This window comes from Rhinatrema bivittatum, chromosome 5 (assembly GCF_901001135.1).
Source record: "Rhinatrema bivittatum chromosome 5, aRhiBiv1.1, whole genome shotgun sequence".
NCBI classification, from domain to species: Eukaryota; Metazoa; Chordata; class Amphibia; order Gymnophiona; family Rhinatrematidae; genus Rhinatrema; species Rhinatrema bivittatum.
The window spans coordinates 129,728,257-129,800,345 of NC_042619.1; the positions used below are offsets into that span (position 1 = coordinate 129,728,257).

The 72,089-nt window shown below is 42.6% G+C and overlaps 2 protein-coding genes across 5 annotated transcripts in view; both read right to left on the reverse strand.

Moving 5' to 3' along the window:
* Positions 1-4,483: 4,483 nt before the first annotated feature.
* LACC1 (laccase domain containing 1) lies at positions 4,484-38,568 on the reverse strand. Of its 4 annotated transcripts, none has more exons than XM_029602927.1 (6): positions 38,271-38,568; positions 30,915-31,523; positions 25,992-26,173; positions 24,763-24,928; positions 14,858-15,083; positions 4,484-6,622 (listed from the first exon to the last, which is right to left on the reverse strand). In XM_029602927.1, exons 2-6 carry the CDS (start codon positions 31,477-31,479, stop codon positions 6,448-6,450), a joined length of 1,314 nt encoding a protein of 437 aa, XP_029458787.1. In that variant the 5' UTR covers positions 31,480-31,523; positions 38,271-38,568; the 3' UTR covers positions 4,484-6,447. The 4 variants fall into 4 exon arrangements, with proteins under 4 accessions (XP_029458787.1, XP_029458788.1, XP_029458790.1 ...); XM_029602928.1 differs by lacking the exon at positions 38,271-38,568 and adding an exon at positions 37,764-37,891; XM_029602930.1 differs by lacking the exon at positions 30,915-31,523 and having other exon boundaries at positions 38,271-38,564.
* Positions 38,569-51,553: 12,985 nt separating this feature from the next.
* CCDC122 (coiled-coil domain containing 122) overlaps positions 51,554-72,089 on the reverse strand; it is a 34,021-nt gene continuing 13,485 nt past the window's right edge. Inside the window, exons 2-4 of the mRNA XM_029602931.1 lie at positions 63,626-64,024; positions 60,978-61,094; positions 51,554-54,160 (exon numbers count right to left, since the gene is read on the reverse strand). Coding sequence (XP_029458791.1) covers positions 54,011-54,160; positions 60,978-61,094; positions 63,626-63,997 — 639 coding nt within the window. The 5' untranslated portion in view covers positions 63,998-64,024 and the 3' untranslated portion in view covers positions 51,554-54,010. The remainder of the gene's footprint in view (positions 54,161-60,977; positions 61,095-63,625; positions 64,025-72,089) is intronic.

The following is a 72,089-nucleotide window of genomic DNA, read 5'->3' on the forward strand; positions in this document are numbered from 1 at the left end:
GGGCAGCACTCTAGCTGCAAGGCATGTTTAGGGTCTCTTGGTTCCTATTTCTCTTTTATCTTTACTGGATGTACAACTACCACTTAGGAGGGTGCCGGTCTATATAACAAAAGTTGATCAATATCCGCTAACTCCACTTAATATTCTACATTCATACACAGGGTTGAAAAAAAGTTAAAGAATTGCTTAATCATTAAATCAATTTTTATTTGCAGTTGTAATAAAATTTATTTGCTGAACAGATATTTCCATTTTATGTAAACCATATTTGTTTGTTACATTTTATTACACGCTCTACTGCCAGAGCCCCAGAGCGGGTTAAACACTTGAACCAATAAAGATTGGAACAAGCAATCAAATTTATGCAGGCAGATCTTTCTGGCTCATTACAGACTTGTAATTCTATTCCAGTGCGTAACTGACTGCCAACACATCAGAGAACAAATGTAAACCTATGCAGTCCAAAGCTAACAAAATGTCTTAATTGCCTAGGGACATGGGTTACCTGTTAATGACAGTATTGGACAAAAGGTATATTGGCACAATTTATCATACCAAAGAGTACAGAAATATTACCTGCAGCAGGTTATTATTTTTTTTTTTTTATTGTTGAGGATTTTTGCACTGGTATAGGTTCCCACTGATACTGTAGTTTAAGCTACTGCTATGCATGGCTAATACATCTATATCCTTACTGTATTGTATATTCAATTTATGTACATACAATCCTGGAACATTATACAATAAAGGTTCTATTATATAACATCCAGGAGTTACTGGTTAATCTTACATTCCTCTGCTTCCTGCTCCAAACCCTCCCCTTTCTAGGCAGCAGCATGCAGGGAACAGGAGGCGATGGGGCGAGGTTGGAATGGATGGAGCGGAACAGAGCAGAGAAAGACTATGCTGCTCCCTAATGCAATTTCTTCCCTCCTGTCATTTTCCTCTTCACTGAAGGTACTATCTAGGCAAGGGTTGACAAAGCATTCCAGATAGCAAAGGACCAGATAACAGAGCTTTTACTGTAATACAGTTTTGGTATTAATTACGGTTTTGTTTTGTTTTTAATAGTTTCATTCAAGGACTTTTTTTTTTTTTTTTTATTTGTTGCCCAGAAAAACTGGATTATGACAAAAACCTTATTGTGAAGTAGGTCCTGGAGAATTAATAAAACAAACAAACAAAAAAAAAGTGACATGTCCAAGGTTGGAGTATTAGAGAGTATGCACCTTAAGAGCTCTATTGCTCATTTGCAGTTACCACAAACACATATCTTCATCTGGTTTCTCCAATGTAATGATGAATATTGCCCAATTTGAAAATGTGAACAGCTCTAAAACACCTGGTAAACTGTTGAATTCAATCCATGCATCAAGCTTTTGCCTTAAGAGTGAATAGAATGTTACAAGCTTTCATTCTGGTTCTTGTCAGCGACGGCGCCAACTATAGCAAGATCTGTGTATCCATTGAACACGGCCTTCATTGGACCCTGCAGAAGCTGCTGAATTCCTCCTAACAGTAAAAGCCTCTGTGGAGAAAACTAGTGTGAGACACTTGTTCTCCAAGGAGGCTTTTACTGAGTCCACTTGAGACTGATCGTGGCAGTGGACCTTAAATTGTGCCATACTGGACACTCACGCAGCAAGATCCTGCGATAATGCTGGTAGTTACCTAGCAAAATGTCTGACACTTATAACCTTTGAATGATACGGAGACCAAAGTGCTTGATATATCTCATGTAAAATGGTGTTGAAAACTGTTTCCAAACCGATTTCCTTCCAACATTTTACCTCATCAGCATTACAGCTGACTCGCCCAGCAGGGTGGCTGCCCCATTGGAGTGGCTGTCCATAGTCAGACATTGACCTACCCTACCGATTGGATATGGAAAGTGGATCCTCTTGCATTTTTGGGTCTTTTACAGGAGATTGTCAGTGTGTCCTTTGACAAGGCTAAAAAGATTTCACTCACTTGCTGCGATTGCCCGAGCGACTTTGCGTGTTAGGTCAGTTTTGGCAGAGATGGTGGTGTTGCAGGACTTCATCATAGACTGTACAGAGAAGACAGTAAAAAGGTATTTCCAGCTAATTAGAGGGTTTTGTGGGTGCCAAAAATTGGTGTTTTCTGGGCACAGGCACCTTTTCTGGCTGAATCAAATACATACATGTTACAATTTATAAATACCTAAAATCAGAAGCCCTACTTATAAATGCACATCATGATTGCATATTTTAGCCAGTAAACAAACCTCTGAAGGATAAACCACAATTGTTCATGAGGGTATTCAAATGCAAAGCATTGATAAGGAAGGCAAAGAGAGAATTTGAAAAGAAGCTTTCCATGTAAGCAAAAACTCATAATAAAAACCTTTTCGGGTACATTTGAGGTAAAAAGCTTGTGAGGGAGTCAGTTGGACCATTAGATGATCACGACATAAAAAGGGCACTTAGGGATGACAAAGCCATAGCAGACAAACTAAATTATTTCTTTGCTTCGGTATTCACTGAGGAAGATGTAAGAGATATTTCCATAAGACAAAGATATTCCTCCTACCCTCAATTTCTACTAAATTATAGAATAGATGCTGTAATAATGACCATTATAATAGGCATCATCAGTCTATGCAATTCATTTTTAATACTAGCCTTATTTATGATCATAGGTCATTTAGTTGACATAGTTCAAAATACTTTATTGAAATATCTTATTAATTTTGTTTAATTTTTATTTTTAGAGCTAAAATCCTTAATTGATATTGTCCATCTCCATATGATCCTTTCTTAATTTACTATTTATTTTTCTTTTCAAACTCAAATTTCAAAAACAGACTTATCTTGAGTTGCCAAACAATTTTCCAGTCCTCTTACAGACGCCACACCAGAAATGCTATTCAAAGGTGATGATTCAGAAGAACTGAAACAAATCCCAATGAACCTGGAAGATGTACTAGAGCAAATTGACAAAATAAAGAGTAGCAAATCACCTGGACCAGATAGTATACAGCCCAGAGTGCTGAAAGAACTCAGAAAAGAAGTTGTGGACCTGCTATTGGAAATTTGTAAACTATCAGTAACATAATCTATGGTACTTAAAGACTGGATGGAAGTCAATGTAATGCCAGTTTTTAAAAATGGATCAATAGGGATGATCCAGGAAACTACAGACCAGTGAGTCTGATGTCTGTGCCAGGAAAAATGGTAGAAGCTATTATAAATAACAAAACTGATGACCATATAGATAAGCATAGTTTAATGGAACAAAGCCAACAGAGATTTAGCCAAGGGAAGTCTTGCCTCACAAATTTGATACATTTTTTTGAGGGCATAAACAAACATGTCGATAAAAGTGAGCCAGTTGATATAATGTATCTGGATTTCCAGAAAGCTTTTGACAAAGTTCCTCATGAGAGACTTCTTAGGAAATTAAAAAATTACAAGATAGGAGGCAGTGTCCTATTGTGGATTGCCAAATGGTTAAATGATACAAATCGAGAGTAGGGTTAAATGGTAAATTTTCCCAATGGAAAAAGGTGTATAGTGGAATGCCCCAGGGATCTGTTGTAGGGCCACTGCTTTTTAATATATTTATAAAAGACCTGGAAACGGGAACAACTGAGGTGATCAAATTTGCCGATGACACAAAATTATTCAAAGTTGTTAAATCGCAAGAGGACTGTGAGAAATTGGAAGAAGGCATTACAAAACTGGGAGACAGGGCATACAATGGCAAATGAAATTTAATGTGGACAAATGCAAAGTGATGCACTTAAGGAAGAATAACCCAAATTAGTTACATAATGCAAGGTTCCACATTAGGAGTCACCACTCAGGAAAAAGATTTAGGTGTCACTGTTGAAAATATGTTGAAATCTTCTGCTCAGTGTGCAGCAGCAGCCAAGTAAGCAAATAGAATGCCGGGGTTTATTAGGAAAGAAATGGGGAATAAAACAGAGAATATCACAGTGCCTCTGTATTGCTCCATGGTGTGATCTCATCTTGAGTATTGTGTGCAGTTCTAATCATCACATCTCAAAAAAGACAGCAGAATTAGAGAAGGTACAGAGAAGGGTGACCAAAATGATAAAGGGGATGGAAAAATTCCCTATGAAGAAAGGCTAAAGAGGTTAGGAATCTTCAGCTTGGAGAAGAGACAGCTAAGGGAAGATATGATAGAGGTCTTTAAGATCATGAGTGGAATGGAACAAGTAAACATTAATCAATTATTTACTCTTTCAAAAAATACAAAGACCAGGGGACACACAATGAAGTTACTAGGTAATCCATTTAAAACTAATAAGAGAAAATATTTTTTTACTCAATGCATAATTAAGCTCTGGAATTTGTTGCCAGAGGATGTGGTGAAAGCTGTTAGTGTAGCTGCATTTAAAAAAAGGTTTGGACAAGTTCCTGGAGGAAAAGTCCATTAACCATTATTAAGGTGAAGTTACTGAAATCCACTGCTTGGGCTGAGCAGCTTGGAATCTATTTACCCCTTGGGATCCTGCCAGATACTTGTGACCTGGCTTGGCCACTGTTGGGAACCGAATACTGGGCTTGATGGACCATTGGTCTGACCCAGTATGGCAAGTCTTATGTTCTTGTTGAATTGAAATCTGTGGGCTATTTCAGATGTCCTGGATGAGAAATGTTCTTTCAGCATAGCCACAATCTCATCGTAATATTTATCTGGGGGGGTGACATTGCATATACCCAGTATCTGATTCCACCTCAGGAAAGTGTTGCCATCTTGAGAATCTGCAAATATTAAACTGAAAATAAAAGATGACACTCTTTAGGTGCGTTGTGACAATTAGATCAATCTCACAGTGATTTTGCGAGGACCTTCCCAGAAAGTGTGCACTTGCTTTCTCAGACAGCCCAAGTCTCCCAGATATTCCAGAAAACCACTAGGCTGGATTTCCCTACCTGGTTTGCCAATCCCACAGCAGCAGGGGAGCAGTGGCATAGCTGACACTGTGACAGGTGAAAAGTAGAAGAAGCACACCATAAACCTAGAGCACCTGCTGTACAGTACTACTAGGGGACAGTAAAAACATCACAGTTCCTGCTACTACAATTCTGTCCTCCTCCTGTCTCTGCAACTCCTTTCTAAACAGGAAGCGCAGGACAGGGGAGGTGCAGTTGTGAAGGCAACAAAGCTTTTACTGTCCCTGTACTTCCATGAGAAGAGGGAGGAATGAAGGGCACAGCCACAGAGAAAGACAGAGGTCTGGGTGATGGAGAGAGAGCAAGAAAGATGTTTTGCAGCTGTCAGACATATAAATGGATGTCTCCACTGACACTATAGGAAATACAATAAAGAAAATGCAGATGCTCTGTTAATAGCAAATTTAGCATTCCAAGAATCTTTGCATACAGCTGAACGATGTGGCTCAATAATTTAATTAAAATTCCCACAGAGAAGCCCAAGGTAACCCAAATGAAATGCCAAAAAACAAATGAGGGAAACCACAAACAATGATACATCAATCTGGTCAACCGTTCCTAATAAATTTAGATGGAAGGTGTCAGCAGGCTTGTTGGCATGTCCAAGAACTTCAACCACGTAATAATCAATTCACCTTATCTAATGATGGTATTTGTAAATATTTTTCAAGATATTTTATAAGAGTTTAAAAAAAACTAACTCCAACAGTCCTGATGTGTAACTTTAAAGTAAGCCTGACACGGCTGATGTTTCGCTTAACCAAGCTTCATCAGGGATAGAAACATATTCATTGAAAAATTCATCAGGCTGTCATCATATATCAAGGGCCAACAGGTCTCAGCGACTCCAAGTAACTTGGTTAAGCAAAACATCGGTCATGTTGGGCTTACTTTAAAGTTACAAATCAGGACTGCTGGAGTTATTTTATATGCGCTTAAAAAGAGAAAAAAAAAGTCTTGAAAAATATGTATAAATACCATTATTAGATAAGGTGGATGACTGAACTGACCGGGCGGTTCAGGTTCTTGGACACACCAACAAGCTTGCTGACACCTTCAATCTAAATTTAATAAGAACTGCAGACCAGATTGATTTATCATTGTTATGGTTTCCCTCATTTCTCAATAATTTAATAATTTTCCCAGGGAGTATTTTGAAGTTACACTACTGTCCTTCATAGAGAGTGGTTATTGAAGTATGAGGAGTCGGATCATGAACTATCCAAGTGACAACGGATATGAGAGCAATACTCCTTTAACAGTCTAATCGTCTACATAAAACATAGTGGACTTTACAAAAAAAAACAAAACAAAACACAAAAGATACTTATGCAGCATTTCCAGAATAAAGTGTCTTGATGATTTCATGGTCAAGGAAGCTGGTTTATGTCCATTAGTGGAGATTTCCTGAGCAAATTAGAAAATACTAACATTTGTCTGTAAACCACTTCTTCAACGTACTGATGGCTGTCCAGTTACTACTTCAGAACAGGAAGCTGCATCATTCCTTGATTGAGATGAAGCCAATCTGGGTACCAAAGTTAGTGCCATCACGAACATTGGAGAAGAATTTATCTGGATGACACGATGTGCAGAGAGTAAGGTTTTGGCTCCTGTCAGTCACAGAATCATCTTGAATATTCTGAGGTAGAATTCCTCCATGTTCCAAAAGCACTCTTAACCAAAGAAACAAATGTACAAGAGTCAGAATTATGCCAGCAAATAAAGTGGCAAAATACTTAAAGTAAGCACAGGCTCATTTTAAAATGAGTGCACGGGCGCTCATTCACTCCTGTACTGGCGCGCAAGCTGACATATGCTTTCATTTTAAATCATGCACACACTTGTACATACACGATTTAAAACAGATCTACTGCACGTAAGAGGGTACTCGAGCAAACCTATTTCGCATACCTTCCATAAGACTTTGCCGGCTTTAATGCATGTATGTAAGCGGACATTTTTTTTAACTTTTTATTTATACTTTTCAAAGTATTACAAAGAACAAACTTTGCACAGTAATTTCAGAGATATATACAAATAATCAAGAAATAAAGATCAAATTCATAAAAGTAAATCTTACAAACAATATTCACTCCTAATTTAGACCTTCCTAACCAAAAGGGGGAGGGGAGGAGAGGAAAAGCTGGGAGAAAAACAAACACACACTACTCTTAGGAAAAGGCTTTAACATAAAACCCAAACCCTTTTACACATAGGGTTAGTCGGATCTTAATCTATAGAAGACACAGAGAAAGCAGCAAGCTTCCTCCTATCTAGAAACATTTTAAGCTGTTCTGGAACAGAAGAGATATAACACTCATTTCTAAATTTGATGACACATTTGTAAGGGTATCTGAGTAAGATTGAAGCCCCCAAATCCTGATCTTCTTGACGCAGAGTCTGAAATTCTGTCTCTCTCTTGCTTTGCTCTAGCCAAATTTGGGATAAATCCTGACCGGTTGACCCAGAAAAGTCCGTCATATTTTTAAAGTAACTTTTCATTATATAACTCACATCATGCTCATTAAAGAAGGAAACTAGCAAGGTTGACCTTTCAATTATTTCAATAGAAACGGATTCCAAAAACTGAGTCAAATTAGCCATATCCCATGAAGCCTAAGAGGCAACTTGTTGGCCAGGGTTTATCTTAAAAGGAAGAAAAAATTGTATTAACAGGAACTGACTCCAAAGATAGATGTAAAAAAAAAACACCCACAAAGAATTTCCTAAGAGAGTCAACTGGGGAAGCTCACTCATAACCTTAGGAAAATTAGTATAACACAGATTCAGACATTGCAAACGATTTTCAACCAAGTTCAATCTCCGAGTAAGAAATCCACGTTCCGGAATTGATGTGGCATTGACTGATTCCACTTTCTGAACAGCATTCTCTAATAAGCAAATTTTTTTCTGAATGCTCATTCACTGTTCTCTGGTGATATTGAGCAAGAGACTCCAACCTTGAAGTCAGGGAGTCAACTTTACTGTAGCATTTAGAAAAGGACATAAGCGGATTTAAAAAACAAAAAACAAAACAAAAAACAACATACTCGGGCAAGGATCATTCCCAGTTTTTCAAAATTAGTTCACCAGTTTGCCCAGTTAATCTTGAAGTCATCCAAACCCCTCTGGTTCTTCATTCTGCACACACCCCCAAGTTGACTCAGACCCTTCACTCTGTCATCTAAGGCCAAAAACGTGAGAACTGCAGACTTGCTCTTCCTCAGGAACAGAAATAAAGTTACATGGCTAACAAGCTGCTGCATGCTGTGGCCTCCGGTTTTAAAATACGGAGTTACATGCTTAACAGTTGGCCCCGTACTGGAATGCCCATATCCTACCCACAACTCTGCCCTTTTTTTTTTTTTTTTTTTTTAAATTATTCACGTACGCATACATACACACGTAACTTATGGATTTTAAAATACGTGTCACTCACATGCGGCCCACATACTTGCGCGCATGGGCTTTTTAGCACGTGCAACGCTTTTGAAATTCGATCCTCTGTGAACTCCCTCAGAGTGGATCACAGATTATCTCATTAAGAGCACCAGTGGAGTTCTAGGTTGGTATATGCTGAGTTATCTGCTTTGGGTAAATTCTTGTGCCACAAGTTGAAAGGAAAAAAAAAAAATCATAACCTTATAATGATTTTAGCAGTATTAAGAATGCAGATCTTGAAAACCGTTACTACTCCTCTCTGACCTCATAGCTATGCGTCCGTTAGTAAGGGACATAAGCTTTTAGGGCTCCCATAGATCTTGTTGGTCACTTAAAATTTCTTGCAACCTACTCAGGTCAGTACCGAGAGAACTGAAATTGCATTTTTACTAATTAACATTTGTTGTGACAGTTATTTTGATTTTTCTTTTGCTCATCTATTGTAATTTTGCCTGTTCTTGACAGTCATTTTCACCTCAAGGTTTAGTTTAAAAAGGAAAGATTAGTTAATAGGAAAGAATTCTGAAGGATAGAAACATCAGAAAGTGGAAGCTTGTGGAGCTCATTCTTCTCTCACGAAAAATGTAAGTGGGACCAAGGTCCTAAATTCTGGTCCTATGCCACTAGCAATGTTTCCTTTTACCTTGGTTCAACATTTCCACTTAAGCTCTAATTTTGGTTGTAAGGGCATTATGGTGTTACAGAAGAGGATGGCTCTGTTTTTGCCTCTCTCTCTAAGTAAGGGTTTGGACAGATGACTTCTAGGGAGGAGCGTGGCCTGAGATAATTAAAACTGAGATGGTTTCTGGTGACTCTGCAGTAGGAGTTTGAGGGAAAGACTGAAATGATTCAGGGAATCCCTGTGGGCCTGCTGGTTCTTCCAATTCAGCAGGCCCTCTGTTACCAAGGATCCTCACGTGCCAAGAAGCAGATGGGAGGACATATGGACAAACTATATTATGGTACATCCTATGGCCTTCTCTAGAAGTTTCCCCTCCGTGAAGAATTCAGTGAGATGATGTGGGAATTGATGAGCTTATGCAGGAAGAATGAATAACCATACCATGGGTTGTTTGGAATAAGAGATAGAGATCTAAATGCACTGCTAAAGGGAGAGCAAAAGTCAATTGTGTTTTATTTTATTGCAACTGTTGAGTCTGCTATGGAATTCTGAGACTCGTTCTTTTGTGATTTTTATTATTAACTGCTGATAGCCCAGAAGAATAAAAAGTTTTTGATAATATTAAAATACAAATCATTTTATTATACTCTAATTGAGAAATCCCAAGGTAGTGGGTTTGAGTTTCCCCAGAGGGGAAAAGTGAAGTTTCTATTTTTCCTGTACAGCAGTAGAAAATATTGCCCTTAAGCCTCTGAGCCAAGTCCAGTTCACCATCTACCCAACCATTGTATTTTTTGAACCCATAGAGTTGGTACCATGGGCACAAAAACTTAGCATCAGACCTCTTATTTTATATAAACCTAAGCAGGTTTATATAATTAAAAAGAAAAATAATCACAACAAAGTTAGGGCCTGATCTACTAAGTTTTTTTTCCCCATAGATACAAAATTGGAAAAAAGCCTTAGTAAATAAGGCCCGTAATTATATTTAAAAAAAGGCTTCCATAAATATTTGGATATCAATGAAAGCCATAATTATAGGATTGCATTCAGAGATTTTATTTTAGTTACCAATAATTTCAGAATAATTTTAAAAATCAAACCTCTCTAGTGGATTCCCTTACATATATTTTTTCCTGGTAGTCAGACACAATTAAGTTCTCTGGCCTTCAATGCTGTAATTCTCTACTGTCTCTTGCTCCTGTATTTCAACTGAACTAGGATGGAATGCAAGTTAAGGAATGTGCCATGGAAATACGAATTTTATTCTACCAAGTTCTTCCAATATAGGCTCTAAAAATGTTGTAACCTCCCAATCGTGGCCCTAATGTAGTACGAAGTGCTAGGCTTTACACACATGCTAGTGATTGGTTGTGTGCACATTTTTGTGCGTAGATCTTTACTCCCAATTTAACAGGGAGTTTTGCAAACAAAAAACGTGTACATAAATTAGCGCTCCTCCATGCAAATCACGCTATTTATGGCATTAGTTATTACCTCCCCTAATAAGCCAAAAGTTGTGTAGGCTTAACCCATGGTTTTATTAATGTTCAAAATGTAACTCTTGCTCAAAGGTGGATTAAAATTCCTGTGGTTAATGTTAGTCTACGGCACTGAACCTGGAGTTCATGGTGCTGAGATCCTGTACTCTGGTTTTATGCACAGAAAACCTAATTAGTGCACAAATATGTTTATTGGATTAACACACTTCATTAACTCCCAATGCATTAGCATATCATTAGCGTCTGCCTTATACCCTTTAGCTACAAGCATCCCACAGGGCTCCTCACTATCTCCAACCTTGTTCAATATTTATCTGGCCCCTTTATGCTGTTTTTCCCGTTTTGATGTCTCATATAAGCTGTTCACAGATGACATCCGATTCTTTTTTCCAGTTTCCCCCACATTGGAATCTGTTTTAGAGACATTATCGACCTGCTTATTCAGGATTAGAGTGGCTGTGCTGTAACATTCTTGCCCTGAATATCAAGAAAACTGGAATAGTCTGGTTATCAAAGACTGAAATGGTTACTGGCCCTGTAGAGTTTCTGTTTGATGGGCATGTTATACCTATTCGATCAAAGGCTCGTGACCTGGGGGTATTAACAGACTCCTCTCTTTCCATGCAATCATATATTGATTCTTTAATCCAGTCACATCTTACTACAAGCTGCAGCTACTGCGTTCTCTAAAGCCCTCCTTAACTCACTCAGATTTTCAAACTGTAACTCAGTCATTTATTCTGTCTTCACTGCACTGCTGCAATGTTCTATTCTTGTGGCTCCCCGATACCTATTTACAGATACTCCAACTTATACAGAATTCTGCAGTGCGTTTCATTTCAAGTACCAGAATGTGTGACCATATTTCCCCGACTAGTTAGCCTTCACCAGCTTCCAATAGCCTGGTGGGTGGAGTTTAAAGACTTTCTTTTCAAATTTAAAGCTCTCCACGGCCTGGTCCCGCCAGCCATTGTGTCTTCTATAAGTCCCACCCACTGCCTCCGCTTCTCATCACAGCATTTGGTTGAGATTCCAACGCTCTCCCTTGCCCGTTTAACAACTTCTCGCAAGCGGATCTTTCGTATTGCAGGCCCTGCTCTCTGGAACAGCCTTCCTGTAGCTATCAGAGCAGAGTGGGATCTTTCTGAATTTAGGCAGAACTTAAAAGACATCTCACTTTTCTCTAGCCTTCCCAGACTGAGCACTCATCGATCTGTTAAGCCATGTTTTGTTTCTCTTTTCCAAGGGATGTATAGCAATGTTGCTTATTTGTTGTTTTAGCATATTTATGTTTCATGTTGTGTGAGATTTTGATATACTTTACTGTGTATGTTGACTGTAAACTGCTGATTTAGGCAGATCAGCAGAATAGAAATCGTGAAAATAATAAATAAATAGCTAGCTTACTGCAGTAAGAATTAAGTCTTTTTTAGTGCACGAGTAAAGTTCAGCTCACATTTTATATTCAGGTCTTATTACATTGACTCCTTAGTCTGGTACATTAAAAAAGTACACTGGAAAAATGATCAGCTTCTTATTGCATGGGATAAGTTTTCTTAACGGGTGAAATCTTTTCTACTCTGGTTACAACTGTGTGCTCTGAATGAAAAAATATTTGCCATTTAAGATTTGATGCTAGGCTCTAAAATACAATCCAGCTAAAATGGACACAGGCATTTTATTGACTAAAGGTCATAAAAACTGTACCCCATTTAGTAAGAATATGCATTAAACCAGCAGCATTTTGCTTAATTTTTCCTATAGGCATGCATGATGTACATTTACAGATCAAAGGAATTAACATAAGGAAGAGCGAAACCTATCTATAGTGTCAGCAACAAGAAAAAGGCCCTACTCCAGTGCGAGTGGTTCAAGCTTTTCATTTAAGTCCTGAACTAGCATCATGCCACGTCTGTGTTCTATTGAGGAATTTACTTGTATACTGTACTTTACTTTACAGCTACATAGTAATTCTTTGATTGATTCAGTCTAACTGGATGATTTGTTCTTTTCAAGCATGCAAAAGCCTTTCTGGAAGGGAAGATGAGCCAACCCAAAATAACTGATTATCTGCATATTCCTTCAAACTCTGAAGGCAGCCCAAGTAAAAGCTATTGTGTTTATTGCTCACTTTTTTTTATCAGCCGAGTTCTTTTGCAGACAGAGATACCCTTTGCTTGACCAAAATAAGAATTATCCAAAGAAGATGATATATATATGAGCTTCTAAGAACATAAGGATCCCTCCCACAGATATAATCTGAAAAATAAACAACTGAAAGAGGGATTTATGTAGTCTCAAAAGTTAATGCATAACAATATCCTCAGATAATATTTGTGTTAATTGAATAAAGCAAAGTTGCTTACCTGTAACAGGTGTTCTTCACAGACAGTAGGACAAACCAGCCATACAAATGGGTGACATCTGACGGTGATGTGGAACATGCTCTCTCAGAAAGACAGACCTCAGCTGATGTGACCAGAAAGGTACAATAAATAGAATTGTTCCTTTGTCCTTTTTTAACTTGAAGATTGCTTAGGATATGAGAGGAAACTCATAGAGAATGAGTGAGCTCCATAGAAATGCAAAAGCATCCGATACTACAGCATCTGCTTCTGGTCTCTTGGAGCAAGAGAAATTTGTGATTTGATGGGGCTACAAAGAAATCTGTTTGTGGTGCTCCCCAACAGCTGAAAAGTTAATGTCCTATACTGGGATGAAGAGACCACTCATGAGGCTGAAGTCGACAGCTAAGTGAGCCTGTTAGAGCATTGAGTTTTCATGGAAGAAGTATCTTTAAAATTATCCAATTGATTCTCTACATAAAAGGGGGGGGGGGATTTGTGGTTGTTATAAGTTGAAAAACTTGGGTGGCATGTTACCATGTTCTGTTTGATGTTCTTGATGTATTTTCCGTGTCCCCAAATAAAAATGCTTTGGAAAAAAAAATCATCCAATTCCATATTTTGCGCACTTCTCTGCAAAGAGCTGCAGACCCCATGCCTCCTTGCTTGTTTGTATAGTACATGGCTACTTGATTATCTGTCTGGACTTTAACCATTTTTCAAAAGTAAGGGTTGCCATGAAAATGGCACTCAGTTCTAAGAGATTTTTGTGGCAGGGCATGTCATAGGATGTCCAAGTCCCTTGGAAGCACATTGTTGTGGGCTGTAAATAAACACTTAACATGGCATTGAGATGTGCACCTCAGCCTTGTGTGGAGGCATCCATTGCTGGTATATGTTGAACTTACAGAGGATGCAAAGTTTGATCACATAGTAGATTGACAGGCTAAGTCCAACATTGCAGAAAGCAAATGAGTAGTCTGATAATCTTGACTTTGAAGAGCAGTGGTTGGGAATACTGATTCCAATATAGTATTAAGAGCCGTTAAGCTCGTCTCATGTGTAGATAACAAATGGAACATGAACAGTAGTTGCCTTTTTAGGTGATCAGCTGAGCTCCTATGATCTTTACTAGCAGGTTGGAGTTGTGTGAAATTTTGTATTTCACGAGGAAGCCTAGTCATAGAAAAGGGGGAACCTACAAGATGACAGCCAGTCATCCAGATATGAAAAAAACACAGATATTGTTTTCCCTTACATAAGCAGCTACTACTAGACATTTAAGGCCGGATTTTAAACGCCCGGCACGCGTAAAAATTGCCACTTATATACGTGGCCGGGTCTTGCCTGTGCTGCGCGCATTTTCAAAAGGGCCCAGCCACGCGCGTAAGTGGCGATACGTGCACAAGTGCCGAGCCATTAGCCGCTGTCCCAGGGAAGTGCGCGCTGGCCTGCTCCTGAGGAGCAGTAAGTAACAAAATTTTAAAAATGGTGAAAGGTAGACTAGGTTTAGGGGGTGGGGAGGAGAGGGGAAGGAAGGTTAGGCTGGGAGTTAGAAAAGTTCCTTCCCAGTCCGCTCCTTAATTGGAGCCGACTGGGAGTGAACTGCGGAAGGCCCTATTGTGTCGCCGCGCAAAGTTTGCAAAAGTTCACCCTCCCCGCCCCTGCGGCCAATGGATTTTATAATATGTGCGCGCCGGGTATCGCAGGCACATGGACGCATGCGTGTATTTTTTTAAATCTATCCCTTTGTAAATACCGTGAGAGCTGCAGATAGGCTAGATTGTATAGCTGTAAGCTTATGTTTATTTGTGTGGGTTTTAAGTACATGATATTTTTAAATCAGCAGAAGAAAACTGTTTGCACAGTTGCATTTGCAAAATGGCATTTGTAGGGAATTATTATCCTGTATTCCAGCCATTTAGTGATTAGAAAGACGGTAAGCACTCAGTTTACTCATAATGAATATTGATGCATCAGTATTAGAAGTATACTCACCGTGTTGCCTTCCTTATGTCAATGTAAGGCTCTGGAGAGTCATAGAACCTGACACAGTCTGGGTGTATAGCATGAAATTTCTTTGCTTCTTCCCGGGGAAGTGTAAAGCAGCAAGGTCCGACAGAAGGGCCAAGGACGACCAGTATATCCTTCAGACTGCAGCCAAATTCTACCACCATAGCATTTACTGTGGCCATCGCCACTCCCAGCAAGGTGCCCTTCCATCCTGAGAATAGAAAGCATGGTTTTCCTTTTCAAACATTAGCATGACGCACAAAGTCCACAGAATTATGTATTCAGTATAACTTAAAAATATCGTCTTGCTTCTACACAGTGGGGCGGATTTTCAGAGCCCTGCTCGCCTAAATCCGCCCAAAACCGGGCGGATTTAGGCGAGCAGGGCCCTGCGCGCCGGCGAGCCTATTTTACATAGGCCTACCGGCGCGCGCAGAGCCCCGGGACTCGCGTAAGTCCCGGGGTTCTCCAAGGGGGGCGTGTCGGGGGGCGGGCCCGGTCGTCGCGGCCTTTCGGGGGCGGGTACGGGGGCGTGGCCGCGCCCTCCGTACCCGCCCCCAGGTCGCGGCCCGGCGCGCAGGAGGCCCGATCGCGCGCGGGGATTTACTTCTCCCTCCGGGAGGCGTAAATCCCCGGAGAAAGGTAAGGGGGGGGGGGGTGTAGACAGGGCCGGGCGGGTGGGTTAGGTAGAGGAAGGGAGGGGAAGGTGAGGGGAGGACATTAGAGGATTCCCTCCAAGGCCGCTCCGATTTCGAAGCGGCCTTGGAGGGAACGGGGGTAGGCTGTGCGGCTCGGCGCGCGCCGGCTATACAAAATCGATAGCCTTGCGCGCGCCGATCCAGGTTTTTAGCAGATACGCGCGGCTCCGCGCGTATCTACTAAAATCCAGCGTACTTTTGTTTGCGCCTAGAGCGCAAACAAAAGTAGGCCTATTCGCGGAGTCTGAAAATCCGCCCCAAAGAAAACCTCAGTTTCTTTCCGATTTAATGCTATTGCAGTCATAAATTAACTACAAACAAGGGTAGGGTAAAATCAAGACACTGCATACCCACATTAGGCCTCATTTGAAAGTTTTAACCATAGACACAAAATGTATTTTTGCTTTTCTTTTGCCCCTTCAGTTTTCTCTTGCTCTCCTGGGCTTCCAGCTCAATCGGAATGGGCCTCTGCTGGGATATAGCGCTGTGAGCTGCTTTTAAAACGTAACCCTTGATTATCCTGCTCTCAACCTTATTGATATTAACCATTTTCTTAATAAATGAAATTCCAAAGTTTCTTTTGCCCTGTGTGTTTATCTTGATTAGATATTAAAAAGGAACTGTTTCTCATGTGTTTTTGTATAGCGCTATGCATGCTGCGTATGTCAAGTAGTGCTACAGAAGCGATGATTAATAGTAAGTGCTATTGCTGGGCTAAGTTCTCTCTCAAAGTGTCATCAAGAGCAGGCAAGTTTCTTTTGTTAACCCTGGGTTTAGTATGTTTCCTTCCCTCTATGTGGGAGTGAGACTGGGTGAGGTAGAGAAAGAATTAAAAATTTTGTTGTCTTTTTTTGGGGGGTGGGGGTACCAAGGTATGGAGGGGAAAATGAGCACACTAGATGGCCCAGTAGCTTATTCCTCCTTAGTCAGTAAAGGAGGCGTACATTTTAAATTGTTATATATGAATTTATATACTAGGTACCTTTTTTTTAGATTTTGTTATATTTTACCTGATGCCTTGCATAAAAGTATTTATTGCGTTGTTGTGAACCACTTTAGATGAAACACTTATTTGAGGGAAGCAGTATACAAGCAGAGCATAACATCGCAGCAATAGACCTCAGGCAGGTTCTATGCACCACGACTCCTTCTAGATCCCAGTTAATGTGGACCCCAAGACAAGCCATTAGGTGTCCCCACTGAGTGTTGGCCAGGACGTTCTACCTCCCCCCCCCCCCCCAGTAGTTGCGAGTGCTGTCTCTGTAGATCATGAGAGGTCTTGAACAAGTAGATGTGAATCGGTTATTTACACTTTCGAATAATAGAAGGACTAGGGGGCATTCCATGAAGTTAGCAAGTAGCACATTTAAGACTAATCGGAGAAAATTCTTTTTCACTCAACGCACAATAAAGCTCTGGAATTTGTTGCCAGAGGATGTGGTTAGTGCAGTTAGTGTAGCTGGGTTCAAAAAAGATTTGGATAACTTCTTGGAGGAGAAGTCCATTAACTGCTATTAATCAAGTTTACTTAGGGAATAGCCACTGTTATTAATTGCATCAGTAGCATGGAATCTTCTTGGTGGTTGGGTAATTGCTGGGTTCTTGTGGCCTGGTTCGGCCTCTGTTGGAAACAGGATGCTGGGCTTGATGGACCCTTGGTCTGACTCAGCATGGCAATTTCTTATGTCCTTATGTAGCATCCCCAAAATCCTATCCAGACTGGGGCGCAGAGGTCTGGCCCAGGCATAACCCAGATATGCTTGCCTCTGAACAACTGGACCAGGCCAAAAAAAGTCTCTCTTTAAGGAAAAAGGAATGGCTTAGTGGTTGAGCACTACATCAATGCTCAGGAGAAGTCCTAGGGCATAAGTTCTCTTCTCCACTCTGCCAAAGTATGCACATAAATGCAAACCCCTTCCTAACCCCACCCCCAAAAATGAATCTGCTCTGTCCAAGTAAACCCTTGTGCAAGCACGAAACATGTATGTAAGTTTACCTGCATATCAGGTAGGCAATTTTGTAAAAGGCCATTTTGGCTTTTAACACTGCAGAAGTTCCTTTGAAAATTACCCTCTTTATTTTCCTGTGCCTCCGAGACCTGGCTGAAGGCAAAGTATTTTTCTTAATCTGATTTTCCCCAGTTTAAAGTATTGAAAACAGTACTGTGTACATCAAGTAACGCTAAAGAAGTGTTTAGTAGTAGTAAAAACAGAGTTATAGGAGTTTGACTTCAAAATAATACATTGTAAACTGCATCCAAAGGACTGGTCTGTTATTATTTAAAGCTATGTACTTCCAAACAAGAGACTTTGGGTTTCATTCTTGGCTTCTCCTTTTTAGGCTGATCTCCATGGGATTTGCTGAAACAACACTCACGTCCCTCTTAGGGGAAGTACTGCAACATCTTTGAGAGAGGTACCTTGCTTTTTTGGCCATAGTGGCTCATTCTTTATATATATCATATAAACATTAATAGAAAAATAAGGAAATCTGTTATAATCCTAGAGATTGTACGTATCTACCTGATAACAGCTGCACGGAGAGGTAGAAAGAAAGGCAACTTGTATAATGGGATTGAAAAAAAAACAAAAAAAAACCAACCTAGAGCCTAAATCTAGCTAGAATCAGAAAACAGGAAATCACATTTTGACCTTTTGGACTTGTGCGGAACTGAAAACAGCTCCTGGCTACTCAGGTTTGCTTATAATGGCACCAGTGGATAGGCTGAGAACATAGGTTAAAAATCCTGCTTCTCCCAATGCTGCTCCTTCTGCCCCTGATAAAATCTAAAGTACAAACTTAGATTGTAAACCCTCTCTGGCTGAGAAATACCTACTGTACCTGCAATGCAATTTGCCTTGAACTTGGGCTTCAAAAGGCAAGTAATTAAATCCCAAATCCAACCAAGCAAAAAATAAATAATAAAAGGTAAAACTCCTGGGGGAGTTCAGTGCCTTAAAATTAAAACTTGTGGGGTAGATTTTCAGACCGCGCGAATAGGCGTACTTTTGCTGGCGTATCAGGCGCAAGCAAAAGTACGCGGGATTTTAGTAGATACGCGCGTAGCCGCGCATATCCGCTAAAATCCTGGATCGGCGCGCACAAGGCTATCGATTCTGTATAGCCGGCGCGCGCCGAGCCGCACAGCCTACCCCCATTCCCTCCGAGGCCGCTCCGAAATCAGAGCGGCCTCGGAGGGAACTTTCTTTTGCCCTCCCCTCACCTTCCCCTACCTAACCCACCCGCCCAGCCCTGTCTAAACCCCCCCCTTACCTTTGCCGGGGGATTTACGCCTCCTGGAGGGAGACGTAAATCCCTGCGCGCCAGCAGGCCGCTAGCGCGCCGGGACGCGACCTGGGGGCGGGTCTGGAGGGCGCGGCCACACCCCTGGACGTGACCACGCCCCCGGGCCCGCCCCCGGAACGCTCCCGACACGCCCCGAAAACGCTGCGCGGTTCGGGCCCGCCCCCGACACGCCCCCCTCAGAAAACCCCGGGACTTACGCGAGTCCCGGGGCTCTGCGCGCGCCGGTAGGCCTATGTAAAATAGGCCTACCGGCGCGCAGGGCCCTGCTCGCCTAAATCCGCCCGGATTTGGGCGGATTTAGGCGACCAGGGCTCTTAAAATCCGCCCCTATGTGCACAGTATTGCAAAATTCTGTATAATTTGTCCAAACACCACACTATAATCACTGTCTTTGAGTAATTTAAATGCAATTCAGAAAAAAAGATATCACTCAAAGGTGCATATGTTTTATATTTTGTGCAGAATTCCCCTATCATAAGACCTAACCCCTCCCTCCCCCAACTTGATCCTCTCCTCAGGCTCAATCCCCCAACTTAAATTTCTCCCTTTGCCATCCCTAGGCTCAACTGTCCGAAACCCCCGCTCCCAAGGGAGAGCGGGTAAAGAGCAAGCTACCATTTAAAAAAACTACAGCAGAGAAAAAGAAGAAAAAGGACAATGCAGCTATGTAACATAATCCGCCAGCCCAGGAAACCTAGAACAAGATTGAAAAGGTTGCCAGACTCCTTACTGTGAAGGTGCTTAAATGACCACTGAATAGATGAGTCAGAAACTCAGGTAGGGGATTTGCATGTCACAGCCCCCTGGATTGCTGTTAATAACCTGCAGTGAAATATCACTTTAAATCAAAGGATAACAAAATCCTAAATTGCAGAACTAGGACTGGAAAAGTCCTACATTGGAGAATTCTGCATGAGAGAGGGATTAGTGAGAAAAATGTACTAAAAAAAAAACAGTCCATGGAAGCAAACAGATTCTTACCATAACAAGAAGCGTCAGACCCTTGACTACCCAGTTGGCAGACCAGAGAAAAAAAAAAGTCCAGGCAGCATAGAGGAGTGTGCGTACATTCTCTTTCCATGGTGCTGCCTGGGTCTTGGCCTTTTGGCTGAGAGAAGGTGACCCATCCAAACTGGATAACAATGAACGACTGGTCATGAGCTTAGCAGAGCTAAAACCAATGAAAGCTGAGACTGCGGAGGGCTTGAATCGCTGAATACTAAACAAGCCATGGGCCTAGTAGAGCTGTAAACCCAAGCCAAGAAAAAAAAACTCCCACCAAAGAAGGGGACCCTGGTTCCCTCTTGAGCAAGGGGACCCCAGCGGCAGATCGAGCAGTCCCCCAGGAGGATGTAGACCCCAGAGGCAGATCAAGCAGTTCCCCAGGAGGAAGGGGACCCCAGCGGCAGATTGAGCGGTCCTCCGGAGGGTGAAGTCCCCAGCAGCAGATCGAGCGGTCCCCCAAGAGGGTGTGGACCCAAGCAGCAATTGAGCTGTCCCCAGGAGAGTGAGGGACTCCAGTGGCAGATCAAGTGGTCCCCCAGGAAGAAGGAGCACCCAGTGGAGGGTCCAGAGCCATAGTCAGGCCCCCCCCACAAGGGTGTGCACCCTAGTGACAGACCAGGAGGCGGAATCAGGTCCCCAGGAGGGCATGGATCCTAGCAACAGACCAGGAGGCGAAGTCAGTTGCCCAGGGGGGCATGGACCCAGCACTGGCACAGACCTTTCAGCGGAGCAAAAGTGGCACAAGATGGCAGTGGGTTAGATACAACAGATGCCCCAAGTTAATACTTCCCACCAGCCCAGTTGCAGTTTTTCACATGGGTGAGACTAGGGAAAAAAAGGGGTAGGATAACAATAACACTTGATTAAGCGGGAACTCAAGAAGTCCCTTCTATTCTATATGGTGATAAACTGTGGGGGCCAACAATCCTAAACTGGCAAATATTAAATGTTCTTGCTACCTTGTAGAAATGTATATAGTTGCGTGGCCTGAGACTATTAACCACGAGTAGATAAGTGTGCTGTTTGACATCCTATTAGAGTTGTACATAGTCATGAAGACATGTATATACTTATATAGTCTATTAAACATGTATATATTTGTACATACCGCCAGCCTTATTCACAGACCCATTTGTTTTTCAGGGGGTGAAGGGAGAGAAATCCCACCCACTAACACCTTCTTCCCTAGGTGGAGGCACCAAGAACATGAGGACCAACAGAGTCTGCCCTGATGCCCCGCGAGGAAAGTGGTCAAGGGGGCATTACATTTCCATCTCTCCCTCCACAGTCTTGACTTCCCTCCCAAAACACTCTCTCCTCCAGCAATCTGCATGGCTTAGTTCCCAGAAGTCTATCTCACTCTGCCCTCCACCACCTTCTCCTCTCTGCTTCCCCTATGCTCAAATAACTCTCCACCCTGCTTTCTTTTTCTCTCTGTCTCTCAGGCTCAATGACCCTCTCCACCCCCAGGGTTCTCTCTCTCTCTGCTCCTGTCCAGGCTTCGACCCCCCCTCCCTCAAAATCCTCAGCTCTCTCGAACTCTCTTCTCCACTAATTCAACCCCCTGCTCTCTTCCTCTCCATCCAAGACCCCAGGTACCCCTGATGATAGCCATCCATAAATTTGCTCATAGCATAACCATCAGTTTCAAAAGTTTTTTTGCATTCAGAACTCACATAGAAAATTTCCACACAAAAAACGAAAACCTATTACAAGTCTGAAACTTATCAGCAGAAGTACCAATCATCAATGCTTCTATTCTAGCTACTGATCATTTCCGTGTTAATAACTTAAAAAAGTAAAACCCTAGTGCAGCTTTAATGCAAACTGTAGGTTTTATCTAACTCAGTGTTTCCCAACCTGGTCGTGGAGGTACACCTAGCCAGTCAGGTTTTTGGGATGTCCACAATAAATATGCATGAGAAAGATTTGCATATGCTGGATATCTACAGAATGCACACTTTCTTTATGCATACTTATTCACAGATAGCCTGACGGGCCTCCAGGACAGAGCTGAGAACACTGATCTAACCTCTTTAAAGTCCAAGACCCTGTATTACACATGAGGTAAGAGAATTCTGAATCTTCTAAAATGTATATGTGAAATGTTTATCAAAGATGCATGAATGGCTGAATGAATGATGGTTGCTGCTCTTGCTAACAAGTTTCAAGCTTGTGCTAATTCAATCATTTTTCAGTATGTGTTACTATGCATCCAAAAATGCGCATGTATTTTTTTGGGGGGGTGAAATAAACCTGTAATAGCATATTACATGAAGTAACTCAAGTGTAGGAAGGAAAGCATTCTGGTAACTTCAGACAGGCTTACAGTGCCATCTGCTGTTCATTCAAACATATACCATGTCCATCCCACTTCTTTTGGCTGTTGCTTCACCTGTTTTTTTGTTTTTTTTTGGGGGGGGGGGGTTTAATCTATAAATGCGTAAAGGGAATAATTTTGGGAATAGCCCATATAAATTGTAAATGAACATGTGCAGATGTTATGTGCAGATGTTATGTGCATAATTTCCCCTTGAAAATGATCACACTAAAACTACCCACATACAACAGCACTTACTAATTTGTGTACAGACTTTTTCAGGAAAAATTTACACACATACTTTTGAAAACCCAAGCAAGTGCAAATCCTTCCCCAGCTTCTTTCCCAAGAAGGCCTCTGCTCACTGCACATAAACTTACACACACACATACAGGCTATGTGTGCATAAAAGTTTACCTGCAAATTGGGCAGGGAATTTTATAGCAAGCAATTTCCACCAATAGAAATGCCTCTGAAAGTTCAAGTTCCCAGAACCACCCTTCTAAATAAGCCCAAACCGGTTAAATCTTGGAAGCTAAGCAAAACTGGACCTGAATACAACTTGGATGGGAGACCCCCTAGGGGGGAGGGGGGAGAGAGTACAGCAGGCTGCAAAAATGGCAAACCACTAGGGTACATTTCTAAGTACACTCAAGCTCATGTGCATGAATCATAAAAATTCTGCTTTTGATTTTTTTAGTAGTTTTTAACAGTTTTTTTTAAACATTTTGGATGTATTTGTATTTGTTTTAATTTCTGTATTTTTATTATGTATGTTTTATTTTTGTAAACCGCTTAGTCAGACAGATCCTGTTTAATTTGTGGTATATAAATTCTTTTAAATAAATAAATAAGTAAATAAAATAAAAAAGTGCTCGGCTGCGATTGCCAAGGTCCATGAAAACAGATAAGGTACCGCCACCGCATGCATGTAGACGTTATGCAGAACCAGAGCATTTCACAGGGCAAAGAGATCATATTTCTTATTTACACAGCTCTGTGAGGCACCAATGGCAATGGAGGAAAGCAGAGGTGATCTTTACAATAACCTTGGGGTGAGGAAGACAAAAATCTTTCTGAAGCTGCTGAGTTTAGTAGGTGAGCCAAGAGCAGTTGCTTTTCCACAGTTCAGAGGCTCAGGGGGGAAAGGGTCAGATTTTATACAGGTTTGGCTCTCTGCATGACTGTCCTTCCCCCCCTGGCCACTAGGAACAAAGGAAACTTCCAATAAGGCCATTTTTTTTTTAGTTTCAATCCAGCTTTCAGCCAAGGACTGGGGGAGAAGCATCTTCACGTGCATATTTAGAAAGTACAGAACCCTGCTTCTACAGGCAGATACAACAAACCCAAAGAGGGATAAACTACTGAAGACAAAGAATAGTGCCTAACCCTTTATTATGAGCAGTCCTAAACTCTTGTAGGGAAGAACATCACATAAGGATAATAATCCCTGCTTGATGCAAGCAGCTCCAAGACCAGATAAAGTTAGTAGGACCCTATTATGAAGTTTGCCTATTATTTGGGATTCTTGCCTATTATCTGCTCCCATAAGGTGTACATTTAATTACATTAAATGCATACTCAGATACCTGAAATGAACTAATCAATGGGGATGTGCTTTCATTTGAAACAGATAATGTCAATGACATGGTTTATGTCATTTCCTGAAGTTTCAGAAACTAAATGATAATAGAAAATAAAACACAAAGTTTTGTGTTTTATTTTCTATCGTTTTAGCATGCATTATTTGCAAGTAGAGCCCACTGGTTCCCTAAGCAAACATCCCATCCCAGGGGTCTCTGAAAGCTTTCCTGTCTCACCCACCCTGGAGGCAGCTGAAGTTCCCCTAGAAAAGATTATAGCTGTGAGAAACCCTGGTCACAGGTCCCGCCCTAACCCCTGCCCTTTGTTAACGAACAGCCCTCCCCCCGTCCCCTCTCCCCTATTGACCTCTAGCCCACCCAGCTGACCCACCCCGACTTACCAAATCTACTCTGGTGGTCTAGTGCAGTGGTCCCCAGTCCTGTCCTGGGGGCCCACCAGCCAGTCTGGTGGGCCCCCAGGACAGGGTTGGGGATCAATGGTCTAGTGGATACCCAGAGCAACCTCTATGCTCTGGACCCAGTGACTGCCATTTTCCAAAATGGTACCAGCAATCCCTGTCACATGTTAAATAATGTGGCTTGCATCAAAGTTAGCAAATGGTATTACTTTTTTTTTGCCCCCCGATTAACTACATCTGAAAAGATGTGGTTAGCGTTCTGAGCCTTCCAGGGGAAATTAAAGCACATTCTGATTTGCCTGGGGACAGCCCCAGAAACCCCCTCCCCCAGGCCCAAGAAAAAACACCTCTGGGGGTCTACTGGGACCCTCCTCATTCCACCCCATCTCCAAAGAGGATCACCTGAAAAAGTACCACGGGATTTACTAATCTGTGTTACTTGATACTGCAATTCAGTGAATCCAGCAACAGTTTTCCCTGCGGTAACCGTGCTGCAGTTTAGTAAATCGGCCCCAAAATTTTGTATTCAATAAAATAATTGAATTGTGATTAATATTACCTGAATGCGCAGCACCGCAAACTCTTTTAATGGGATCAGAGAAAAGCAATGGTATGCAGTCTGCCCCAGGAGCTGCAATGGTGACACCTTTCTGATCGGTTACTATTCCATCGTAGCTGTCCGGTTCAGGCTTTCCCATGACCCAGACCTCACTGGCATGATCAACCTACCATCCCAAGACAAGAAGAAAACGGGTCTGAAATTAAGAAGAAATCTATTCACGTTGCAATTGTACGAGGACAGTTTAACAAGTGTCAGCAAAACAGCAATTTTTTTTGTCGTACAGTATTTCTGCTATTCTCCTGAAGAGGGTGCAGTGATGTTTACAAGCATTGTTATAATACTGCCTAGCATCACTGTGTCATATCCCGTTACACGAGAAAGAAAAAAAAAATGATGCCCCTTGTTCCTGTCTGGGGCGACCGCTGTGTGCAGTAAACTGGTCAAGATTAAGTAACCGTATCACGTGCCTCTTTTATAACTAGTTCACAACTCAAAATTCAATTGCATCAATATTGCTTTATTAACATAGTATAAATGTACCTTCAAGATGAAGCAAAGCAATAGCTCTAATTTCTACTGCAGTGTTGTAGCTATTGACTAGCTCTGCTACTTTTTTTTTTTTTTTAAGTTTTGAAAAAATATTTATTGAAGTTCAATTAATAAAAGAATAAAACATTTCAGCAAAACAATTCACCGGTACCTCAAAGGATGACACTGACTGCAGCCTAGCTCTACTACTTTAAAACAAAATCCTGATCGGCGACATGTTTCAGAATTAATTTGCGGAAAAAGAATTCAACAAAGCAGATGGACAAAGGTGATTGGGTTGCAGGACTAGTGAATGTTTGAAGTGTATGCCTGCTTTCAGGACTACTCAATGCCTGAGGAAGGGTCCTTAGTTGTCCTGAAAGTTTACACCTTGAAACATTTATTAAACATGAAAAGATTTTTTTTTTTTCACCCAGTTACTGTAATGGATTTTTGACAGGCTAACCTGATACTCAATCTCTACCATAAAAGTGAAATGTTCTGTTTTCAACAGTTTTGCCTAACAAAGATATCTATGCTCTTTTTTATCAAAGTTTATTCATGCTTGTACCCTTGCTATTTACATCTTTTAAAAGGCCAGAAAGAAAGCTCCAAGGCTTGGTCAAAAAGCAAAGGCTTATTGCAGATGTAGATTCTAAAAAAAGGGGGGAGTATTCCTGAGAGGCAATCCTTTTTACCTTCACAAGGTGGAAGGCCTCGGGGTTGAAGCCTGCAGCCCGGGCCAGCCTCCGCAGGTTCTCGCTCACCACAGCCGTCGGATCCCTGCGCCTGGAGCTGCTGAAGAGGTTCAGGGAGCTAAGGGTGGGAATGTAAGATATCCCTCCCGCCCTCGTCGAGAACCCGTGCAAGAACAGCCTATCTGTTATAGACAAAAGCAGAACCAGGTTTTAAAATCAAGCTTTAGCAAAATGGAACGGAATTTAAAAGGAAATCAACTGAGCAGAAAGTTGTTTTAAAATGACATGTTTTGATTTTAAGTCACTGTAGACAAAACAAAAAAAAAAAAATCAGCCTAATGATATTTCTAGCAAGACAAAAAAAAAAAAAAAAGGCCTCAAATCTAATCTTTCGCCAAATAAGTGAACAAAGTCTTCTAAAAGAGGAGATTGTATCAGTACCAACTGAAGCTGGAACTTACTAAAATGAGACTGGAATCTGCTCTTTATGATTCTGATCTTCAGGGAAGAATGGGTAACACATGAAAAGCTACTGGTTTTCTAATACACAAAAGGACCTTGGCATCGTCAGTGCAACTAGTAAGAACTGCTGCTAGAAGAACCAATCGTTGCTTTTTTGGGGGCCCAGCAGCGTCTTCCTGTTCCTTTGTTGGGTTTTAATCCCGAGGGCACACATTTATTTTTTTCTTTGGTGCTGCTCCAGCTAGCAACTTTCTCCCATGCTTAACTCTTAACCCAGGGGGGGGATTCTTTTTATGGGGAGAAGCTCTCGCTTATGGCCCGGACCATGGGGCTCTTGCTTTTTGGTGTGTGTGGAGTGTAGTTAGAACATAATCGCATCCCATGGGGTGGGAAGCTAGGAAAATCAGACAGGACCAGGCTTGGGGTGTTAAATTAAAGTTTACTGATTGGATAATAATTAAATAAAAGTCAATTGTTCCCTAAATTGTGCAGTTAATGCTGACCGTTGATACATTAATAATTTTCTCTGTAGGTAGGTGACCTTTGTTTCAGGCGCCTGGTGATTTTGTGTTTTCAAAGCTCACCCAACGGCTAACCGGCGATCCTGTACAAGGGGTCCCCACTTCACAGCAAAACTCCTACCTTATTACTCCATCTCCTTTCTAGACACCCAGCCCATACTGATCCTTTGGGTGGTCTCCAGATCTTGTTCTTTCATTGATATTTCTGGGGACTTCTTTTAGGGAAACGTCAAACGGGATCAGGCTATGCCAGCACTGCCATCCCTGTGGGGAGAGGGGATCCAAAAACCTTCCCACACTGTTCATGTCCAAAGAATACTTCTAAATATAAAACTGGATACACGTTCAACCATCACTGGCTCTTTGGGTTTAGAGGTTTTCAGTCCTCTGGTGAGAGCCCTTTCGCCCCAAAAGGGAGTAAGGCATAAAAATCTGTAAATCTGTGTGAGTAGGACCCTCTGGCAGGGAGTACACAATGAGGTGTCAGTTCCAAATGAAACTCCAAGGGTGAAACTGGGAAGCCTCACCAAAGTGTAAAACTTAAACATCCTTACCGTTTCAAGGTTCCTTAAAACTGATCTCAAAGAGATCTAAAATGGCTGGGCTAAATAGAGTTGAGGCATCCAATCCAGACCCTCCGGGTTGGGAGGGGCTGTGAGGAATGGAAGGCTCATTGATAGTGTGTTCTATACAGGGACAGTGACATCTAGTGGCCAAGCCGGGGAGAGGGTGCCCACTTGAATTTCCAGATCAAATCAGCTCTATATGCCTCTATGTGCAACTACCAAAGGCTATTCTTCTATTTTATATCGCATGCCCTGCTCACTTAGCCCAGTCACTGCAGCATCAATCCTTCGTCAGGGGCCACATATCAAGGCTTCCTCCGGTACCCTGCACTCATGGGCCTCAAGACTAGTCACTAGGTATCGCCAGTTTGTAATGACAGGGTCTCCCCTTTCTGCAGCATCCCTACTCCCACCCCACCCCCGTCAGCCCAGGGAGAGGAAGCCTGGCCCAGGAATAGAACCCATGTCCTTTGCATAGCAGCATACAATGCTTATCATTAAGTCACCGGGCCCACCCCCAACTTCATTTTAAAGACCATTCAGAATCTTAATATGTCCCTCATTATGAAATTAATGTGATTTTTGATAATCATATTTAGTATGTAAGAATACTTTTTATCCGATTCCCAAAGGTTTTCTAATAAAATAGTGTAAACAGGTGAAAGAAGAAGCTCCTCTCTATCTTCCCCAATCATTAACTTAGTTTGTCAACACCTTAAAACTATCTTACTCCAGCAGACAGTAGCAGCAAGCCACAGCTGGCAGGAGGTCTTGTTGGAGTCAACCAGTAGGTAGTGATAACCTTTAATTGGATTAACACAATCATCATCAAAAGATAATTGTTGCAGTGCATGAATTTTCAGTTCCTTCTTCAGATGTGGGGCACACCTTTTCAACCATCTAGATCACTGGCTATAGGCCTCTGCCTGACTTTTTCCTGTTCTATGTTTTCTAAGTTCCCGTTCTCCTGGTCCAACTTTCTGCATGTTTTCTATTTACTAGCTAAGGTATGTTCTGCAGTTTGGTTTCTACAAAGGCCTCCTCTGATATCATATCATGGACTCCATATTCAATGTGTCCCTCCCTAACTACCAGCAGTAAGCAGAGGTCACCAACATTGGGGGAAAAAAAAAAGGGAATTAGATTCAGACAAAAACCAACGAGGGCCCCAAGTTTTATGGTCTGGGGAACTGATAAGCATGGGGATAACCGTCCTGGAGCAGCAGTTATTACCCTTAATTAACATAAGGCATGGGATTACTACCTGTAACCAATAAGCCTTGATTCCTTTGACGCAACTGCAATATCACTCTCCACTTTGACAGCAGTGTGTGTGTGGGGGATGGGGGGCAGAAGAGGAAGAGGAATTGGATTCAGACGACAACCGATGAGGGCCCTGACACGCAGACAAAACGGAAAGAAGCACAGGACTGCTTCTATGGCCAAGTCCAAAAGCAAAGCACGTCAAGCAGCACCGACTGAATTTTCAAGAAGGCTCATCACCCAGTAAAAGAGAAGCATGGGGGTAACCTGCACAGCGTGGGAGATACTACCGTAAGAAGCTTGCTGGGCAGACTGGATGGACCATTTTCTGTCCTTCTCTCCCTTTATTACTATGTTAAGTTCTGCTACCTAGAATTGACGGGCCGCACCTGGCTTATAATCATTTTCTACCAAACTTACTTTTATGCATCTGCAAACAGCGGACCGATCCCTTTGTTTTTAACATTTTTATTTGTTCTTTTACACGCACATGTAGGTGTAACAGGCTCAATGTTATATCTGAACCACACTGTCCTGTCAGAGAGAGAGTCCCTCTCCTCCCAATTCATGTCAATGAACTACTTTCCTTTTTCTTGATTGCTGCTTCATTTTAGTTTACTTGCTACTGGATGCTTATTGCTGTACTGTTTAGTGTAATTCATGTCCAGCACTTTGAATTAGACAACACTCTACAAATACAAAATTAAAACATACCAAAAAATACCACATTTGTCACTATGAAAACCCAGAGGCAAAGAGGGGATCAGACACACCAGAATACTTAGTTAAGGTTAAAATCCAAAATGTTATTTCAAAATTGTTAAAATGTTTTGCACTTAAACATTGCAGTAAATGTTTACTTCTAACTCCTGTGAGTTTCACATTATCTTCCGGAAGATGAAACAGAAGAATCTAATGAGAAATGTAAAAAGCTTCTCCAACAGGGGTAATCATTTACTTGCATTTTAAAGAGTTTTCTCCCTTTGGTCCTGCCATCTTCATCCCCCCCCCCCCCCCCCTCCTCCGGTGGCTGTTAGAGAACCATCATAAGCTGTAGCAAGCCGTCTCTTCTCTGACCCAACTGCAAGCACCACCTCCATGGTGTACCCGGGCTCAACCCGTCCTGATGAGCAGAGGCACCGAAGCACTATGACCCAAACCCAGCACCCAAACATTTTTTAAACAAGTAAACTACTATCTTTTATTTTAACCTTCTTCTGCATACAACAGTTGTATGTAAATGTCTCATCCGTAAACACAGTGGCCATCCAGAAAAGCAGACCTGTTGGGTAGACTTGAGGACTGGGCTGGGAAACAATGACAGCATCAGCGCTTGCTTGAGGTCCGACAGTAGAGAGAAGTTACTATTATTTTACATACAGCACTGAATTCATCTTTATAGAAACATAGAAACATAGAAATGACGGCAGAAGAAGACCAAACGGCCCATCTAGTCTGCCCAGCAAGCTATGCTCTTTATCCATTTTTTCCCCCCTTTTTTTCTCTCCCACCTGTTACTATTGGCTTCCAGTACCCTCCAGCCCTAATTCCCCTCCACCCCACCACCAATTTAGAGAGCAGCGCCGTATCTGCATCCAAGTCCTTTGTTTTTGGTTTGTTTGTTGCTCTTGCGTTAGTAATATCATACTGTTTTATTGTCATATTGTTATACTGTATCTCCCACCTGAGTTCATTGTAAACCGGCATGATGTGCTTCACGAATGTCGGTAAATAAAAGTTAATAAATAAATAAATAAATAACTGAACGTCCAGCTCAATTAGGGGTAGCAACCGCTGTAACAAGCAGGCCACACCCTTACCCCATACTCTTACCCACCCCTGTTTTTATTTATTTTTTTTTGTTTTTTGGAGATAGTTCTCCATCCTTCTGCTCCGTGAAGGTGGAACACCAACTACTGGCCACTGGCATCCCACTCCGTGAATGCCTCTGTGGCTACTGCCGCTCCGTGCAGTGTTTGAATGCCTTTCTGCTTGACAGAGTACAAGACAGCGGCCATGCTCGGGTTACTCACAACCTCACAGTCCTCTCTCAGAACCCGCAGCCTGCCTTTATTATAGTCAAACAGCAGCACGAGAGACTTTCATTTTACCTGGAATCAAGCATGACCGGAGTATGGTAGGTGCTCCCTGCAGATTTTGCAGGCTCCCCAGGTATGTCTGAATGTCATTCTGGATGTCCCATAACTGCTCCCGAGACAGAATATCTCTGTCGTTCTGATTCTCGACAGGCTGCTGTACGCACGTCCCTTCACAACCAACCAGTAAGAATTCAAATTCAAATCGGTACAGCGCAGTAAACAGGCAGTCGACGTAAGCCTTTATCAAGGCTCTCTTTTTCGGCGGCACAATCATTTTGATGACGCTCAAGTTCTTTGCATCAAGTTTCTGCTTGACAGAGTACAAGACAGCGGCCATGCTCGGGTTACTCACAACCTCACAGTCCTCTCTCAGAACCCGCAGCCTGCCGATTGGGTCCGGTGTCACATCTTTCACGTCCGTCCTCTCACAGGAGGGCGTTTGGCAGCACATTATGTAAACAAAAGGAGCATTATTGTTGTTGGTACGCTTTACAACCATATCCTTCAAAAACGAGAGGGATTTTTGAATGCAGTTTCCTCTGAGGCTGAACAGATCAATCAGCACTGCTTCCGCCATACCAATGGTTTAAGGTACTGAAAAGAAGAGCAGCAGCCAAACACCTTAAAAAGAACCCGAAAGAGTGAGGTTAGCATTATCACTAGGCAAGGGAAGCAAGTGCAAAGAAAATCAACATCTTCGTTCACTGCCTTACACACAGAATGCAACAAAATAGACAACAACTACTTGCAAAACAATCCCTAGTGTAGCTGGCAACCAAATCATGTCAGGCCTCATTTACAATATACTCCAAGAATGGCCATGATAAATGAGAATTTGAAAATTTCAGGGAGTAGCACACAAAACTGTAAATGGGGTACATACAACTTCCAAAGGGATTCTATACATTGTGTATCAAGAATTTGATTTTCTCACTCACCTTTCCAAACCCATGTTCAAGCTACAATTCAGGCACATTAGGCATTGTCTCTTGTTGTGTTTGCTGAATCCCCAGTCCTCTCTCACCCCCCCCCCCCCATCAATTTTCAGATCTTTCTCCCCTCTACTGCTTGATCCACTCTTCCCTCAGCGTCCTCTTCAAAGGCTCAATCATTCCTCTCATTAGGGCCGATACAGTACTAGCTTTACCCCTTATTCAGTAAGGGGTAATAGCGCGTCGAAAACGTGCAGCCAACCCCCCCGAAACTAATAGCGCCCGCAACATGCAAATGCATGTTGATGGCCCTATTAGTTATTCCCGTGTGATCCAGAAAGCAAAATGTGCAGCAAAGCTGCACATTTTACTTTCAAAAATTAACACCTGCCCACAGGCTGGCGTTAATGTCTGCCAGCGCCGGGGAAGTGTACAGAAAAGCAGAAAAAACTGCTTTTCTGTACACTTAATATCACTATAATATTAAGTCGGAGGCCCCAAAAATAAAAAAAAAATAAATTTTAAGTTGGCCCACGGACCGGAAGATGGACGCTCAGTTATGCCGGCGTCCGTTTTCCGAACCTGTGGCTGTCAACGGGTTTGAGAACCGACGCCGGCAAAATTGAGCGTCTGCTGTCAAACCCGCTGACAGCCGCCGCTCCTGTCAAAAAGGAGGCGCTAGGGACGCGCTAATGTCCCTAGCGCCTCTCTTTACCGCGGAACCTAATTTGCATAGGCCACCCTCCTGAATCGCGCGCCCAGGAAAGTGGCCTGGGCGCTCGCCGGCTCTCCCGTGCGTTTTTCTGTATCGGCCTGATTGTTCTCTTAGCAACTCCTCTGGGCCTCACACCACCTCCCTCGCCCAGTCTCAATCTCCCCCTTCAGCGGCTCATAGCTTTCTCTTAGCAGGCCGTCAGCACTTCCACCCAGTTTTAATTCCTTCCCTCAGCCTCAGCAGGCTCTCCACACAGTTCCTGTGTGTGTGAGAGTGGTGGAAGCTCATTTCAGCAACTCAAAGGAAACAGGGGCTTTGAGCTGCTGGTTGGCAACGTGGCTGCCTGGTTGCTGTACAGTGCCAGGCTTTTTAAAAAGAGCATAACAGACAGACAGACAGGCTTTTATTCTATAGGATTTGTAAAAGTCCCAAAATTCCTAATGCTGTTGCCTTTCTTCCCAGAGAAGAGAAATGAAGCTAGGTCACAAAATCCAGTAATGTGCACGTGCACAAAAATCACAATCGTGTTTCCACAGGGTACATTTCCTTTCACTGCTTTATGACTGCTGATCTCACCTAGTGCTCAGTTTTGGCAATCTCTCTGATGGGGTCAGATTACTAAACTGCAGTCTGAGGTCTTTTCTTCCATTTTCTAAGGAATGTTGCACATATTGATTAAAATATTCACATGGATATTCTGTTTTTCCACTGGACAATGTGTCACAAGTTTGACCCTTTATTTGGTGGGGGGAAAAAAAGTAATTTGTTGCCACTGACTTTATCCCATTTTTGTTCATTATAATAAACTGATTATTTTATTTTTCCCAGGAATTTAAGACAGAAAACGTAGATCCCTACCCATGGAGTTGGGCTGCAGCACCATGAGCCTGCATCCAGAGCTACCTGGGGGAAGGGGTCTGTCCCCTATTTTATATTTCTGCAGCTCAGCCCAACCACTGCAGCTACACTCATTGGCCGGGGGAGGCCAGAAACTGCAGCTCCTTCCTGAACCTGGCTAGTATGGACCCTAGGTGCAAGCACTAGGTGCTGCTGTTTTGTGCTGGCTGAGACTCCCTCCCTACCACTTCAGGGGCTGTAAACACTAGCTCTGCTGGCCCAGAGAGCAGTAGACCTGAGCCAGGAATCTAACCCTGGTCCTCCACATGGTGATGCACAGGACGGCAAGAGGGCTGGCCTAATTTGGAATCAGTTGAAGCGTATCCCTGATTGGTCAGCAGGACTACACCAACATAATTACACACACTGGCTTCTGTGTTCAAAAGTGAGTGAGACAGATGCTCAAGCAAGTGACTGAACTGCACACTTATGTCAATAATCTGAACACACTGTTTATGTGCCTATTTGAAATTATAATGTAAATTTGACATAACTATTCAAATTTAGAAATTGCCCATTTATAAAAAAAAACCAAAAGAAAATACAAATGAAGTGAACTAATACTTGAGAAAACTGCTCAAGTACTTCTGCTTGTTTAAAAAAAAAAAAAAAAAAGCATCCAAAATGTTAGTACTGAAACTCCACTCATATCCACAGAGGGTTTACATACATCCAAGAGGCAAAACATCAATCCAACCCGAAGAACGCTATGGTATTATCTAATTATCGGGCCGATGCAGTAAAGTGCACGGGAGAGCCGGCGCTCCGAGGCGAGCGCCCGCTCTCTTGACGCGCACCCAGGCCACTCTCCTGGGCGCGCGATTCACTATGCAAATGAGGGCCCGTGCTAATAAGCAGGCGCTAGGGATACTAGCGCGTCCCTAGCACCTCCTTATTGGCAGAAGTGGCGGCTGTCAGTGGGTTTGACAGCCGACTCTTAATTTTACCGGCGTCGGTTGTTGAACCCGCTGACAGCCACGGGTTCGGAAAACATTCGCTGGCAAAATTGAGCGTCCATTTTCCAACCCGTGGGCAGATTTTTTTTATTTTTTTTATTTTTGGGGCCTCCGACTTAATATCAGTATGATATTAAGTTGGAGGGTGTACAGAAAAGAAGTTTTTTCTGCTTTTCTGTACACTTTCCCGGTGCTGGCCAAAATTAACGCCTGCCTTTGGGTAGGCGTTAATTTCAGAGAGTAAAATGTGCAGCTTGGCTACACATTTTACTTTTTGTATCACGTGGGACTAACTAATAGCTCATCAACATGCATTTGCATGTTGTGGGCACTATTAGTTTCCGGGGGGGGGGGGTGGGGGGGGGGGGGGGGGGGGGGGTGTTGGCCGTGCGTTTTCCACACGCTATTACGCCTTACTGTATAAGGGGTTAAAATAGCGCTTCGAAAACACGCGGCCAAACGGGGGCTAACAGTGCGCTTGGCCGAGCGCACCATACTGCATCGACCCATATATAATAAAGAGGAAAAGTTGTTATGCACCTGCATAGCTGGTATGCAAACAGAGCTCCACCCCTCTCTCTTTGAATGGGAACTGAGTTCCCTCCCTTTTTCCCTGTACTCTTCAGCTCCGCCCCCCCCCTGTATTGTCCAAGCCACCCTCTACTACCACATATGGATATTGCCCCCCTTTCTCCCTCTGAATTCATAATCCACGCTCTGCTACCACATAGTACACCCAAGCTCCACTTGCACTCTCTACTACCACACATCTCAATTATGCACTTCTTACACTACACGGTATTTCCTCATCCTTGGACGGGCTTTTACTACTAGTAACATCATCTGAAATGTGCAAAGTTTCATTAGTCATATTAGGCCTGGAAGGAACTGGAATTGTAGGTTTTCACTGTGTCAATGAAAAGATGTTCTAGACTGCGAGCATTTGATATCACACAGCCAAGAACTCTCTCAGCAGTGGCCTTCAACAGGTAGCATGGTGACAAAGTAATGACAGCAGAAAAGGGCCAAATGCTCCATCCGGTCTGCCCAGCAAGCTTAAGGAAGTAACTGCCACTCTGTACAGGTTGCTCCCATATTTCTCTTAAGGGTAGTAACTGTCACTCTGTGCATTTATCCCCAAACCTTATAATACCAATAAAAGTTCAGCTAGTAACATTTTTTATGGGGTAATGAGCTTTCATGAAAACTAATTGCTTGACGTGCTTTGCTTATGGATTTAGTTGTACAAACAGTCCTGTGCTTTTTCCCTTATGTCTGCGTATCAGTACTCCAGACCGTATATCTGACTGGATATGGAAGAGTCATTTGAAAGAGTTAATCCAGGGGTAGGCAACACTGGTCCTGGAGTGCCAGACAGGTCTGGTTTTCAGGATCTCCACAATGAATATGCATGACATATCTGCACACAAATATACCTCTTGCATATTCATTGTGGAGATCCTGAATACCAGATCTGTTTGTGGAGCCTATCCTTGAACTAGTCTATATGTGCCAACAAGTATTGATTATATATTTACTTCATCTCCATTATCTATATTTGATTTCAACTGAATTGACAGACAGACCACTCACTGGACATTTGCTCCTTCAGAAGTACCTGCTTGCTTACTAAACAGCCTATGCCAGATTTCTACGTTTGATAAGATCTTCCATTACACAGACAATCCCACAATGTTAATATATTAGAATATGGGTATTACATTTAAAGAATGAAAAGATGCTAAAATTACATGCTGTTTCTTCTGAGAAATGTCCATGATGCAAATATGATGTGAAAGATATATTGGCTCATCCACTGGAGATATCAAGTTGTTTTCTCTGTCCAAAAGCAAGCAAAATCAAAATAGCTCACCTTCTTCCCCCCCAAGGCTTAAATCTCATTTAAAATTATGCTCTAGCAAAACTACAAAAGAAACCATTTTTGATGATCATGCACCACTTAATATAAATCCCCCTTAAAATGACTATCAGCTCAGTTTGTGAAATTCTGAAATCATGCAAGTTTTCCCTAAGGCATACATTTAGCACAAGACAAAAATTTGCATATAAAAAATTGTGCATGCAAGCAAAAATATGCAAACAAAGCAGTGCATTATGTTTGCTCAAGCTTTAAATTTGAGTCCCTTTTGCAAAACAGAAGTATTTAAATTAAGATGTCTTTCGCAATATCAAGAACTAATTACTGTATAAACAAAGTTTTTTCCCCATAGGCACAAAATGGGGAAAACCCTTCAGTTTGGTACATCTGGCCCTAAAAGGAAATCATATTCTGGTGACTACAAAAAGAAGTTGGAAAGCACTGCAAGGTTATTTCTCCACCCTATAAAGTTTGAAAGTCTGCACTGCATGCCCAGTTTCAGCCTCAAAACAAATTTTTCCATTCATGTTATCACAACAGAATTTTTTTTAAGGCTGGAAAAGTGTAATGTTACAGAATTACAAACCTGGATAACTCAGATCCATTCCCACATCCACTACTCACAAGCTCAAACTTACCTTGTGATCTCTTTGGGGCATGCACTCTATAACCACGTGAATAATCTTGTACAGCTCTGATCACATTATTGTCTTTTACAACAATATGAACTACTCATGATCAACATACAACTTCAGTACACAAGTTATTTGGTATCAATAAGGATAAACATGTGGTATTTCTATTGCCATTGATATATAATGACACAAAAATAAGCACAGACTGAAAAGCAGACCTGCAACAAAGTGGTTCCTGGCAGCACTACTCAAAAGTCCAACTAACTGAGGTGGAAAGCCTTGCTACAAACTTTCGGGCCTCAAATTTACAAAATATTCAAACGATACAGAAGTGAAGGAACAATACACCATGTGTACTCTGCATTTTTTCCCCAAAGACACAACTCAATTTAATCCCACCCCACCCCTGCAGGCACAGATTATGGGGTTGGGAAACACCCCAAAATCAATTCGAAAATGGGAGAAAACTCTTAATACATGAAGTCCAATGTTATTAGTTTTACTAAAAGAACAGGTCAGGCAGATACACAGACCCAGGAATTTTTGAGTGGACTGGACTAGATTTGCTGGGGAGAGAGGAAGTGTCAATCTTCTTTCTTCCAGCCTCCTCCCCCAACTTCTCTCTCTCTCTCCCTTTCCCCCTCCCCATACCCGAGCTAAGCACTCTTCCTTCTCCCCAGGCCCAACCCCACCATTCTCCTAAACCAAATTAAATCCAGGCCAGCTTCAATCCACTCCCTCACCTCCCCAACATTTATCCCCTTTCACAGCCCCCCCTCTCCCCCAACATTCACCCTCTCTCACATTATCCCCAGACATGCACCCTCCTTCTCCCTCAGCTACTCACAGGAGTCACAGCTGTAGTTCAGGCCTTGTTCTGCTCCAGCCCTCCCACCCTTTCTTTCCATACTGGCAGCAGGTAGCACCTGAGGAGGAAGGAGAAGTCGGGCTGAAGCTGAAAGTGCAAACAGCCACCTTTGCTCTCTGCTCTGCCCCCATGTTGCCTTTTTGTAGGGGAGGAAAGCAGAAGAGGAAATAGCAGAAGCAGAGAGGAGGGGGCTCTTTGCTCCGAGATATCTGTTCATCCTTCCCTGTCCCTTAATAACAGGAGGGAAGGGGCTGGATTAGGGAGCCGTGTGGCGTCCCTTTGCTCTGCTCCTGCCTCACCCTCCTGTGTCCCCCAAATCTGCCTGCAGCATGAGGACCACGAATCAGTCGCGGGTTCCCAGTAGTCCCCGGAGGGGGGTTCCCAGGTGTGCGGATATCACAGCTAAGCAAATTCTGCAGAATAAACGTCAGCGGTTAATCGGGGCAAACACATTTTATAGAGCCCGAACTAAAAGTATTTACTTACAGCATGACAAGGGGCTTTTTCCGCTAACCTAAGAGGAGCGGGGCGGCCGTGCTCTCCGGAGTCTGCGCACGGGGCCCGGGAATTCCCGCCCCTGGGCTCCCGGCGCGCTCTGCAGCGCGCGACTTCCTGCAGGCCCGGCGGCTGCGACCTCGCTTGTGGTTTGAGAAAGGAAAGTGCGTGTGAAGCAGTAGGGGAACAGCAGAGCCCGGCTTCCGAGCCTGGTTTTTTTCTCACGACAGCTACATTCCCTGTCCCAGCCTAGGGCAATTTACAGTCGACCTTTTCGGCAGTATTGAGAACGCTTGTAGCTAAAAAAAAAAAAAAATAGACAAAGAGGAAAAGGAAATGCATCCTGTCTATTGCGGCTTTCGGGTTGTACAAGGATGACTGGGGAATATCCCAGGCGGGTGCCCCGTAGGAGTGAGGGAAGTTCTTGGGTTGGAGAGAGACTGGCAGAGGTTCTCACAGTCCCGTTCTTGCAACATTATGCGTGGCGGAAACCTTACGGGGACTCTTCCAAAGAAAGAATTAAACAAAAGAAACCTAATGGGTTTAAAAACGGCACTCTGGTTCGGAAGCAGTGATTTTGTGCTGGGTCAAGATAGGTCACTGATCCAGAACTTTTGGGGTCCGATTTCCACTCCACTCCAAGACCTCACAAAATGATTTGATTTGGTTCATGTTTGTCAGGTCCTAAGAAAGTACATATGCAATTTTTTTTTTCAAATCTTCAGATCCCCTTTACTCGTTGATGACTGAGTTCTAATATAAGCAAATGTGTGCTCATGTAATTTTGATTTCAGTACTTGTCGCATCTTTAGAATCTGATATAATTTTTGGCATCTGTACACATCGGGGGTCACTGTTAAGGGGGTTGGGGGGAGGGAAGGTGGCAAATAGGACGAACGCCACAGCAAGAACAAGGCAGGCAGTGGCAATCGTCGGGCAACACATCGCAGACAACTGCAGGGGCCTGTGAGCAGGCACGAGCTTAGGGGCCCTGCAGCGACCCTACTCCTTCCTCCATAAGTGCATCTCTCATCTTCCAAAATCCGGTTATCATTTGCTGTCATGCATGATATCCCCACTTTTGTTCTGCAGGTACAAGAGCAAATAATGTGGGCTTTTGGGAGAAGCACCAAAATCCAAAATGCACATATACACATGCTAAATGACCTCAAATAGTACAATGGGAAGCATTTCTTCCTCCCTGTTCAGGCCTGTTGCGGGGCCAAACAGGCACCCCAACCTTGGTGAGGTCCCCCTCTGAAGTTCTGCTCAGCCATGGGTCCCCTTCCAGCCATCAGGGTTTCCTGTGATGATATAACACTGCTGTGCTGCAGTGAGAGCATGGAGTGCTGGCACACCAACCTGAACAAAGCGCGCTGGTACCCCCTGGGCCTGGCTTTTTGGGCAGTTACCTCCCTTCCACTGGCCCTGTCCCTGCCAGGATTTGTGCAGTTGATACTCCAGGCATGTTGTGTGAAGTTGCTTTTTTTTTTACTGCAAGGCAGTAAAGGTACATCTGAGGACTATTTCCTACCACTTACCTACTTTCTCTGATCTTGCAATATTTTTTTTAATCTTATTTTAACTATTATGGTATAAAAGTATAAAGCAATGAAATGTATACATGCATAATCATTGCTAAAGAACAGTCATCCATATTAACATTTTTTGTTGTCAACTTGAATAAAAACTAGAGGACTCCTGTATCAAGCAGAATAAACATCAATTTAGTTCGTACAGGTTCCTCCTTTTTTATATACGTAGGTCACCAGCTACAGTTTCATTTTCAGGTACAAACAGTATGTGAAAAAGACCGGTAATGTTGCCATTTGTGTGTTTGTCCCTTTCTCCCACTCATTACATCTTTTTTACCACGTATTAGCTCCTGTGCCTCCCCCCTCCCCCACAGCTTTAGTAATATAATCATTTTCTCTAAAAATAACGTGCATAGAAACACTGTACTTTTTCTTTTATCTATTGCTCTTATGTTCTTTCTAAATGTGATACAGGAGAATGAGTCAAGAGTCTGCTGTTGCCAGATTTTAAATGGGGTAAGTAACCCAAAGTACAAAACACTAGCCCGAGTAACCCTGGGAAAGGGAGGTGGGGGCAAACCCAATCTTCAAAACAGCAAATAAAGGCTGTTGGATATTCCATCGGTGGCCTGCAATAAGACTGGAGGAGTCCCGAGGGAAGATATTTTTTGTTGCAGGTTCCATCTTGTGGAACTCTTATCAAGAGAGCTGTGACTGACTGAATGTTCCACATCTTTTAAGAAAGCATTTAATTCATCAAGCTTTCCCTGATTTTTAATGCTGCTGTTGAGAGATGAATAGGCTGCTAAGAAAATGTTTTTGGTTTTAATTGGCTGTATATTTTATTTTTGTCATCTGTTTTAATGTATTATTTATTGTTTTAAGTGTATTATTATTATGAGTGTTTTATTGTGAGCTGCACAAAGCAGTGGATATGCGGCATAGAAATTTCTTGAAATAAATAAAATAAAGGCTAATATTAATGGTATTTACAATAACTTTTATTTTTTATGTTGTATTAATTTTGGCATACATAGAGTAAAGCAACATATCCAAATAAACAGATACATAAAAGTGCATCAAGCCAAAATTAAATTGAATATTTTAATTAAAAATATCCTTAGGGTAATTTTCAAAGCCATTTGTGCAGATAAACAGTGCTTAACTTGCAGAAATGGACATTTACAAATGTACCTGTCCAATATGTGAGTAAAAGTACATGCAGAGTGCCTGTATGTGCAATCTTTTACCCACGATTCCTGGAGATGGAGCTGGTGACATTAGCAAGTGTAATCCTGTGGGCTAATTGGTAGGCTAATTTTCAAGGGGAAAGTGTGTGTGTGCTTTCTCTTTTAAATTAGTATAAGGTCTGGGGGAAATTGACTTTTAATTTATATAGGCAGTTGCAAAATTACCTCCAAAGTGTTCACAAAAATGTCAACATTTATGGCTTGATTTTCAAAGCAACTTACGTGCGTAAAACCCTGAGGAAAAGTATACACACAATCCCATGTCATGTGTACGTTTACCCACACTAACGAGATTTTTTGGGGGGGCAGTCAAGTCAGGGAAAGAATTTACATGCTTGCGATTTTTGAAAGGATGCAAGTAAATGAACATGCAGAAAACCTGTACGTATGTGTACTGGGATAACCTGCGAATTTTCAAAGATAGGATTTATGGACAAAAGTCCACTTTGAAAATTTGGCTATAACCTACAGGGACTTTGTGCCCATAGATGTTAGCCCTCCATGGGTTTTTTGAAAATGACTCCCATACTCCAGCAGCCGTATCCCTCATCCAATACCCTCTGTTTTTCCCCACTTTCCTTGTGCTCAACATCCCCCTCTCTCTCTCCGCTCATCTTCATTTCTTCCCCCTTGTTTCCCTCCCTCTAGCTTCCCTCTTCCTGTCCAACAGAACTACTCTGTCTTCTCCCTCTCCCAGCAGGCTAAACCTCAGTCTTGACCAGGAGATTTAAAAAAATCTATATATTTTCTCTCCTTTGTTCCTCTGCTTGCAGCTGTCTCTGAATCTCCCTCTCTGGTGAAAACTTGGGTTAGGGAGGGTCAGGGCAGGAAGAGTTCAGCAGTGGTGGCAGAGGGTCCAAGAGTGAAACAAAGTTAATTATGGCTGTAGAGCATGTGGAGGTGGATTCAATGCAACAGCTCCCCCTCCTCCATGTGCTTCCTGTGTCCTGCAGCAGGTACCAGTCTTCTGTGCCACCGATAGCTCCTACCACTTTTGGTTGGTATTGCAGCCAAACCCAGAACGAGGCACCAGCTGCAGGGGAAGAGGAATGCTGGCGCATACCTTGGGTTGTGTAGCCCAAAAGTAGTCCAGCCTGCACACAATATTTTTCCAGCCCAACAGGAAAGAGAGCAGCCCAGCTGAGCCTGGGTGTGAAATAGCCCAATCTAGCAATAAAGTGCCTGCAAGTTGTAGTTAAGAGCAAGGCTGAGAGGGAGAGAGGCAGGAGAGGGGAGTGTTTGAGACAGACCTGTACCTCTGAAGGGGGTGGGGGTAGGGGGAAGAGGAGTTTGGCACACATTAAAAAAATATGCACTTACCAAGTGACAATGGGCTTTGTTACAATAAGAAGAGCTGGCAGCAGTGCTCTCTGGAGTGTTCCCCTGTGGTTGTACACTGTAGGATAATCCACCTCCCAGCTTTTACCGAACTCTGTGCAGTCTCCTTCCTGCAATACGTTCTGCAAACTGGAGGAATGAAGACCAGCCCTTGCCTTCGATGTTGCAAGTGCCCTCTGTCAAGCGCTTTCAAGAGTCTGTGCCCGCCCTGCTCCTGAAGGCGCAAACCACTACACCTCAGACAGTAAGAAAAAAAGACCTGCGCATGTTATTGATTGTGTGAAGAGCAGTAGGTAATAGAAATATTCTGTTTTTAAGAGCGTTTTATATGTTATTTATTTATTTAAAAATCATTTATATTCTGCGTAATCTAAAACATTCAAACACAGATTACAATAAAACATTCATAAAATAATTACAAAAAAATACAATACCTCTTTGATTGTGACAACTGTGCTCATTTCCTGTTTGAAACATCCATTCCCTCCTAAGACAATTTACAATTTATTTATTTAGGCATTTATATACCGTCATTCCAAAAGAAGATTACAACGGTTTACAAAAGCAACATTCACTTTACAGCAGGAAGAATATACAAAAGGGGAAAGAGAAGTGCATCCTATATATATATATATATATATATATATATATATATATATATATATATATATATATATATATAAATGTTGTGTGCTTTAGTGTTGCATAAGGGTGACTGGGAAAATCCCATGTGCGTGCAGACAAACCACAACCTGCAATGGGGACTTGCTTGGGTGAAGTTCCTGTGTCAGGGAGGAAGCAGGAGATGTTCTCAGGGTTGTGTTCTTTCAATAATATGTTGATACAAACCTTACGGGACTCCTTCCAAAGAAAAAACTAGACAGAAGAAACCCAAGGGGAATAAAAAAACATCACTCAGGTTATAGAGGAGAATGGATGGCAATGCAGCTGTGGGAGTGACACAAGCCAGCCATTTACATACCTGAGAACTCTGTAGGTTTCACCGGGAGACTCCAGGAATTAGAATAAATTGTCAGGTCTTTATGAAAATATGAAAAAGTCCAGGAAGGGACATTGCTAGGCAGCGGAAAATAACTGTTCTGTTTACTATTCTAGCCCTCCCTTTCAGGCAGCATGCAGGGAACAGGAGGAGAGGGGCTGGAGAGCCAAGCCAAAATGCTCTCATAGACACCATCTGCACCGCCATTCGTTCATGTCCAGAATGTGAGAATTGGAGGGGATGCAGTGGCATACTAAGAGGGGGGGACAAGGGGGACGGTCCACCCCGGGTGATAACAGGGGGAGGGGTGCCATTACCACGGTCCCGCGGCAGCACGGAGAAGTGACGCGCTGGTGGAGGTTCCTACTCCCCACCAGCAAAAGCAAGGTCTTGTGGCGGAAAAAGAGGCTCTGCAGTGCTGCTGGCATTTCCCCGGAGCCGGCAGCAGATGAAGAAGCCCTGCTCTTCAGCCATTCACTGAAGAAAAGGTCCAAAATGTGTGTGAGAGAGTGAGAGACTGGCCCTATGAGTATGAGTGCCTGTGTGTGTGTGTGTGTATGTGTGAGGGTGCTTGTATGTGTGTGTGTGTGTGTATGTCTGAGGGTGCCTGTGTGTGTGTGTGTGTGAGGATGCCTGTGTGTGTGTGTGTTGTCAGGGTGCCTGTGTGGGTTTCTGTGAGACAGCATGCTTGTGCCTGAGCATGTATGAGAGAGTGACTATGCATTAGGGATGTGCAGACCAAAAGTTTAAGTTCATAAGTCGAAAGGGGGTCCCATTTGCGGTCAATATGGACATATGGAGAATTCCATAAGTTGAGTCTATGTCCATATGTGCAAATAAAAATTTAAACCCCTCACCCACCTTAATCCCGCCCCCCCAAAGACTTACCAAAACTCCCTGGTGGTCCAGCGGGGTCAGGACGCCCTTCCTGAACTCCTTTGCAAGGAGCACGTGACATCGGCGTCACATCGGAGTGACGCGGCGTCACATGATTCCCCTCGGGTTCGCTCCCGGACCCCTCGTTGGGCCCAAAAGGAACTTTTGGCCAGCTTGGGGGGGCCTCCTGACCCCCCCAAGCTGGCCAAAAGTGCCTTTTGGGGCCAACGAGGGTTCCGGGAGCGAACCCGAGGGGAATCACGTGACGTCGGCGTCACGTGATTCCCCTCGGGTTCGCTCCAGGACCCCTCGTTGGGCTCAAAAGGCACTTTTGGCCAGCTTGGGGGGGCCTCCTGACCCCCCCAAGCTGGCCAAAAGTGCCTTTTGGGCCCAACGAGGGTTCCGGGAGCGAACCCGAGGGGAATCACGTGACGTCGGCGTGACGTCGGAGTGACGCGGCATCACGTGATTCCCCTCGGGTTCGCTCCGGGACCCCTCGTTGGGCCCAAAAGGCACTTTTGGCCAGCTTGGAGGGGCCTCCTGACCCCCCCAAGCTGGCCAAAAGTGCCTTTTGGGCCCAACGAGGAGTCCCGGAGCGAACCAGAGGGGAATCACGTGACGTCGGCGTGACGTGGCGTCACATGATTCCCCTCGGGTTCGCTCCCGGACCCCTCGTTGGGCCCAAAAGGCACTTTTGGCCAGCTTGGGGGGGCCTCCTGACCCCCCCAAGCTAGCCAAAAGTGCCTTTTGGGCCCAACGAGGGGTCCGGGAGCGGAACCGCGATGGACCACGTGACGTCGGTGTCACGTCGGAGTGACGCAGACGTCACGTGATTCCCCACGCGTCCGCTCCCGGACCCTCACGGAACTTTTGGCCAGCTTGGGGAGTTTTGGTAAGTCTTGGGGGGGGGGGATTAAGGAGGGTGAGGGGGTTTAAATTTTTATTTAGATCAACAATCGCGATTTCCAACGTATTCAACATAGCTATGTTGAATAAGTTGGAAATCCGATCGTTTACGCCTCATCATTTTTTTAAGTTAAAAAAAAAAATAAGTTGCGTTTTCCATTTAAGTTCAAAACGAATGCACACCCCTACTATGCATGTGTACCTGTACATATGTGTTTGAAACATAGAAACAGAGAAATGACGGCGGAAGACCAAACGGCCCATTCAGTCTGCCCAGCAAGCTTTCACACTTTTTTTTTTCCTCATACTTATCTGTTACTCTTGGCCCTTATTAGTAAGTTTTTGGTTCTAGTTACCTTCCACCCCAGGCATTGATATAGAGAGCAGTGCTGGAGCTGCATCTAGGTGAAGTATCTAGCTTAATTGGTTAGGGGTATTAGCTGCTGCAATAAGCAAGCTACTCCCACACTTATTTGTTTACCCAGCCTGTGCCATTCAGTCCTTGTTGGTTGTCTGAATATAATTCCTCTTTTCTTTATTCCCCCCTGCTGTTGAAACAGTGAGTTGCGCTGGATATGTATTCCAAGTGAAGTATCAGGCTTAATTGATTTGGGGTAGTAACCGCCGTAACAAGCAAGCTACACCCAGAATTATTTGTTTATCCAGATATGTAATTCAGTCCTTGTTGGTTGTTGCCTGAATATAAATCCTCTTTTCCTCTTTCCCCTCTGCTGTTGAAGCAGAGAGTTGTGCTGGATATGCATTGAAAGTGAAGTATCAGTCTTTGAAAGTCTCCTCCAATCCAGGACAATCTCAGGATGACTAGAAATCTAAAGTTTCCAGGTATGGCGAGCGAGATATATTTTTTTTTTATCCTTGTTAGTTTAATTATTAGGTGTGATGTCTTATTTTGAAATATTTTATTACTGTTTGGTAATTCCATTCATCAGCTGTTTTGAGATATATATATATATTTTTTTTTTTTTAATATGGTTTTACTATTCTGATTGATTTATATTTCTTGATTATATTGTTTTGAGGAATAGTGATGTTCTGCTTTTCCATTATTGCACTACATACAGAATCTGGCTTGTTGTGGTTTCCAGTTCAGTTTTTGTCTGCATGTGGTTATGTGAGTGTAAGTGTGTGTGTGTGTGAGAGAGAGGAAGCGTGTGTGTGGGTGAGAGACAGAGGAAGCATGTCTGTGTTGTGAGGGAGACACAGAGGAAGTGTTTTGATTAATCAGAGGTTTGGCCTTCACTAGGTGGAATAAGCATATCAATATTGGATTTTCCTGAATGTCTACCTTCAGAAAAAGGGATATTTGGCTCCTATTTGGGTGTGTATTGGAAAAGGCAAAATGTATTCATCTAGACCTGAATAAAGATATTTGGAGCACACAAGAGGCAGAGCCAGTATGTTCTCCTTTACCAGGCTGTGCTCTATTCAAAGTTATTCATGGGTTTTATTCACCCCCGAGAGGCTCTATCCCTCTTTCTTGTATAGCTCCAATTATTACCTGTAATTGGAAAAATGTCATTTATAGTTTTTTGCTTAGATGGCAAAGCATGAGAGCTGTTTCGCCCTTTTTCCTTTTACTCTGTCCTATTTATTGGAATGGAATCAGAAAAAATGTCAGGAGAGATGAGACTGTTCTCAATGCTTTTGAAGCATCGTAACTGTGAATGCTGCAGCACATCTGCCATCCCTAGCCACACTGGTACCCATAGGTTCAGGAGTGCGGGGTTAAGGCCAGGAGGAGGAGTCCAAATGTACTGATGCTGGAAACCAGAACCAGAACTCAGAGAAGGAACTGGACTCTGCACTAGAATGTGGAGCTGAACCTTGAACTCTGAACAGGAGCTGGAGTCAGAAACTTGAATGTGACGTTGGAGCCAGGACTCTGAGCCACAACCCTCTGGAGTCAGGGAAATACCTACAGTACCTGAACGAAATCTATCTTGAAGTGCCTGAAAGGTGAAATATAAATAAAATAAATAAAAATACAGACTGGTTGGATTCTTATAGAATGAGGTAGCTCTAGATTAAAGGGATGGGGTTGATTTGGCAGATGATGGAAAATGGTGGTCCAATTTTCTACTGGGTTAAATGGATTTTAGTTTTTTATGAGGCCAACAGGACTTTCTATCCTACAGGTCCATCACTTCTAACTGGCCTGTTGTTTGTAGGCTACTTTTGAGGCATACAGTTGTTTCACAAGCTCCTCCTGGATCTACTGAAATTTCTGGACACCATCTGAAGCCACGGCACCTGTAGAGTCAGGCTTCAATGATGGAGGACACTTTGGAACCCATAATCTGCAAAAGGAGTCTGCTGGGTGGAGGAATGCTTGATGTTATTGTATGCAAACATGGCATATGGTAGGAGTACCAGTTATCCAGATGGTGGTTGAGGAAGCATTGCAGATATTGTTCCAGTACCTGATTGACTCACTCTGTTTGCCAGTCTGTCTGTAGCAGAGCAGTGGTTAGGCAATTAGGCACTTATGGCCAAGTGAAAAATTGTGCCCTCACCCATTACAGAACACATGACACCAGAATAGGGAGACTCTTAAATGTTTGCATAGTAATGCCAAAGCCAGTGCAAAGGTATTAGATGCCCCAGGCAAACCTTACAGCCTTGCACCCTGTCATACCCTCCCCCTACACATTATTGAAAGCATTTATAATAGATTTTATATGAAAAAGGATATTCAAAGTATAATCTTCTGAGGTAAAACATCATATATAATGCTGTGGTGCCAACCAGAAAACCCTGCACAAAAGCAAAACAGACACTTGGAATTCATATTTCATTAGACCTACTGTAAAACACCATGGGCATGGGCTTGGCCCTCAGAAAACCAGGAGAAAACAGAATTACAATACAGTAAATTTAAAGTTTCTATATCAGAATAGCACTAACTGCCAGCATTCAAACAGCAACAACCCTACCTATGAAAAAGCAACACTGCAAATAATATATTACACCAGGCCCTAAAACATAAATACACCTCCTGTTAGGAAAACAGAATAAGTCAAGCTGCTATAATTTCCTCCACAGAAACTGCACTCTAGTTGAATACCTCAGCAGAATATAGCCAGACCTTCAAAAACAGAATAAAGAGATCATAAAATATAAATAGAAATGTGCAAGCAAAAATTGACCTGGAAATTGCAACAACCTAAATTCTGTATGCAGTGCAACAATAGAAAAAAAGAAGCATTACTATTCTTCATAAAACAATAAAATCAAGGAATATAAATTGTATTAATACCAGTAAAACCACACCAATAAAAAGTATCATTCAAAACAGCTAACGGATAGAATGTCCACTAATTTAAAACTCATATAAACATTTTCCAAACACAAATGAAATATTTCAAAACAGGCACATCAAACAACAGCCAATAATTAAAACTAATAAGGATTTTATTAAAATCTCTGCTTTCCATACCCGGGATCTTTTGATTTCCAGATGCCTTGAGATTGTCATGGATTAGCAGGCAGAGAGGAAGGAGTGGGGGGGGGGGGGGGGGGGGAGTGTTGCACACAAATTTTCTCCTCACACACACGCTTTGTCACACCCACACACTTTCAGTCTCACACACACATTTTCTCTGTTTCTCAAACACACACGTACTTTGTCTCATGCACATTCACATACACAGATGCTCTTTCATTCACACATGCTCATGCTGTTACACACACACTCATACTTCTTCATTCACATTCTTCCACACACACATTCTATCCCACACACATGTGCTCCCTCTCACATGCTCATGCTCTCACACACACACAAATACACATACATGCTCCCTCACTTTCCCATGGTCATACTTTCTCATACACTCGCATATGCTCTCTCACACAAAAACACACACTCATACTTTCTCACTATTCTCCACTCTTGAAACAGCAACTGCAATCTCCTTCTTCAGCCTCTGCAGCCAACAGGATGACTTCTTGGGGCTGACTAGGGTTTATTTATTTATTATTTTTATATACCAACATTTGATCTGAGATATCACATCAGTTTATATTCAGGTACTGTAGATATTTCCCTATCCCCAGAGGGCTTAAAATCTAAGTTTTGTACCTGAGGCAATGGAGGGTAAAGTGATTTGCCCAAGGCCACAAGGAGCAACAGCGGGACTCGAAGGCTGGTCTCCTGGTTCGTAGCCCACTGATCTAACCACTAGGCTATTCCTCCTCTGGCCTTGTGCTCTTACTGCAGAGCAGGATGCCTCGCACCTCCTCCTACGGCTCCGTTGGAGTCGCTGGTGGTATCGCAGTGCCTGACCTTCTAAGGTCTGACATTTAAGGCAGAACTTTGTCAGCATTCCTCCTCCTAAGGACCCAGCAGAGATTCGGGCGGGCCCACAACTCTGCTCTTCTTACTCAGGCTGCGACGGCAATTTCAGGGTGCCCGTGGCACTCCTCCTTGACAATTCTGGTAGGCCACAGTGCTCTTCCTGTTTCAGGGCAGCTCCACCAGCAATTGCAGTGCTCCTCCTAAGGCCCCACCGGTGATTCCAGTGGGGCCCTTCTTTTTCAGGGCAGTTCTGCTGGCAATTGCAGAAAGGCTGCAGTGCTCCTCCTCCTAAGGTCCTGCAAGCGATTCCAGTGGAGCCGTGATGCTTCCAACAGCGATAGGTGGCATTACCGGCAGCACTAGGGCGCCCTTTCAGTAGCGGCACCTATGGCCGATGCCATATTGGCCACAGGCACGCTATGGATATTGCCTGTAATAAGTTGTGGAGGTACAGAGTTGCATGTCTAGCAATTAGCAAGTGGTTCTCCAGAAGCAAGAAATGACCTATGATCCGTGGTCGGAAATGATGCAGTTGGGAAGAATAGTATGAGCAAAATATGTTGTTACCAGAAAACGTAAGTGAATCATAAAAGGCATTCCAATGATAGTGTGAAGGGGAATGGCAGACGTTTGATGAGCGATCAGGGAACAGGCAGTATCATTTTATGATACTTAAGGGGTTAAGACACACAGGTCTCTGTCAGTTCCAAAGTGTCTAATCATTTTAACTTCAAAATCTTCCCTTCCTGGGTGGTTTTAAATTTTCCTTTAATTATCCTGATCATGAGGGCACTGATGCAGTCTGGTTCCGAAGAGTGCCCCTCCCACAGAGGTGTTGCTCTGATCTTCTTTATGGGAATTGATCTAGTGTTTGTGTGAACTGACTCTTGCCTTTGATGTTTGGCCTATCTATGTTTTCTTTGGCACAGAACAATATCCCCCATGCAGTATCTATGACATGGCGGCTGCAGCAGGTGTCTCTTTCTAGCCTGTCCACTGACTGTTTGCTTCAGTTAGGTCTTGCACCTTGATTTTACATGCTATTTTACAGAGGAGAGTCACAGTACATTCATCACGTAGGACCCCCTTTTTTTTTTATATTTGAGTCCCTCATTAATGCTATATTACCAACTGAAGGCATTGTATGAAATGAAAGATTTTGTGTTTAGCACACTAATTGGATCATAGATGTGGCTGCGATATTTTGGAATATTTTTGCAATGTGATTCACAGAAATTAAAGTGGGACACAAAATTAATTTTCATTTTATTTATTTACTTAAAACATCTTCTTTTCCACTTAATCCTATCAATTAAATGTGGATTTACAACTTACAATCATAAAAATCAGCAAATAATAAGACTACCTTAAAAATGAATTCTATAAACAATAAAAGAGACACACTTCCCCAATAATCAACAATTTTCAATATTCATGTGTCATTTAAAGATTTAATTATAAACAAAGACAGAAATTACATTAATTTACTTTCTTGGAGCATTAGACATTTGTCTGGGTCTGAAGACTATATCCCTTTAGGGATGGGGTGGTTATCTCACATCTGAGGTGATGACACCATATTTGATGAAGTCTCTAACCCCTAGATCAGGATTTCTCAAACTATGGGTCGGGACCCCAAATGGGGTCACAAAACCTTCAACTGGGGTGACAAATGCCTCAAACAATAGTGCTCTTTACATGCTAGCAGCAGCATTACTATGGAAGTCACCGTGGGGCCTGTGAGGCAACACGCGTTCATGGGCCCTGCAGTGGTCCAGCCCTTGAATGAATTTCTGTGGTAACAGGAAGCTTTGCATGAGGAGGGATCGGGGCCACTGCAGGGTCTGTGAGCTTGTACAAATTCACAAGCCCAAAGCTGACTTCCAGTACTAATGTTTCTCCTACTTGCCAATCACCGGACTTGGGTAAAACCAAGAGGGAAAGGGATAGCCGAGTATGTATGGCCAGTGAAGATTGCTACTTCTTTCTCCTTATCCTTCAGTGAATTAACCGCCCCCTTCCCCCCCCCCCCAAAAAAAAATGTTGCCCCCTTCATCAATATGTCCTATCTTTTCACTAGTTGTCATTCACATTTGGTGTTGGGTTCAAAAGAAAATGGTGCTACTGATCCTGGCCTGGGGGATTTGGAGGAGGGAGGAGTTTAAAGGAACGGATCAGATTCAGGAGGGGTTTGAGGTTTGGATCAGCTGGAGAGGAATTGGCATGGAGGGCGAGACAGGGGGGAATGACAAAAGATCAACTGGAGGATGTAAGGGATTCTGTGGGGGAGAGTGGATGAAGGGGAGGAGGTGAGCCTGAGAGGGGATGGAAGATAAGAGTGAGGTGTGAGTGGGGGATGGGTTGAGAGAGAGAAGGGATGGCAGGATCAGTTGGAGGTTATGAGAAGATCAGCTGAAGGGCATGAACGAGGGAATGGGCTGGGGAGTTGAGAAAATGGATGGGATTAGCTAGAGGGGTGGAGGTTAAGAAAGAGTCCACTGGAAGGGAGGAGATTAAGAGAGCAGGTGCTTTGTTTGCAGAGGGTAGAGGTTGAGTGAGGAGGATCAGCTGGAGTACAGGAAAGGTGAAAGTGAAGTAATTGAGGAGTAACGGACCCCTGCTAATTTGTTTTGGTCATCTTCTGGGGTCATGTGAATTTTCAAATGCTAAAATGGGGTCGCTTTATATAAATGTTTGGGAAGCCCTGCCCTAGATTCATCATTCCACTATACTTAGAGCAGAATGATGAGCCGCGAAAAAAAAGGGGGCGGGGGAACAATAGTGAGCAAGCGGCCGCTTCGCTGCGTTTTCGCATGGCCGCGCTGCACACTATCACCCCTGTAGCGCCAATGAAATAGTTGTAGCTATTTCTGGCGCTACTGAGGGCGATAATATGCGATACATTATCACCTGCAGTGCTACAAGCCCCTAATTTACCTAACCCCTGCTCAAACTCTTCCCCTTTCCCTAATTTACATTTTCAAATCGCGATGCAGTAGTTATCACATTTGTTAAGGCGTAATCGCGATAACGGCCCATCGCAATTTGATGAATGACCTCCTTAGACACTTTTAAAGATTCCCGATGAGGTTGATATTCGAAGTCTAGTTGGAAAAATACCTGTCCTAAAGTTATAAGCCTGCCACTTTATCTGGGTATATTAAGCGGCAGATATATCCTGGTAAGTCCTATTAAATATCCAGATAAAGTTACATGCAGAACTTTACCTGGATAACTTACCCGCCTGCCATCGCTATATTTTTGAGCCTTTTTTGCTGAATTATTTTATATGCTTGGCATTCCCAAATAGTTATTCACCATAGCCTCTTTTCTGGTCTCAGTCTGGTGAATTGACTCCTAAGTTTCTTTATTTTGGTTCCACTTTTAATTCTTTTCAAAGCCTTTAAAAGCAATTCCTTTTAGCCATTATGACTATTATGAGTCTACATAAATTGAAATACTGGCACACTGATTGTTAACCAGAACCTTGCTTAGGCGTCATACTGATAGAAACATTGTAGAAATATAATATAAACTTTGCAAAAGTGAACCTGGAGAATGGAATTTTAAAATTAAGTGATGTGATAATAATTAAAGTCTTTTATTCTCAAACAATATACAAATTTTAAAAAGTAGATTATATTAGGACCAAGAAGAAATAAAACCTTGGACAAAGACCAAATGAGGAAGCAGAACAGTCAAGAAATAGGAAAGTTGACATTCTGAATAATTTACCTATTTCTGCTGCTTTAATACTGTAGTCTGAATCTATTCATTGCCCCTCATTTGTTTTGTGTAATATTCATCACTAGAGTTTAACAAAAGCTATACAATGGGCTGGTTCTTGAAAAAGAAGCAATGTAAGGATACCAACACAGTTATAGACTAAACTTTTTTTTTTTGAGGGGGGGGGATATAAAACCCCACAATTAAAACAAAACTAGATTTAAGGTAATGAATTTACAATAAAATGAGATTTGACACAGATCAAAGGGATAACTTTGAAAACAGCAGCTTGCTCTGAATCTCTATACTATGGCAAATGTTATATGCCCTTTGAGGATACAAATGAAAACTCCTACTTAAGATTTTCCTAGCATGCGCTAGAGCAGGGGTTCTCAACCCCTGTAAAAAAAAGTTCTCAGTTTCCCATACAGCAGTATTTTTAATGTCTATAAATTAATTAAACAATTAAACATGTCTATTTCTCTCCAAAAACCCTCTCACGGTCCACTGATTGAAAACTCCTGCTCAAGGAAAAACCAGTCAGGTTTTTTAAGGTATTCACAATGAATATGTATATGAGAAAGATCTGCATACACCGTAGGCAAATCTCTCTCATGCATATTCATTGTGGGTATCCTGGAAACCCAACAGGCTGAGGATCCCTAATGACATGGTATGTCCAGCTAAGTCTGGGATTTAGCTGGACAAACTGTTTAAATATTGACCTCTATATATTTTAGAGCCATGTTCTAAATGTATTGACAATAAACCCAAGTTCCATATTATTCTGTCATTCCAAGGCACTTCCTCAGTTCAGCTGCAGTTTTTTCCATCTGCTGAATGTTCCAGTGCCACTGTCTTTGGCTTGACTGGATCTTGTTTAGCTGACAATGCAAACGTTTTAGAATGGCATCGCATCTTTTGTTTTGAACCTAGTCAAATTACACAAAAATAAACACAATTAGAATAGATTTCAGATAAATCAACAGTGAGGACAAAGAGCTGATCCTGTAAGATGGACACAAGTTAGACTGAGGCAGGGCAATGATAAAAGTGGGGATGAAAGAAGCTGTTAGAACAGTTAGTGTATGTTTTCACCAAGGCATATTTTTCCTACTATATCACAAAAAATGAAGCATCTTTCTTTGTAAAGCATTGTCAGGCTGGCATAACAATAGTTACTATTCAACTTTCTGCTGGCATATGAGCATCTTCCACACTCAGAAACAAACACTTCCATGAAATTAGCCAATTTCAGGACAATACTGTCTTCCTGCCAGTAGATGACACTGCAGGAAGAGAGATGGATGAGCCTAGAATCTCTTCCCTGATGTCTTGGATACAAGAGGATCAGCAGCAGTGCAGGAAGGGCAAGATTTAAGAATATCACACCCATAGGCAGAAAGACTGGGGGCTTTCACCTCTGGAAAGAGCAGCAGTAGAGCATTCCAGGTTTTGGACACTTTCAGAATTTGGTGCCCTAGGAACTTGTCTGTGTTTCCTAAATCTGGCCCTGAGAACAAGGATATTTCTCCATAGCCATAAAGAGTGGCCAGCTCTGAGTACCTTAAAAGGAGGCCAGGCGCCTCCAAAAAGGAGGACAAATACCCCATAAGGAGGACAAAATGCAGGAGAAAAATTTGCATATAGGGACAGTAACTTTAAAATGAATGCGCAGGCATCCATACACATGTATGGGCACATGAGCAAACATACGCTAGAATTGTAAATCATGAGCGCATTTATGATTTAAAATACGCCTAGCACGTGTATGTGTGCTCTAATTTTAAGCTGTTACATGAGCAAATATTCTTCGTGTATCTTCCTTAGGACTTTATCAGCTTTACCACATTCAAGTAAGCAGATTTTAAAACATGCTCGGGTGAAGGACATTGCCAGTTTTCCCAAATGGTCCACCAGTTTGCCCAGTCTATCTCGGTGTCACCCAGACCCCTCTGGTTCTTCAGCCTGAACTCCCCCCAGTTGACCCAGACCCCTCACCCTAGTGTGTTAGGCCTCAACAGCAATTTCAGCAGACTTACACCTCATCAGGAGCAGCAGTAAATAATTACATAGTTGCCAGCTGGCACACAGTCCAGATACTTGCATATATGGGTCCTAAAGTGAGCAAAGCGTTTAACATTGACCTCATAATTAGCAGAAATTAATTTGAATATGCAAATACATTTACATATTATTACTAATTTAAATAGAAATACATGTGCAAGTTATACATTTAGAAAATAAATGCATCCTATTGTAAAAGATTGACCAAGAAATGCAGATTACAGCATATTTAGAATTCAGTTACGATAATTCCCCCTCCCGAGGAGACAGTAACTTTGGACAAGCAGTAATGTGCAAACTATTCACTCTCCACTTGCTGTTATCTTGGGACTCCCCATGCATTATGTCTGCTTTCCAACGAAGAAAGCAAGTTTGCTTACCTGTAAACAGGGTTCTTTGTAGACAGCAAGATGCGTTAGCCATATTTAATACCGCTCCACTTCTCTGGAGAGTCAGCTACCTTGCTAAAGCTTAAGGGCTCATGAAGCAGTGTGTATGCTCCGTAAAGTCTTTACTGAGCTCTGAAAGCTGGGTCTGTGTTGTTGCCATCTGATGACCTCACTCATGCATTATGACTGATTCATCCTCTTGGCTACAGCAAATCCTGTTTACAAGTAAAGCAAAATCGCTTTACAAAAGTGGGCACAGGTAACAGGTAACTACAGACTAGACAGTCTAAGTTTCATAGTGGGCAAGGATGGATTTAGACTTGTGGCATGCATAGATACCTTTATTTACTTATTTATTTATTTATTTGGACATTTTAAATACTGTCGTGCCATGTAAAGATCACAATGGTTTACAAAAGTAACATTCATAGCTATGTGTTTGTGTTTGTGTGGAGTGGTTCTGAGAATTAAGAGGAAGTCCCCTGGGGTGGCCCCATCCTCCGCCACCTCCTCTGGTCAGCCCAGTACTGAAGGAATCCTCCAGACAGCACTGCACCTTCAGCAGCAAACAAAGAATATCAGCATAGGGCCTGTGAGCCAGCACATCCTCACAGCCCCTGGAGCAATTCCCCGCCCCCCGCAGGAGCTTCGTTTTATTTATTTCAATTTCTTAAACATTTTCCCATCTAGTGCTCAAAATGTTTTACAATAATAAAGTATATAATATAAAATCAGAAGAGTTTAAATAAATAACACAATTTGTTTTGCTAAGGGAACCTTTGTAAGGGGCGGGGTTGCTAAAGGACCTGTGAGCATCTGCTGACTCTCAGGCCCCATGCTGATCTTTAATATTTGCTGCTGAAAACTCAGTGCCACCTGGATCGTCGCGCTAGCATACTTCTTTCATTGTTGGGATGACCAGATGGTGCCTTCCAACTTCAGCACCATAGGCAATTATCAACGTTGCCTATGCCTCAATCTGGTACTGGTACTGGTACTGAACAGAACTATGAAAACACTGCTTAAGTAGATTGTAGAATCCAAGACAACAGTGATTTCATTTGGGGGAGATCTTATTGAATAAATTTGATCAAGTTCTTTGATGAACTGACCGCATTAGTAAATCAGGGAAATGCACTGGGTATTGTCATTTTGCACTTAAGGCTTTTAACTTAGTTCTACACAGAAAACTAATATGCAAACTAGCAATCATGGGAGTGAGACAAAAATTAACTGAATGAGTTGCTGTGTGAGCAACAGAACAGAGAGATGGTAAATGGAGTCCACACTGGTGAAGGTACAGTGACTAGTGAGGATGCTTCAGGGCTCAGTACTTTTCAATAGTTTTATTAGCAAAATTGCAGGATTTGAAGAAAAATGTTTGAAGATGACATAAAATTGAGCATCCATTTTTCTAATTGGCTGACAGCCGACCTCTCCTGTCCACCCGCTGCTGAGGAGGCACTAGGGGCGCATAATTTTCCCCATGTGCATCCTTTTTATCGCGGCTCCCAATTTAAATATGAAATCAGGCACCTCTTAGAAGTCTATAGGCGCGCGTTGGGAGAACGGGTGCTCATGATTGAGCGCCCATTTTCCCCGCGCCATATTGCATTGGCCTGCAAATTTGTAAACAAAGATAGCAGCAAACAAATTTTTGATCTTATTAAAAAACTCATTTCTATAAAGACAATTCATATTTAAAACCTAATTTCTTTGGTTAAAGAGCAAATGATCAAGATCGGAAAATAACTTAATATCTTACTACATCTTAAAGCACATAATTTACTATTCTATAAATATAGACTTTTCCAGTGAAGTAACAAGACAGGGAAACTCTAAGCTACGTTTGTGAAAAAATGTTAAACCTAGATCTTTTATTACACAACTTTAATTTATGGGTAAGATCAATGTGACCACTACTTCCATCTTAGAAGCTTTTGAATCTTTTTATAAAACTCTTTATGCTGCAGGGCCTTCATCCTTGGAAGAGCAGACCAAATTTTTTCAGCAATTAAATCTCTCTCAGCTTACAGTGGAACAAAAATAGAGCTGGATGCCTCTATTCAAGAAACTGACATAAAACAAATTATTTCACAGCTAAAATTGGCCAAGACCCCAGGACCAGATGAATTTGGCACGAAGTTCTATACAATTCTGAGGGACTCCATTGTCACATCTTTGAAAAATATGTTCCATGTAGTGCAAAAACTGCTAGAACGTTTGAAGTTGGGCATAATTTTGCTACTATTGTATTGATCCCTAAGCCTGGTAAAGATGCATGCCAGCCTAAATCATATAGGCCTATTTCACTCCTTAATCAGGATATTAAGATTCTTGCTGCTATTTTAACGCATAGGTTAAATTAGATGATTCATGAGTTGATCTCTCCAGATCAATCTGGATTTATTATGGGAAGACTCTCCTCATCCAATCTAGTTAAAGTGATTCTTGCTATACAGTCTTCCAAGAGGAGAAAAAAAAAGAGGGGCTCCTAGTTAGCTTAGATGCATTTGATAGGGTGGAATGGCCATATCTGCTTTGGATATTGAAGAAATATAATTTTGGGTCTTACTTTCTGGATTGGATTCATTTACTTTACAATAATCCTATTGCACAAATCTGGGTTTAATGGATCTTTACTTAATACATTTGCACTAGGTAGAGGCACCAGGCAGGGTTGTCCCTTGTCTCTGCTTTTATTTGTTTTTTCATTGGAACCCTTAGCACATAAACTATATTCTATGCCACTTTTTCAAGGGCTTTGAGAGGAAAGATAGAAACTCAAACTAAGTTTATTTGCGGAAGACGTTACTTTTTGGGGGAAATCCTGAGGATAGCCTACTTGCCATTATGGGAAATATTTGACTCCTTTGGAGCCTTTTCTGATTTGAAAATTAATTATAGTAAATCCCAATTGTTTCCTTTAGTCAAATCTTTGCAGGATAGCTGGAGTGGACCTTTCCCATTAATGTGGGCGGGCAATACCATGCAATATCTGGGCATTCAGTTAGCTCATACAATGGGTGAGTTATATTCCCTGAACTTTCTTTCCGATTTTGAAAATATCATGGCCCTATTAGTTTGATGGAAGTCCTTGCCATTGTCCCTGATGGGACACTGTGCACTGGTTAAAATGGTGATACTCTCTCTCTCTCTCTCAAAAACAGGAGCTTTATAGTCTGGGACAACAGACTAACTCAGGATTAATCAATCTATTCATTTCAACAGATCTCTGTATGGTCCCTTACATCAAATCATTATTTTTCCTATTTACAGGTGTGACATTACTGCACATATATGGGCAAAGATAGTATCAGTTATTTGTCACCCCTCCTAAATTTAATAGAATTTCTATTTGGGTTGAGATGCTAAATAAAAATTATAAAACATCTCCTTTGAGGTGTATTAGAAGAACCAGATATTTCGCAGGCCTTTTTGTCAATTTATAGACACTTACTGTCAGCCAGTATGAGAGAAATCCAATTCAAAACATTTCATCGGACCCTTATAACAAGAGCCTTGGGGGCTAAGATGAAGCTTTGGGATTCTGATATATGTTTAAAGTGTAATACTCATAGTAGTATCTTTTGCCATATGTTTGCAGAATGTCATAAATTATGATCTTTTTGGAGATAAATATGTGCTTATTTGGAGAAGTTATGGGTTGCACAATTGACTGGTCTGGCAAACTGCTATATCTATACCTTTTTGATGAGAGTTTACAAATACCAAGTGGGGGGGGGGAGAAATTATTTTCTGTTTCCCTTCTACTAGCTAAAAAAATTATTCTTGTTTGGAACAGCAGTGGCCTACCTGTTTTTAAGCTACAGACAGCACTTATGCAACAAACTGCACTGTTTGAGCTGCTCAGGAAACAAGATCTGTCTAATCCCCGGAATATATTACCTTTAAGAGGTTATTTTCAATTACAGTCTAAAATCCATAGACTCATTTGATGGTTTACGCTGTCCTTGATTTCGTTAGTTACTTGCGACCTCTTTATTATGCTAGGCTGATCATGTTGACAAAACTGGCCAGATGAGGTGGATGTATGTGTCAGGGTGTCTGGGTCCATGTGTGTTCTCTTGGAGGGGTGCTTACTTTGGAAAATTATTTTACATCTACATGCCATGCCTTCTCAGATTGTACTTGTTTTGCTCCTTGTTTCATGTTCTGTGACTCAAATTAACAGACTGATTAAAAAAAGAGTGCATTTGGGTATGTTGTGTGCGTGAGCACCTGTTAAACCTGGCTCTGGTCCCACTTCCCCTTACCTCCCCCAACACTTCCACTTCTTTTTTGTCTACAGATTAAGCCCTGGCACAAAGTATCTGCAATATCCCTTTCATAAATAATTGCATTCAACCTTAACCTAATTCCAGTCACCAAACAGCTTTTAAAACTTGTTCATATCCCTGTCTCCTGTGGTCAAGGCTGACTCTGGAGGGTGCAGGCTCAAGGCTAACCAATCCCAGCGGGGCACCGAAACACTGAAATTATAGTGTTAAGGATGGAGCTACCATGGCAATGCAAGGTCCTGGGGGGGGGGTCACCCCTATTCGACCCCCACCCCCCCTCCTCAAGATAACCCTTCCCTTTCTTCTGAGCAAAATAATAAGTAGAGAACAAAACTGAGACTATTATAATGCCTTGTATAGATCCATGGTACAACCATACCTTGAGCAATGTGTGCAGTTCTGGTGACCCCATCTCAAAAGGCATTGTGGACACAGAAAAAGTACAGAGAAGGGTGACAAAAATGATAAAGGTTAATGGAAAAGCTCCCTTATGGCGAAAGGATAAACAGAGTAGAGCTCTTGAGCACGATAAAGAGACAACTGAGAGGGGATATGATTGAAATTTATAAAATCATGAGTGGGGTAGAATGGGTAAATGGGAAACAACATTAGGATTATGGAACACTCCATGAAATTAGCAACTGGCGGATTTAAAACAAACCATTGGAAGAATGTTTTCACTCCGTGCACAATCAAGCTATGGAACCTGTAGGATATGGTCAAAGCGAGATTTGGACAACTTCTTGAAGGAAAAGTCTATAAACAGTTATTAGCCAGGGAGACTTGGGAAAGCCAGTCCTTATCCCTAGGAGTGAGATACAAAAAATAGATCAACTACTAGGGATCTGATGGGTTCTTGTGACCCAGACTGGTCACTGTTAGAATCAGAACGCTGGGCTAGAAGGACCTTGGTCTGACTCAGCATGGTACTTCTTATGTTCTTATGTTAGTAGGGCTTAATTAGAATTCACAATCTACATTTCTGAACTTACTGATATATCTTTTCTAAGCTTAGCATGCACTCTTTTCTCTTCTTCAAGCATAGCATTTTTTGCAGCGATGGATTGTTTTACTGCTGAAATTTCCTCTTTTAAATGTGCAATTTCTCTCTGTTAATGCAAATGAGAATACCATTATTAAATATCTTAAATAAAGCATGCTTTCAAGATTCTAACTATATTAAAATTATCTATATACCATAAATTAATTACTCGATAGAGATGGGATAAGGAAGGAGATTCTGTTTAAAAACTTGATTTTAATATAATTTGTTTAGCTAATGTTCTCTCTAGATTAGAAAAAAATCATCCAAAGAACAGTAAGAAAGAAAAATTGCCACTGTATGGATTTATCTTGTACTGTACAGAAAAATAAGCTGTGATGTGCAAACATACAAATGCACGATTACAATCTTCTAACTAGTTAACACAAAGCTCAACTTTACTTAAATTGACTACTTGTTAGCCAGGTGGGATAACCAATGAGTAGAAGAGAACTGAGACAGAATTACAAAACCACCATTAAAAATAACATTATCATACTGGATCTCTTAATTCAAATCCATTTCCTGATACTTTAAGACCATGGATTATTGTCCTTGCTAGTTTGGAATAAAACTAGATCATGCATTATGGATCTTCTTGTTCAATTTTCCATTACACTTTTTTTGATGACCAAAGATAATTAAAAAAATAAACATTTCAGAAACAGAAAGCTTGCCAAAGAGTTGGTGGGTCCATAAATGTGTGTGTGAGAAAAAGCAGACTGAATTCTTTGCATCAGTGTATGATGGGGAAATTCTCAAACCAGAGTAGCTACTTTCAGGGGATAAATCTGAAGAACTGACATGCGTCGAAGTGACAACAGAAGAGGTTTTAGAACAAATTGATATATTTAGAACAGATGATATTCATCCAACAGAATTTAAATTTGAAGCACCACTAACAACAGCATGGAACCTATCACTAAAAAAAGGCCTCTGTGCTACAGAACTGAAAAGGTTAGCAATTTAACATTAATCTTTATGTAAGGGAGACCCTGATTTTGCCTCTTTGTAAGGTAGTTTCAGTGATCTTGAACTTGCCCATGAACAGGTGTGTTTAGGGACATACCCCAGTGGGAGGTTAATAAAATTCTTGTGCTCATGTGAGTACAGAGGGAGTTATAAGGTGCCTTTCCCTCTGAAGGAAGCTGGCCACAGTGCCTCTCTCAGCTTGAGAGGTGCTTGGTATGGGTCTTTCCATCCATGGGGAAAGGCTGTGATTTGGACCCTCTGTCAGAGGAGTGCCTGGAGAAGAGTCCTGTCCTGGGAGAGTGGCTGGGGCCCAAGGTTGCGTTGTCCAGGTTTCCAGGAGAGGGAAGAAGTCTCTTGGGATCTTGGAGAGATTCCTGAGAGTTTTCATGAAGATAAGTAGTAATCTCAAGGAAGATAGGTTTAAATCCATATTCCTAGAGGTCACATGATGTGTTGCTAGCAGGAGACTGCCTGAGAAAAGAGCTCCTCTTACTTGATCCAAAACTTCTCTTTAAAAACACATTTCTTCCTGATCCAGGTCATAATGTCCAAGAAATTACAGAAAAAATCCTTGCCTGCAATCAGAAGGCTCAGATACCATGCTTTTCTTTTTAAAATGGTTACCGGTGGCACTGGGCCTAGAAGTGAAGGGAGATTTAGGGGTTGATTTTAAAACCCGCACGTGCACATGGATGCGGCTATTTTATAACATGTGTGGGCGGGTGTCCTCTAACGAGCGCAATGGGGGGTGGGGGGGGGGGGGAGGTTCTAAAGAAACTCGCAGCGACGAAATAGGGCCTTTCCCAGTTCCCTCCCATTCCGCTCCAATTAAGGATTGGACTGGGAGGGAACCTCCCTCTCTCCTAAACTACCCTTCCTACCTTTTCTCCTCCCTGACCCCTAACTCCTACCTAGCTAATGGCTTAGCTGCATTTTTTAAATGCTATGCTGCTCAATATCCTGGTTAAGTTAGCCAGATATGGGTATCCGGCTAACTTAACTACCCGCTTAGTGGCTGAATATGTACCCCAAAGTTTTTGTTATGTTATGATTATTTAACAAAATTGATTTTGTAAATTTGTTTGAAAAATATTTGGATATTGCTTTGTTTTGTTTTTCTGATATGTATGCAGGTAACTGTACAACTCAAATCATTGTTTATTCAAAAAGGAATTAGACTAATTAATGGAAGAATAATAGGCTATTAAACATAACAGTCAGCGGTATCACCCTGGATTTAGTGTATCCCTATGCCATGACTGCAAAAAAAAACCAGAAGGGTATGACAGGCCATGGTCCACTCTACTGACCTGCTTCTTATATATTTCCTCTAAGTATTTATTGCTGTTGGAGACAGGAATCTGAATTAGATGGACCTTTGGTATGACCCACTTCAGCATTTTGTATGACCAATTTTATCAAACATAAAACAAAGAACAGTGTTCAGTTATAAAGAAAAAAAACCAAGCAGTGGTTTCCTAGATAAAAGTGAACTGCCCATTGATATAGCCCATATCAAAAACCTGCTTTTAAGCTTCACGCCTATCCCTACCTTAACTACAATAAAGATAATACCCCACAATCCCTTTTCAAAAAGGAAAAGCAAATTGAAAGGAAATCGCAAACCTGCACTTGCTTTATAATGTTTCCTTCAGGATTCTGGAGGTCATTCATTAATTCTTCCTTTTTTGTCTTTAGCGTTTTAATCACATCCTGCTTTTCTGAGAGCTCAGTCATGATTGGCAGTTTGCTTTCTGCCTCGGAAAGCTGATTTACATGAGCTGCTATTTTCTCATGATATACACTAATCCTTGACAGAAGCACTTGGTAATCTTCTTTTTGTTTTTCTATTTCAAATTTAAGTCTTATGTTTTCTATGCAGAGTGTTCTGTTTTGGGCCTCCAAGTCTTCACAGCGGTGTTGTGTGTTGTCTATATCATCTTCTTGCTGGTAAATCAGTTTTTCTGTTGACTTTGTTTCCATCAATATGGATTTCATTTGCCCTTCGAGTGCACAAAGCTGAGACTGTAAAGTATATTGAATTTGTCAGAGAAATTCACTGTTCAGGTAAATGACACAATTAGAAAACCAGATAATCCATGTTCAACGATTATGAATTAGAAAATGGAATGCTTGTCTCAACCAATCAGCTATGAGTTTCAGTGTGCATGAATAAGTGAAAGTAGAAGAAATATTTTACTTTTTCTTCTATCATTCCATTTTCTAATAGCCATGGGGTAGATTTTAAAAGAAGCGCGCGCGGCCTACATGTGCGCGTGCTACCCGGCGCGTGCACATGTGCACGCGATTTTATAACATGTGCGCGCAGACGCGCACATGTTATAAAATCCAGGGTCGGCATGCACAAGGGGGTGCACAATTTTGCACTTTGCGCGTGCCAAGCCTGCTCCGAGCCACGCTGCCTTCCCCTGTTCCCGCCCAAGCCACTCCGAAATCGGAGCAGCCTCGAAGGGAACTTCCCTACCACCCCATCCCACCTTCCCTTCCCCTACCTCCTCCACCCTTTCCCCCCACCTTTAATGACTTCTTTATTTTATTTCAAAACGTACTTGCGCACGCTGGCCGACCGCCGGCACGTGATCTCTGACACAGCAGCAAATGGCCGCTGTGTCAGAGGCCTCTGGCCCTGCCTCTGCCCCGCCCACACCCTGCCCCTTTTTGCAAGCCCCAGGACTTACAAGCGTCTTGGGGCTTTACGTGCGGCGCTGGGCCTTTTTAAAATAGGCCTGGTGCGCGTAAGGCCTTTTGAAAATCCGGCCCATAGTCTCCTTGATAATTTAAAGCCTTCTCCCATTCTGTGTCTATGGGAGAAAAGAGCTTAGTAAATCAGGCCTTAGTTTGCATGAAATTATCTGTACAGAGCCTTTTTACATGGACTAACACTTAAATATTCACAGTTAGTTCTGTACTCCAAAATTCTTCTAAGGTGAAAACTGGGTGTTCAGTGCAGACTGGATCCTCTTTCTTACATCATAAAACCACTTAACAACATTTTGTCTTCAGCCTAATTTCTTGACTCGCACAACTATTCAAAATGTGTCAGCATTTCTTATTACTATACCATCCTTAGTTATAATAAAGGCAAAACAAAATGAAACACAAATATACTCTATCTCAAGTGGTAACTCATGAAACTGAAAAATGTTTTGTAACAACATAGCCAACATTGGCTCAAAATGAATCATTTTATTCTTATAGTATGGAATATAAGCTGAAACCCACAAAACATTTCCGGTCAAATGCTCTCCAGCTATTTGGCTTCCTTGTTCCTTCCCTCAAGAGCTGCCTCCTTTTTTGTTCTCTCACAGCCAACCACCTCCCTACCCTCCAATCATTCCCAAGCTGATTCTCCACCTATTCCCTCACGCTTCTCCCAACAGTTTCCTTTCATTCTCACCCTTCCAATCATCACCACCTCTTTACCTATCCCCTCCTTTTTATCTCACACATCCTTTGTTGTCTTGTCCCCTCCATCCCTCCCCATGTCATCTTACCTCTGTTACCTCCATTGTCCTTCCCAGTCCTCAAGCTCCCCTTTTGCACTTCTCGCTTTCCATCTCTCTCTCACCCCTTCGCAGCCCTCTTATTTTCCCATCTGCCTAATCCCCCATTTCTATCCCCTCCCTAGCTCTCATCCCCTCACCAGCTTCAGCACCTTGCCTGTTATTCATCTCCTCCACTTCTTCCAGCCCTTTATCCATCCTTTACCTTTTAACCAGCCTCCCATTCTCAAATTTCACTTCACCACTTCCTAGCTTCCCCACATCATTTCCATCCTCTCTCACTATTCCCATAGTCTAGAACCTTTCCATTGCTTCTCACTTCCTCCCCTTCCCCCAGGTCCTTCACACCATCCCTCAACCTCAATTGACCCTTCAGCCCCCACTTCTTCTGCCTCATATCACATACCAGCCCCATCTTATCTTCCCCTACTAATTCCCCTCCAGCCCATCTAATACACCCCAATTCATATTTCCTTAATCCCCAAATACCCACTTTCTCAAGTCCCCAGCCAATAAGAGTCCCTACTCTCCAGAGATCTCACCCAATCCCCGAATCATCACTCTCAAGCATTCCCCCTCTATCCTTGCTCTCTTTTTCCTTCCCCCAGACCTTTAAACCTATCCTGTCCTGTTCCTACTACTTCCTGAGACATCCCTTTCTCCCTTACCAATCCATGGTATGGCTGCAGCTGGTTCTTCTAATCCACTCCTCCTGCCATTGAGTCCTCTTTGCCATGTACTTCATAGATCAGCTGTTTGAACCATATGGTATTCTATGTCTGTGGTACACCGCTCTGTTGAAACAGCTGATTAAGGTTTCTGCACTTTAGTTGTCAATGGTTGAGTGAGTTAGTTCCATTGGGAACAAAGGCTCCTCTGCAGGATTAGTATGTGAAGGCAAGTTAGTGAAACTATGTTGACTGCTGCCACCATATAGCCCAGATCAACCATCACCTCCCTGGCTAATGACTTATCTGTGTTCAACAGGCTGTATACCAGGGATCTGACAATGTTCATCCAATCTGTTGTAGGGAAAGCTCTCTCTTGAAGATAATCTATCCAAGCTCTAATTAATTTTATTTTCTGGGAGGGAACTAGAGTAGATTTTTCCACATTCACCAGGAACCCTAACGACTGTAATAGATGTATTGACTTTTTCGGGGAAGTTAACACACCATCCTGGGAATTCGCCATCACAAGCCAGTTGTCCACAGAGGAGAAGATTTGGCTGCCTTGTCATCACAGATACACTGCTACAACAGCCAGACAATTGGTGAATACCCTTAGTGCTCCTGACAGGCCGAAGGAGAGTACTCTGTACTGATATGGGAGCATGATAAAGAGCAGGTAATCCTAGTGGGAGAAATGGATGGGAATATGAACATAAACATTCTTTAGATCCAGATAGCACATCCACTCCCCCTTCTAGATGAAGGGGAGAATTGTGTGAAGGAAATTAATTTTGAATTTCTCCTGGAATATATGCTTGTTCAGGTTTCAGAAATCCAGGATAGATCTCAGTCCCCTGGAGCTTTTGGGGATAAGGAAATAACAGAAGTAGAATCCCTGGCCATTATAATATGGAGGTTTTATTGCCCGCTGCCTGAGGAGTGATGGATTTGGATTGAAGACTGGGCGATGAAGGAGCATATGAAGCTGGGAAAAATGCAAGCAGTATCCAGCTCCATGATCTAGTGTTCTATGGTAATCTTGCACCACTCTTCTAGGAAATGCTGGACCATCTCCCCTACTGGAGGGAAGAGTTGCTGGATTTGAAAGGTTATCAAAAACTTGATCCAGGCTTGGGCTGGACTTGCTATCCTGCTTTTGGGTAACGGCATTCACGCTGTTGAGTGCAAACCAGAAGCTCCTGTTGTTGTAGTACAGGCAGGATCTGGTATCGTTTGGACAAGCTCCTGGAGACGTCCACAGCCACTACTTATCACTACGTGATAGCAGCAAAGGATCTATTTATTGTTTGTGATCTTGCCAGGTACTTGTGACTTGGATTGGGCACTGTTGAAAATAGCATAATGGGCTTGTTGAACCCTCAGTCTGATCCAGTATTGGATTTTCTTATGTCTTATGTTGGAATTGCCAAAAAGGACATCTCTAGAAATACGGTCTTTTAAAAGTGTAATAGATGTACCTTGCAGAAGACTGATGTTCTTGTTCCGTGGAGAGAGACTAAACTGCCATATGTTGTTTCTTTATTTGAGCTACTATTCTTCTGAGCTTTTCTCTGAAAAGATGGTCATCCACACACGGAATGTCTGCCAAGGTGTCGTGTACATCATTACAGAGACTAGCATTCAAGCCATGTGGCATACTCCACTGGATGCTGATGAGGATTATGCCATGATATCAAATGCCTCAGATGTCATTTATACTCTTCGGCATCTAAGCATGTATTTCGCTTTCAGTGACCAGAAGAAAAGGTTTCAGTTTTTTGTATATAATCGTCCAGTAACCTGGGATTCTTTCCTGAGTATTCAAATATACCCTTGTTTCCTTTGCTCTTTTAAGAACTGATTCTACCACAGCTGATTGGTTGGGTAATTGTACTATTCTAAACCCTGTGAATTTTTGTGCTTTATACTTGAGGTCTAGTTTCCTTGCAACTGAGGTACAGGAAACAGCATTTTCCCATATTCTGGTTTGCAATGTTTGCAGAATATCATAGATGGGGATTGCTGCTTGCTCCATCAGTGGTTCCAGAATATGGAGGAGGCCAAATATGTTTGTGCAAGGATCTTTGTCCTTACACACATTAACTCAAAGTGCTTTTCCCAGCTTGTCCAGAAATCTGGAGTAGGAAAGGTCCTCTGATGGAGATGACATGATCCCCGTCGACCCCTCATTGGAGCCTAGATATGTGGGAACTCTGATCCAAGATCCCAATGATGAAGGTGGTGAGGGGTCCTTTGTTACCTTGGAGGAGCTTACCACTCGAGGACATCCTCTTATTGGCTGGACTCTGCTGCAAGCAAATGCCATGGACTAGAACCACCTCTCGGGAGTTCTAATTGAGTAACCCCCTAAACCAGGGATACTAGGCCTCCTTCTCATGGGAGTAAATCTAATATCCTGAAAAGGAGAGGTTGCAAGGTACCCTTCTTATCATTAGCCACTATAGAAGTAGAGAAATCCTTCACTAACCCCATTATCTGGTCGAGGAGCTGATGGTGGAATATTCTCTTCTTATACGAGAACTGAAATCTGCAAATATTCTGGGCTCTGTAAAATTTGAATTGGAGACCAATTAGATGAGCATATGTTTGTTTGCTAGCCGTTGAGTTAGCAAGGGGAATTCTATGGATGGGATTTGCTCTCCATATCCAGCTACTCTGCCTCCAACTGCTATTGGACTCTTGTCTGCTAACGGGGTACTCGCTCCTCGGGGGCCTCTCTGTTTCTTTCAGGTCATTATCAGGAACCGGTACTCGCTCCTCGAGGACCCATGTTCCCTGACTCGCTGCCTGTGTCCATCTCCTCTTCCACTTGGAAGAATTCGCTACAGATACCATCTGTGAGTACTACTACCATCTACTCCTCAGAGCTGTTTCTCCGGAACAAGTACTCGCTCCTCGAGGGCCTGCCTCCATTCCAGCGCCAGTGCCATCGCCTGCTTGGAACTGATGCGTGAGTACTTGCCAATAAGTCTCTGCTCTCAGGGATCTGGTACTCGCTCCTCGAGGGCCAGCTCTCCCTATCTCGGGACTTCTCCATACTGGGGACTCTGTGAATGTCTTATTGTACTCATTCTCTCAGTTCTTTTCACTACAACACTGCTACCGGAGGAGCCGCTGTTCCAGCATCCTGAGGAATTAGCCCAGCCGGGCTCCATCTTCTACTGACTACCCCCACCCCTGGTGGCTTCACAAACTGTCTAAATAAAGATAAAATCTGTGTTTGTGTGTCCAGAGCTGAGTCTGACCTGTGGCCCCTCATGGGACTCCCCCCCATGTGTGTGGTCAGCTGCCACAGTGTCTAAGGGTCCACCCAAACCTTACAAAACATAACACAAAGCTACTCCCGAACAGGGCAGGAGACTGCCCATGGTCCAATCAATGTACGCACGAAGGCTGCATCTTCCTGGGTTTGCGCATCCAGATGATAATGCCTGGAAATCCATTGTGTAGCTCGGCAAACATCGATGGGAGACAACCATCTAATATCTGTAATGACACTGTCTGAGCCCTAGTGGAATTAGCACTAATCTGACTAGGCAACGGCTGCTCAGCATCCACATATGCAGCCGTGTTAGCCTTCTTAATCCAGCAGGCTATCATAGCCCGCAACTCCAGTGGCTCATCCTATTTATTCCCATCGTATATTATAAACAGCTAGTCTGTCTTCCTGAGAGGTTTAGAAACCTCCAATACCTCAAGATATGTTGCTTGAAAACCAAAGTGCGTAATAAGTGATAATCATCCACCTCTCTCTCCCTGCCCAGAGTTGGCAGGGATTGATTGATTGATTTTAGTGAAAATCTGAGACCACTTTTGGCCAAAAGGACGGAACTGTTCACATCTGGACCGCTCACGGAGACCCTCACAGAGACAGTTCCCAACAAGACAGAGCCCGCAGTTTGGAAACTTTACCCATAGCACATCGTCCTATAGTAAGTAAGTAACCTCAGGAAGAGGCTACGCAATGGTTGAAAAGTGGGACCCACCAGAATTCCAGAACCAGATTAAGACTCCACAAGGGCACTGCCAACCGTAAGGGGGGCCTCATCCCTTCCAAGGCCATGACACAACCAGATGGGCTAACAAGGGTTCACCATTCATGTGATCTTGGAAACAGGCCAGAGTTACCAAATGTACCTTCAAGGAATTAAGGGCCAAGTTGTTACACAACCCATCCTGCAAATAAACAAACTAAGCAGGATTTTAACTGAACGAGGATGAACCCCTCATGCCTCATACCAAGCCTAAATCATTCGCCAAACATGAACATAGGCTTGGAAGTGAATAACTTTCGTACTCGAAGCAAGGTGGAAAACAGAGCAGTGGACTACCCACATTTCAGCAACTGAGTCTTTTCAAGGGCTACATTGTAACACAAAAATCAAGTTGGATCTTCGAGAAGAATAGGCCCCTGCTGTAGCAGATCCCTATAGACCAGTAATTGGTAATTTTGTAATTTCCACCTACTGTTAAGATGTAAACCGATATGATGTGAATTTTAATGTCGGTATATAAAAGCTGTTAAATAAATAAAAATAAAAAAAATTAGAGAGGAAATTCCAGCAGAAGCCTCCGCAGATCTGCATACCATAGCCTCCTGGGCCAATTTGGCACCACCAGAAGTACCAACCCCGCATGTCTCTTGAACTTCCGAATTATTCTGCCCAACATAGGCCACGGGGAAAAGGCATAAAGAAGCTTGCCTTCCAGTCACTTCTGCACGAGGGCAACAATGCCCGAAAACTTCAGATCTCTTCTGGGACTGAAGAAGCGAGGAATCTTCACATTGTGTGATTTCACCAGCAAGCCTAGAAGCGGGAGGTCCCAGTGGCCAACTATGAGCTGGAACGCTTCATTTTATCATTCCCTTTCTCCTGGATCCAGAATCTGTCTGCTGAGAAAGTTGGCTCTTACATTATCTTTTCCTGCAATATATGAGGCTGAGATCTCCAGAAAATGTACTTCCTCCCATTCTATGAGTTGGACTATTTCTTGTAACACTTGCTGGCTCTTGGTTCCTCCCTGTCGATCGATGTAAGCCACTGTCGTCACATTGTCGTACTTTATTTGGACCGCTCGACCCTGCAAGCATGTCAACCAAACGGCATGGGTTTCCAGCCAATTGATGATCCAGAAGTACTCCTCTGTACTCCAGTGCCCCTGCACTTTCAACTCCAGACAGTGAGTCTCCTAACCCTAGAGGCTTGTATCCATCGTGCATAGTAGCCAATCCAGTGTTTGTAGGATAACACCCCTCATTAGGTGATTCGCATGCAACCATGACTGCAGTTGGCTGCTGATTTCCACTGGTGGACTCCAATGTATAAGCAGTGTGCGCTGAAGAGGATGGAAATGTGCCCTTGTCCACAGAACCACCTCTTGGGTGGCTGTTACCAACCTGCTCACCTGTAGATAAGACCACACCACTGGGCATATTGTTTCCATCTATATTAGCACCTGTGCCATCAGTTCTAAATGTGGACCTCCAACAGAGATACCTGTCTCGCTTCGTATCGAAAACGAACACTTAGATACTCCAGTGTCTGGGATGGCTGCAGATTGCTCTTGGCCAAGTTCACCACCCAACCTAGTTCCTGCAGCAAGGAAATCACCTTGCATGGTGCCTGAAAATTCTCTTTCATAGGTCTTGGCCCGAATTAGCCAATCAATGAAGTACGAGTGGATCAGAATGCCATCCTCTCTCAACACTGCTGCTACCAGCACCATGGCTTTAGAGAAGGTACTGAGCACGGTGTCAAACGGAAGGGTAGCGCTCAAAAAGTGATAATGTCACCCCAAAACAGCAAAAAGCAGAAATCAGTTGATGCTCCAGCCAGATGGGAATATGCAGATACTCCTCTGACAATCCAGAGA

Excerpts from the sequence above, each read along its gene's own strand:
- LACC1 (XM_029602927.1), bottom strand. The coding sequence starts at position 31,479 with ATGGCGGAAGCAGTGCTGATTGATCTGTTCAGCCTCAGAGGAAACTGC. Across the intron at positions 24,929-25,991 it reads AGGCCTTCCACCTTGTGAAG|GTTGATCATGCCAGTGAGGT; the intron begins GTAAAAAGGATT and ends TTGGGATGGTAG. Across the intron at positions 15,084-24,762 it reads TTGCGGTGCTGCGCATTCAG|GATGGAAGGGCACCTTGCTG; the intron begins GTAATATTAATC and ends TTCTATTCTCAG.